Source organism: Vigna umbellata, chromosome 5 (assembly GCF_029865625.1).
Source record: "Vigna umbellata cultivar VRB3 chromosome 5, Vumbellata_1.0, whole genome shotgun sequence".
Classification (NCBI taxonomy): Eukaryota; Viridiplantae; Streptophyta; class Magnoliopsida; order Fabales; family Fabaceae; genus Vigna; species Vigna umbellata.
This window is the reverse complement of record NC_142169.1, coordinates 25,643,378-25,715,466: the sequence shown is the minus strand read 5'-3', so window position 1 is coordinate 25,715,466 and position 72,089 is coordinate 25,643,378. Positions and strand designations below refer to the sequence as shown.

Sequence of the window (72,089 nt, the reverse complement as noted above, 5' to 3'; positions counted from 1 at the left end):
CATCACTCAACGATCAATTCAACAAACTCACGGATAAATCAAACTTTTATAAACGATTTTTAACATATTAGACAACTTATTTGACCACTTTATAACTTTATTTTATTAAATTATTTCTGTTTAGTCTATCAAATTATCTCTCTAACTTATAATACTTTTTTTTAAGTTATTACTAATCATATCTGAACTTATAAGTTCTATTTATTTTTTATATGATTAATTTATTTTAAAGTTAAATATGCTTTTTAGTTTCTAAATATAGATGAAATTAAAATTTGTTATTGTCTGAAATTTTAATATATTTTAATTTTCAAAATTTATAAATGAATTAATATAAAATTTTTAATATAACTATTAATTTCTTTACCTGCTAAACAATGTTTTATACTGATATTTGAAGCAGAATGTAATTTAAAAGTTAGTTTAAAACATTGCTTAACACAGTTAAGTTTAAATGATTATATTTATTTATTTTTAAAGTTTGAGAATAAAATTTTATCAAAATTTATAAGAAAAAGTCATATTCTAATTTTGTATTAAAGTATAGGATTAAAAACATCGTTAATTTCTTATTTTATTCTTAATATTTTAATAAATTTTCATTTAATGTTGTGTTTCTTGTTACAATATTTATTTTTAATTATTATACTATTTTTTCGTATTTTTAAATTATATTTATATTTAAAATACATTGAAAAAATACATATTATAATGGTTTTAATTCACCTATCATATTAAATCGTTCAATGGATATTACATAGAAGGAAACTCTTTTTAAAAATGAAAAATATTTTCAAACTGGATAAGTTCAAATAAAAGAAAGGTTCTCGAGGTTCTTATCTTATTTGATTATATTTTTACTTTTATTCATAACTCTTTATTTTCATTTTTATTGTATTATGTATAATGCAATTGAAAATTATAAGAAAAAAAAATGTGATAGTTATAAATATAATATGATTTGGTATGTTAGTTATAAATTGAATTGATACCATAGTAATTGCTGTGACAATTAAATATTATTTAAGTAGCAAAATCCAAGTACTTACTTAAGATGTTGTATAATATTGAGGGCACATGCACATTTATCCAAACATGATATAAAGGAATTCCATTTATGTCAAAATACTAAGTGAGTATGTTTATTCAAATTTGTATAATTTTGTCAAGGCCCACTTTAAAATATAACCATATTTTTAGAATAATTATATTCCCAAATTATATAATCTAAAACAATCATATTCCCAAATTACGTAATATAAGATAATTATATATTTCCAGATTACATAAGATAACTATATTCCAGATTATATAATAAAAGATAACCTTGTTTTCAAACAATATAACCTAGACTTTCCATATTAATGAATTACTAAATTTGAAATAATTGTATTTGTGGAATACTATAAATTCAAAGTAAAAAATTATATTACTTAATCCAAAATAATAACTTCTCAAATTAGTAATCTAAAATACTATGTTCTCACATTACTTAATATGATAATTAATATGCTGCTCTATTTTTTCTTCTTACAAATTAGTAGAAAAAATTTGGGTTCAGACACATAAAAGCTGGCTTAGAAAAAAAAATCTTCATTACATAAAATAAAACAAAATAAGACGTGTTTCTCTGGCAAAATACAACAAACTATTTTACATGAAGTGTTGTGTATTTTTCTCATATAAATGGGTTGCTTTTATAGATAGAAGAAACTAAATAATAATAAATAGTAAAATAATTGATTAAAATAAAATAAATATAATAAAATTAAAAAATTATTTATCATAAACAATATTTATCCATTTTTTTTTTGAAATTATACTAAATATTTTCGATAGAAATAATCTTATCCCACGAGAATAATTTTATTCATGCTTGCAAGATTAGTTTGATATGGATAATCTTATCCGTACCGCCGAAACCTATTTTCAATCAAAATAAACTTATACTAGATTAGTTTGATATGTGTTAATTACTAGTTGAATCAAAATTGTGAAACAATTTAATATTTAACATATATTATAAAAATTATTAAATGTTAGTTTAAAAAATATTTGAACATAGTAAAGTTTTTGTCAAAGTTTTAAGTATTTTAAATTGTTGATATAAGTTTTTGGTGTACTTAATATATGTTATTACAGACTCTAAAAAAGCTCTTATTTTTTTCCTAAAAACTCTTATTTTTCCCTTTCGTCTTTAAGTAGATATGTTTTAAGTTCAAATAATGACTTAAGTTAAAAAGTGAGGTACTTATAAAATTCACTCTGATACTCAAATGAAGGGCATACATCGAATAATAATAACTATTGTAATAAATAAACATATAACCAATTATTTTCTGAAAAGTATTATTTATGTTAGATTTATGGGCTTTTACTTAATTGGATCTTGAGTCACATATAATTATCTTAATAAACTTGCATAATTCTTTATTAATATATTTTAACGGTTAATCTTAGTTGATTATAAGTTGTCTTTATTAACTTTTTCCACGAAATGTAATAATAATTTTAATCAATATCTAATAATAAAGATAATTGTTATATATTTAATAATTTTACTCTGTATTAGCATACATATAAATAATGTCCGCATATATTATATATTGTCAATATTGATATAAAACTACTGTAAAATAATAAAAGAAATTCTGATATTCTACATAAAATTTTCAATGTGTAAAATACGAAAAATATTAGAAATAATATTTTACTAGGGTACCAAGTCTTGTATATTTTGACATTGATAACAAATTATTCAACAATGACAAGACAGACAAAAAAGCTTAGTACCAATATCTGTTACTGCCCGTGCAACCTAAACAGGCATTCAACCAATAAAACAAAATATATACTGTTTACTTTTAACATTTTACTATAAAAAAATATTTATAAAGACCCAGAATTCTATCCTAAAAAGGTAAAATAGTTGCTAACGATCTGCATTGACAAAATGTAAAGAAGAAACAAAGGTATTGAACCAATTTTTTAATATCATATATCAAGTATTAATTAATGGGTTAAATATGTTTTTAGTCTCTCAACTATCAAGTGATTTTGTTTTTCGTCCCTATTTCAAACTTTGTACGATTTGATCATCTCTTTAAGGAAACCATAATTTTTGGTCCTCTAAAACAAATGGAGTTAAAAATCGGGTGAGGTGGCTAACGTCTAGCCATGTGTCGTTTGCCACGTTGGTATTTTTTTGTTTCCCAGGAAGTCGTCCGCTGTTTCTTCTGGATCTCCACCGCCGTTCTCTCATCCACAATCGACGAGGATGACACCTCAAACAAAGCCTTATCCAAACTCCCATTGGGCATCAAGTCATACACCAGCAGAATCTCCCCTTTTTCATGGCACCACCCTTGAAGCCGAACCAGATTCCGATGCCTCAGGCTCCCAATGATAGACAACTCAGACGAAAATTCATTCTTTCCCTGACTACTATGGCTGCATCTCTTCACCGCAACAATGTCCCCGTTTTTAGGCAAAACCCCCTTATACACAGTCCCAAACGCGCCATGACGACCAATGATCCTATTAGCATTGAAACACTTGGTAGCAGACTTCAGCTCCTTGTAGGTAAACTGTCGCTCCTAAATTCTGCTTACACAACCCATTGTGGCAAGATGATTTGCTTTTGCTATCTTTCTCTTCACTGTTAGCAGGAGCCGGAGAAATCCATCGGCATCGCCAATCGTTTCATCGTCCGGCGCGAGAACGAAGGCGAGGCCGCCGCCGATGGAGGATGGGTTGAGGTTGGCGACGGAGAAGGAAAATAAGGTGGTGAAGCTGGCCGGATCTTCAATGGGGTACCTGCCACTCGTGGATCTCCAAGTGGTTTTCTTCCCGGCCCTACCTTTCCTCTGTCCTGGTAAATTTGTCTTCTCAAAAATAGATTTTGCGCCAAAAAGAGCAATACTCCGTGAAAGAGAGAGAAAAGGTGAGAAAGATTCAGTGAGTGTCAGAAAAAAAATACTTTGGCATACATCGTTAGCCACCTCAGTTAATTTTTAACGCCGTTTGTTTTGAAGGACAAAAAATTATAATTTCTTTAAGGAGAGGGATCAAATCGTACAAAGTTTGAAATAGGGACGAAAAACAAAATCGCTTGATAGTTAAGGACAAAAACATATTTAACCCTTAATTAATTGGAAGAATAAACAGTCTGTAAAATTTTATATTATTATTCGCAATAAATCAATTATTATGTTTTATAAACTTTGAAAAAAAAAACGAAAAGGAATTATATTATGATTATTATTATTATTAGCTGATTGATAAGCATATAAAAGTGTTGTGTATAGATGAATGATGAAAGTGTTGTTATAAAATGATACCGTTAAGGGTGATGAAAGAGAATGAAGACAATAATATTAATTTAAGATGAGAAGTTTTTATTATATGGTATGCAAGTTGTAATAAAGTTAGGTGGTAAGGTGGACATGAAATTAAATATAAGCAATTATTTATGTGGACGCCTCGTGCTTTTTTAGGGCAACGAAAGAAGGTACATGTATCTCTGTTACCTGTCCCAATTATAAACATATATTTGACACTTTCTTTTTCACCATCATCACTGATTTAACATCTTCGTCTTTCTATTTCGTTCAAGACAAAAATCACTTGCTTAATTACATTGCAGGACTTCTTTTCAAAATTCAAAGTCAAGACGAAATAACATAGAGAACCCATTCTTGAATATGCCACCATGCTTTGACCATTAATGCATAACAAATTATGCTTCCATCATATTATATGCATATACTTTAAAATCAATATCTGCAACCTGTCTTAGTAAATATATATTAACAAAAAAATATATATGTTGAAAATATAATATTGCTAAAATAATTTTATAGTATATAGATAGATAGAAATTTTATTTTATAAGTTAATTTTTTAAAATTTAGTTAGATTTAAAATTGTTTTAGGTTTAATAGCTTACTTGGTTCTTATGGTAAGTGATTTTTTTTCAGTTTAGTACTCAATTTTATAAGTACATACACTGACTTTCAAAATTGTATAAATCAAGTATTTTTCGTTAAATTGAGATAAACGGCAGGTTGACGTGGCTGCACTTTTTTTTTCTCTCATATGCTCTTCCTACCATCTTTCTTTATCTCTTTTCTATTCCTCCCAACATTAATTAAAAGTGAAAAAAAGTGAATGTACATTTTTGTGTCTGTGTATTATTTTATAGACATTTTCTTTTTCAACAAAAAGTGAATACACTAGTAAAAATTATGCCTTTTAACTCGTCCAATAGACTTCGGTTTAAAGAAAACCGAAGTCTATGAGAGAGCGGTGGCAATTTTGTAGTTTTGATGAATTTATATGTCTGGGTTTAGTAAGGACCGAAGCATATAAACTGTGTTTTGGGCTATTAACTCGGTTAAAGGTGGAACCGAAGCTGTATTTTTACGTATTGACTCGGTTAAAGGTAGAACCGAGGCCTATTACTCTGGTCAAATCAGTCACACCTGACCTACTCTAATCTCCGCTTTTTCATTTTACACGAAGCGGTTCTTTCCTCTGGCACTCTCATCTCCCCTTTTTCATTTTCATATGGCAGAAACAAACTCTCATCTCCCCTTTTTCATTTTCATCTGGCAGAAACAAAGAGGGAATGATCTCTCTTCTGCTCTCCCACTTGACAGCCACGGTGTGAGGACGAGACGCAATGGTGCCCGACGTCGAAAGCGGAGGGGAGGCGCAATGGTGGCCGGCGTCAAAAGCGGAGGGGAGGCGCGATGGTGGAGACGAGTACCGCGGCGGCGATGATGGGAGGCTCGCCGATCTAAGGCGTTTGGCGAGCAGAGAAGATGGTGCCTTGGAGATGATGGGAGGTTCACCGATCTAAGAGTTGAACGAAGTTCCTTGGCGAGGTGGCGGCGAGGTGGTGGCAAGGTCGCGACGAGGTCGTGGCGAGGTTGTAGCGAGGTTACGGCGAGGTCGCGGCGAGGTCATGGCGAGGTCGCGGCGAGGGCGTCCTACAGCAGTGGCGTTGGCGAGCAATGAAGAGGTGGCGGCGAGGCGTCCTGCAGCGGTGGCGAGCAACCTCCCTTCTTCCCCAAATCTTTTCTTCTTCCCCAAATGCTCATTGCATCAAAACCCATACTTTTTTTTCTCTGTTATTTTGGGAGCAATTTTGTTAAGGTTGGTGTAGTTGATTTTTCTGTGTTATTATGATATTTGGTTCTGTATTTTCTGAGATTTGGTTCTGTGAAAGGGAAAAAAATTCAATAACCCTTTGCTTGCTTGGACTGTGCAACGAAGAGCGAGAAGTGGATTGTTTTGAAAAAAAAACACGCAATTGCCTCAGTTCTTAGATAACCGAGGCATCATCCAATCTCTTTTTAACTCGGTTCAGAACCGAGGCATAAAGCCACCCTCTTTTACCTCATCCGAATATGGTTCGATTGCAGAACCGATGCCCATAAACAAAATTGACCGAGGCCATTTCCTGATCCTGCACTAGTGATAAACATTTTACTGCAATATAACAATAATATTATTATAATTATAATAATAACATAATAATAATAATATAATAGTAATAATATAATAATAATAATTATTATTATAATTTTTATTATATTTAATTTAATAATATAAATTACATTTTAATTTTAATTATATTTATTTTACAATACTACTAATATAATACCTACATTTAGTTTGTATAAAAATATTAAAATATCAAGCATTTATTATTCATAAATAATAAATACTTTAAATATTAATTATTTATTATTTTTAATAAAATTAAAGCTGAATGTAACACCATTTAAATGTGTTTAGTATGAAAACTTGAAAAGGATTCATATCCAGAAAATCGAAAACAAAACCTATGACAGTATTAATATGAAATAATTAAACATTAATTCTCATAACAACTTGGATTGAGAAAAACGTGTGGACACGTGGCTCAATAAAATCTTATGGCCATGAAAGTTGAGTTTCATTGTGAAAAAGAAAAGGAGGTGTCCTACAATTATAAAAAGGAAAATGACACTTGAACAACCATTTTTGACAACATTTAGACACGCGCACACGTGTCAAAATCTGAGTGGTCCAGTTGGAAAAATTAAATGAAAATGGACCACTCAAATTTTGACACGTGTGCGCGTGTCTAAATGTTGTCAAAAATGGTTGTTCAAGTATCATTTTCCTTATAAAAATCATTCAAAAGATAAAAGTTCGGAGTTACAAACAGAGCATACGAGAGAGATGAAAAAAATAATGTCAGTGTGGAGTTAACTTTATTTATCTCAATTTAATAGGACTTGATTTATATAAATTTTATAACTTTGGGATCTAATATATGCATTTTTAAAACCGGATACAAAATTAAAAAAAATCACTTAACATAAGGACCAAGTAAATTATTAAGCCAATTTTTTAATATGATATAAAAGTCTTACATTAAAGTCTAAAATTTATTATAGTAAAATTTGTTGTTTTTTTTTATTATATCATTCATTATTTATACAGAGATAAAACATTCATTTAGGCTGTGTTCACTTTGGGGAGAGGATTTGGGGGAGAGTGAGTGGATGAATTTGAGGATAAATTTTTTGTTATTTATTTGAGTGGATTTGGAGATAAGTGAGAATGAATTCGGAAATAAAATTTGTGAAAATTAGTGTAAGATTTGATTGATGTGACAGATAAAAAAATGGTTTAATTGATAGAAATTCAAGATTACCAAAATATCTTTAATAGTAAAAGTAATATAAAATTGTAATTATTAATATTATATATCTGTAAAAATTATTATAAAAAAAGAAAAAATAAAAATTAACATTTAACATGAAAAAAGTTATATTATTATTATTATATAAAATACAAAATGGATAAATAAAAACAAATACCCTCAAATCTCTGCTATCCGCTATCAACGAAGATGGAATTAAGGAGCCAACTTTCAAATCATCACCACTCCATTTCTTCGTAAATATCTGAGAACAAATGCACATAATCCGACTAATCCATCCGCACAAATCATCATAAACAGTAAAGCCCTTTCAAGTAAACACAACATTAATAAACTAATTTTGTGAAATTAAGTTAAATTTACAGTTATTTCTTAACAATATGATAAATAAAGTACTTAAATTTTAACTTTACCTTGGTTCTACTTGAATTCATTAAAACATATTACCCTAATTATTTGATAATGCGTAGCTGGCAAACCAAAAACCTTAATTTCATCACGAAAATGCTAATGCAATAAGTTGAGATTTTTAAAAAAATTATATACGCTTCAATTTTATATCCAATACAATATATTTCATAGTTTCATTAATGCTTAAGAAAACATAATATTATCGATTATCTTATGATAAGTATAAGAGCATTTTTACATCTTATACCGTAGTTCATTTTGTGAAGGAGCATCTATGTTGTACGGACATACTTTGTTCACCAGGTGACATCAAGTTTCAAGCTTCAAAATCTACATATCAGAATGTGAACAATATTATAATACTACAAATGTTTTTCACACGTTCAAATTTAATTCCAGAAGGAAAAATTACAATGATTATTTTTATTGAGTGTTTATGTAAAATATTTTTTTTTATGAAATGTGTTATTTGGACAATAAATTTTAAAAGAATTAAATATTAAATATACATGAAGTAAAATTTGATTAATTGACAGTTTAAGATTTTACTTTTAGAAAAAAAGTAAGAATTCAAATATTTATTGGCTAAATGTCATCACCAAAATTATTTTATATTGAAGATGATTGTATGTATCTTGCAATTATCATCACCAAAATTAGCTTTAGTGTTATTTCTTCCTTGATGGTAGTAAAAGTTTTCTTTAGCAATACAAGTTTTATATCAACACAAAGTTATTTTTCGACCAAAATAAGTGACAGTATTATAAACTACATTAATACTTGTTATTTCTTAGTTAATATTGTTAAAATTGATTATCACTAATGTAGGTTGAGACTATTTTTTTAATTAATATTTATAAGAAATTTTCATAGGTACGTCGGTAAGTTCGTTTTTTTTTTTAACTGAAAGTGACTCGAATTTTATTAGTTAAAGTATAAATAGTTATCTTAATTAATGTATGCAAATGTTTTATTTTTTTATTAATGTCAATAGTAGTATTTGTTGGTAATTAAAATTTTCTTTTGAAATAAGAAATTATAATTCAGTAGTTTTGAATTATCTTATTTGAATAAAAATTATAAAAAAACATTTTGATATATCAATTTCAATTCATATATTTAGTTTTCTAAAAAAACGTATAAATTTTGTTATCGAATAAAAATGTTAGACTGAAAACAACTGTAAAATGAAAAACAGACATTACATTTGATATCTTAAAATAAGTATTTTTTTCAGCACATTTTGGTGGTTGTTATTTCTCCTTTTTCTAACTCTATTTTCACCAATATTAAAGTAGATTACTTGTCGTAGAAAGATTTTATTTTTTTAATTGAGTATTTCACATTATAGAAAAATGTTTAGGTCACTGTTTATAATAAAATTGTGTCCACTTACCGAGTGTTTTACTATATTTTTTAAAACATTTTAAGAAATACAACCTTTTCTCATTCCTTCTCTCTGCATTTAATTACTTTGAAGTATTGTAAACCTAAATTTAATTATTTATTCTAAACTTTAATCTTTAGTTAGGTTATTAAGATTGAGAAAAAAAGGGAAAAATCAAAGAAAATAAAGTTATTTAAATTAAGGACAAAGGAGTGAAAAATAGAAGAAACGGAGTGAAAAAAAATGTAATTAATTTGATTGATATGATATAAAAAAAATAAAGTTGATTATATAATATTTTTAATTTTTTAATTTTAATAAAAAGTGGATATAAATTAAAATTGAAAGATGATTAATTGTGAAGTTATTATTCTCCAAAATTTAAAAATATTAAAAAAATAATATTTCAAGTTTAATATGCTTAAATAATTAATTTCAAATTATATAAAAAATTGACATACGTAGTTCTCTTTGTTAAATAATTCATATTATTTTATCCCAGTAACATATAATGAACAAATTTATAAATAGTTGAATAAATTATGTAAATATTTGTAGGTTTAGTAAATATTTATTCCGTATTTATTTAATTTTATATAATTTTTTTAATTATCTCTCCGTAATTATCAGAAAATAATATCCGTATGTTCTATAGATAAGTTCTGTAAGTAATATATCAATAAATATGAGTGTTAATATTTAATACTCAAATCAAACAAAAATCCACGTATATTATCCTATATATAACTACAAATTTACAAATTTATATAATTCTAGTCCATCTCAAAAACTATAACATGCAAATTTCATCAATCTAAGTAAACATTATAATATAATATATCTCATTAAAATAAAACCATAAATCAATCATATATAGAAATTAATATTCAATTTTGATTTATAAAAACATTCACATTTAGTAAGGTAAAAAGACCTTAAATAAAGAAGAATTTTGTTTAGCTTGATGAAAAATGTGCTCACTTGAGAGAAAATTAGACAAAATCTAGGTTAAGTTACATAATTGTTTTCGCTTTATCCTTACTTGAGCGAAAATAAGATTAAAATCAATATTATATTTAACTCTATTTTCACCTGAGTAAAAAAGCTTTTGTTTTAGAAAAAATAAGATAAAAAATAAGATTTAAGTCTTTGTTCCACTTTTTCTTAAGCGAAAATATGAGAGAAATCCACCTCGACAACATAACCAAACCATATTTCAGAATAATCACAACAATATTTTAATGATACAACATCTAAATAATTCAAATGATTAATCTAAAACATAATTTGCTCAAGTGCCATTTTTACTAATTTCAAATTAATTTTGGTCATTTAACTCAAAGTATGCATGTACAAACTTGTATGAATTTTATAAACTATCATAAGAAAATATATAGAATTTATTCTACTTATCTAAATCATATTCAAAACTCAATTCATAAAAATTCTATATTTCACATGCATATATTAATAAGGGTATCAAACTTAAAACATATTAAACAATAATTTATCGAACAAACTAAATATCATTCAAATTCAAACATTCATACAAATTTTCAACCAATCACAATTCTTTTAGGGACCAAAATTTAGTGATCAAGTTACTTTCACAAAGAGATAATTTATCTTAAGATTCTATAAAAACATAATAGTTTCCTTATCTGCAATCCTTCATTCTAATTAAATATCCAGCTTAAGCATGAACTTATTCAAAATCTAGATATCTATAACAAAGTATCCAAATATAACCATATTTTAGTGTGCGATAAAATAAGTTAAGAGGATTACTTTTTTCAATTGACCTCATTAATATTGATGAAAAAATTAAAAAAAAAGTGAAGAAATAATTAATAGAGTAAATAGAAGTTTGTTTTGTTTGAAACTCTCAAAAGTTAGAATGAATGTTTTCACTTGGGACAAGATGTGATAAGAAGAGAAAACTTGAAAGGAAGAAGAGAAACTTTTAGAAAGAGGAAAAAAAGGAAAAAGACAAAAGTAAGGATGGAGAGAACAACATGACAACATTAAAGCTAAAATTCAAGATCAAAATCTTATTTAACTTTCATGACTTAATACATAATTCGATATTCAAACATGAACCACACAGAAGCTTATTCCATTTTAAAAACATTAAATTTATCAATCGACAAAATCTACCCGTAATTACTGATATTTTTTTTTTCATAAGTGGATATCATGATTTGGTTTTCTTTTTTTTTTCTCTCTTTTTCTTTTCTTTACTTATTTTATTCTTATTTTTTCATCTTTCTCTCCTTCCTCTTTTGTCTTTTTTGATGCTATTGTTGTCGTCGTCTTTCATCACCACTTTTGGTTTCTCTTTTTCCTTTTATTCTTTTGTTGTTGTTGTCGTCATGATTGTCTCTTCCTTTTTTCCCTTTTCCTTTTTCTCCTCCTTCTTTTTACCCTTCTCAATTTAATTTAATACATGAATTTCATCAAATTTGATTAGAAAACTAACACTTATTTTATTGACGGATTTACCGCACAATTATAAAATAAATTTTAAAAAATACAATTTTTAATAAATTTTTTTAAAACTTCAATTAGTGATAAATTTTACCACATTGTAACAAAAGCCATAACTAAACATCTATTTTATTAATAAAATTTACAACTACAAATATAATTAATAATAAAAGTTTTGTATTATTAACAGCTTTGTTAATAAAATTGTCAAGAAATACTATTTTTGACAAATTTCTTTTATCATTTATTAGTAATATGATGTTTTGTAATAGTATTCCATTTTATGAGTAACATCTGATAAATATTATGATGTTATTTGATATAGTTAAAAAAAATTAATTCTTCAAATCTTATTCGATATTGACAATTTATTTAAAACTTTTTTTATGACACAAAAAATATATAATACTTAATTCATATTTAATAAAAATCTTAAATTTATAAGAAATATCTAAATTACTATAAGAATATTATCTAAAGTGCCTTAACTATTACATCATAAATATTGGTTGCAAATCTAAATAAATAAAAACAAAAGTCATCAAATCAACTATAAAAAAAGCAAAGGGTAAATACGTCCTGATGCTTATTTTGGAAGCTTTTGCAAGTATCAACTATCAAAAGCAAAGGCTAAATATTGGTTGCTGAATTCTTGATGGCTCATGAGATTCTGTGAATGCCTCCATTTTGGAAGCTTTTGCAAGAGACAGAGTTTTAATAGGAATTATGAAATTAATCTTGTGCGATCCTTGTTTGGAATAGTTGGAATTCAAATGATGGAAATCATGTTTATGTATAACTAGGTATTAGGAAAAAAAAAATACAAGAATAATTTTTAATCCTTGAATCCAAAATTGCATTTTGTACATTTTTATACACCAAATTCATTTTAAAAATATTTTCTATAATTTTGATGAAAAAAATCAGAAGATAATAAATAACTGATTTAATAATTATTACATTTATTTTTTTAAAAAAATAACTTAATTTCTTGAACTTAAATAATATAATTTATTTTTATATTTAAAATTTGCTTCAAATTGTTTTATATATTACTTATAGCTTTGAATATTAATTTTAGCTATTACTACCTAGAGGAGGAGACAAATTAATTAGGTTTGAATAACATAGTGTTACTTGAAAATTATTTCCTAAATGATAATTAATTAAATTGGCAAATGAAGTAATTAAGTGGCGGCCATGATAAAGCCAAGTGGGTCAAGCCGAAAGCTGAGTGTGACTGAGGATGATTGATGAAGCATTTATGAGCCGACAGGTGTAATTTACGTAACCGCGAATTTGGAAATCTTCTATGACGTATATAACAATTTTTTAAAATTTCTACAAACAAAAAAATATAACCAATATTATTATTATTATTATTATTATTATTATTATTATTATTTTCGTTTACTATAAAGTGTTTGAGTTTTTTTATCGTACTTTTTCTTTTCTTTTATTCTATCTATTTAATTATGGTAAAAACAGTGAACGGTATTATTGCATATGAATAATTTATCTATTGCAAAATATAATAGAGTAAAACTGAAAATTACACAGTTTAGTTTTGTTAAAAGTATGTTTAATTTAAATTATTTTGAAAAACACTGTATTATGGTAGTGTTTTTTTAAAGATTTTTTAAGAAGTGGAATTTTTCTTAATTTAAATAAGTATTACTAAACATTCAAAATAAAAGTAAAAACAGAAAGTAAAGGAGACATATTATTAGTTTAGATGGATTAGCCATTTCATTTTGAAAAAAAAACTCTCTAGAATTTTCAGAATTTGGAAAAAAGAAAACGCTTACTGTTTTTCACAATTTTTATTTTCTTTCATACCATTTGTTATCAAAATTTCCATAATATTTATAAAAGTTACTCCAACATTCAAATCAAATAAAAATCAAGTTAAATGATAATGAATGTTAAAATAATCAAACCAATTCATTATCTAAACTATTTATTTATAGTTTTGTGTTGAATTTTTATTTTTTTATTACTTAATATGTGTTTTATGTTGCTAAGTATACTTTATCTATGTTGCTTATTTATTAACCCACTAACTATGCCATCGAGACCCATCCATTAAGTACTGTACAATATATATATATTTCTTTCCTAACCTTTTTGAAACACTCTACCTACGTTAGAACAATGCAAACAACCGTCACCCCTACATAACACCATCAAATCAATCAAGGAGCAGCATGCCGGCATGTCCTCAACATAATGACAAACGTCGTGGCAAGATACAACCCATGCACCTACTTCCATGCATTCTAATCAACACCTTAAACTCAACGACTTTTATATTTCATAAGTAAAATTTAAAATTAAATATGTTTTTTCCCATAAACTTAAATATGAAATTAAAAATTGTTATTATTTCTTATTTCTTATTTTTTATAAAGTTTAGTGTTTTAAATTTTAAAAGTAAAAAAAATATAGTATTTTTAATTTAATTACATGAAATTTTTTTAATATATTAAACGATATTTTAAATTAAAGATTGATTAAATTAAATAAAATATATATATATATTTATTTTGAAAATTTGAAAATTAAAATATATCAAAAAGTAATATATAAATGAATTTTAATTTTACATATAAGTGTAGGATTATAAACATATTCAATGTTAAAAGTTAAACATTATATTTTGCTTTTCACAGAAGTAAAGATGAGTTAGTTTGGATTATCCTATCAAGTTCGTATTTTTCTAAAGCCAAAACTAAAGGTGCAAAACTATTAACACCATAGAAGTCTTATATCAATTACGTGTATGTGATGTCTGGCCACTTCCGCGAAGGGCAGGAAGAGTTGGGTTGGGCCAGGGCCCAAGGCCCAAACCTTATATCCGATATCTGATCATGGCGACGTGAGAGGGCATTATAGGATAATTAAGTTGGAGTGGCGCATGTACGTGCATCTGGCATTCGTCATGCATGAACTTATATTTTCTTATATGCTTATCACGAATGACATTCTTACTACTGGTTTAGCTATAACTTAATGATGCAGTGTCTGTTTTGCCAACAACATAGATTACTACTGGCTTTTAGATAAATATTTTCTAAAGTAGCTATAAATATTACTTTATAGTTCATTGGTCTAATGTGTCAAACACCACTTATATTTAATTAATTACAGAATTAAAAAAGCAGCTGAAGTTCAAACCGTCACTTACGACCTACATGCATGGTCAAGCTTTGCCACGAAGTCTCATGCATATAAATACTAACCACAAACCAATTACCACCTTGCAATCTCTGTTAAGATATCTTCACCACTGTAAATCAAGAACCAAAAATTTGAAGTTTGAATGGAGGGAGGGAGAGGAGTTGTGAATGGAAACGCTTCAAACGCAGAGGTGAGGTACAGAGGGATTCGTAGGAGGCCATGGGGAAAGTTTGCAGCAGAGATTCGTGACCCTACAAGAAAAGGTGCTCGAATATGGCTTGGAACATTTGACACTGCTGAACAAGCTGCACGTGCTTACGATGCTGCTGCTTTTCGTTTTCGGGGTCACAAGGCCATACTCAACTTCCCTAACGAGTATGGCCACACCACTCCTAATCCTAACGTGTTTTCAACTTCACAGCCTCTTCGTTCTTCTTCTTTTCCTTCTTACTCTGGTGGTGCCGAGGGTTCTTCACAACAACAGCGAAACGCTGCTGCAACTTTTGAATTGGAATACTTGGACAATAAGTTGTTGGAAGAACTCCTTCAGACGCCTGATGGAACAGGCAACGACTCCAATTAATTAAATTAGAGCGGTCCTTCTTTTCGTGCATTGATTGACATGCAGGAAAATAACTTGTGGCTTCTATCTCTCCTTTTTTTCCTTTTGGTTCTCTTTATGTTTCTGAAGTTAAAGCTATTTGAAACCACAGTGGTTCTAATCGTAGACTTTAGGTCACAGAAATAAACAGAGAATTAAGTTGTCCTTGAATGTTCTCTTGAAAAGGCCGTCCTTTCATGATTTCTGATACTCATACGACGGTATATATAAATAACTCTGATTTTCCTTCTTTTTTATAAAAAAAGCTTATTTAACCAAAATTTTGTCCAAAAAATAAAAATAAAGTGGAGCATTGCATTATGCTTGGGGCGTTATAGAATATTTTTTTAGGAAGTCATTAGGTTTTAATTGATAGTTTACGAATAACTTCACATATATGGTTGAAACAATCTAACAATGTAGCCCCTTACTTAGGGTTCCGCTTGCAAATCTTGGTGGACGATGGTGAAGTGGTGGTGTTCTGTATTCTGGCTTTGTGTACAAGTGGCCAAATCAATTACTGCATATTCTAATTTCAAAGCCATCTTTCATTTCCCCAATTAAGACTTTTGTAGAATCGCTCTTACTGTTACAGTAGGTATTGTTATAAAAATATTCACAATATACTAAAAATTATATAGAATTTTTGTTAATAAGATATTTTAACAATTTTTTTAATATTTTTTTAACAATAGATTGTGTGTCAAAGTTTTATTGATTTATATACTTGAAACCAACCCATCACAAATTATTATAAAAAAATTATTAAAAAAACATTTTCCTTTCATTTACACAGGTGACAAAACAAGCCTTTTTTTTTAGTGGATTTGAGGGGATTTAAAGATAAATTTTTTTGTCGTTTATTTAAATGAATTTGGAGGTAAATAAGAGTGAATTTGGAAATAAAATTTGTAAGAATTAGTATAGAATTGTATTGACGTGACAAATTAAAAAAATTATTTTCAAATTCAGTCTCATTTACCTCCAAATTCACTCAAATAAATGATAAAAAAATTTATCTTCAAATCCTCTCAAATCCCTTCAAATCCACTCAAAAGAACACAACAGAGCCTAATTCTGTTTTACCACGAACCATTTAAACTATCAAATTGAACTGACATAACTTAACACATTTTGTCACCCTAATTATAATAATAATTTAATTATTTTTAATTTACACACTTACCCCTCATATAAGGTTAAGAAATATCAAGTGTATATTTTATTTTTTATTTCTAATGAAAAAACTATTTTAACACCGGTTTCGTATCTTTATTTTTACGTTTCCATTAAGAAAAGGGATGTCAGTGTAATTAATGTTATGACACCAGAGCTCATTTTTAATTACAGAGCTATCTCCACGGAGTAATTATTGCTGTATGTTTTACATTTTATTGTATTTTAATTTTTTGACAAGGGATACACAATTTTTTTGTTAATTTTGTTTTGATGTTTATCTTTCGTGTACTCTCTCACTCAAAAATCAACATGCCGTTTATAAATACGATTAATTACATTAAAAGTACACAATTAATTACATTGTTTTGATATCACATTATAAATACATAAAAAGATAATCCAACACTATTTAAATTAATATAATTTACATAATATAACTAAAGTCCAGAATCAATGTAAGCGAATATATAGATTACAAAAGAATATCAATTACTAAAAAGATATACAAAGTATTAAAGTAAAATTTAAAGTTTCTACATAGGACTAAGTTTGTAAAATTTATAGTACTGTCATTTACTATAAGATGTTATAAAATTTATAAATATATTACTGTCATTTACTATAAGGTTAGAATTTATTGAAAAATTAAAACATATTTATATAAGTAAGTCACATAAATAATAAATAATTAGTACATTGACGTATTTTTCAATTATAATGTACTATTTTAGCTCAACCTTTATCAGTTTTAATTCAAATGACGGTTTTTAAAGACACATCTTCAATTTATTTGGAACATTACAGAAAAATGTAATTAAATTACATTTAGTTTCACCCAATTGGATTTTTTTTGGTGATTTTACACTAAAGTTATCACTCTATGTTATATTCAAAATAACCACAAAAAATGAAAAAGAAAAAATTCATTAACATACCTCACATGGTGAAAGGTTAATGTAATATAGATTAAAGGTGAAATTTAGTAGTTTTCTCTTTGGTTAAAGTAAGGAAAGAACTTCTTATCCAAAGAGTAAAACCATATAACTATTAAAAATACAGTCTTAGCTTTTGAAATCACATTGTATGTTTCGTTTTTAAGAAAAAACAATGCATATAAAAACACAGTGACATTATGGAACTGAAACTTATAAGTTTACGAAAATTTTAATATTGATTTTATTTTTTTAATTATTTTATCTGAATGAAAAGTACATGTTTTTGTTCATTTTGCTATTTATTTTTGTTTCTCAATCTTGTGTGTCCAATGCAACTATTTTTTATTCAGATTTTTCACAGTAGACGCATTTATTTACTTAGTATTTCAAATATTTGAAAGACTTGTGATCCTAAATTGTTTCGTGCTTCTATGTTCATAAAAAGAAATGATATTTTATAAATAAGTTCATAAAATTATATATTTTAAAAATGAATAAGAGGAGACAAATACAGATGATGTAGTAAATCTTGAATTATTTATTTGGACAGTTTAAAAAGATTAATCACTTTTTTATAGTTCGATGTGAAACTTATAGTAGACTAAGATATTATAAACATATCGTATTATTGTATATAAATTTTGGTTTATTTTAGGTATCATTTATATAATGTATTAGTAGTGTCTAGTTCTGATTTTGTCTAGGTTTGATAATTAGGTAGAAACAAAAATAATAAAAGTTATTTAAAAAAAATGTCCATAGACTTTAGTTCTTACCTAAATCGAAGCATAAATGTTTTATTAAGTTTTGGTTATATAATAACCAAAGCTTAACCGGTGTGAAATAAAAATATAAATGTAATTTTTTCGTTTTCTAATTGGTGTTTTATTTTTCATACACTATTTAAGACCACTAGGATAGGTAACACACATACTTAGAACAATTGGAATATTAGAAAGCAGAAGTTTACTTAGTTTTGAGGAATTTATTACTATAGGGAGGTTTTACATTAGAAAGTGTAACACGATGAGAGAGGAACAAGGCATTTGTGAGTTAGGAAGAATAACTTGGTATTTGTAAAAGGATTTATGATCTATCATCTAGACTATTTTGGTCTAGAGTGTTTTGTTTTTGTTGTAAGTATAGTTTTCAACTTTTTCCAAAGAAGACTCACTATGGAAACCTCTCATATATCTGAGTCATTACGAAAATTGTTGTAGGTGTTTAATTAAGATGAAGAGTTCTCTATAGACATATATGCAGAGGTAAATTTTGTGACATGAACCTATAATTGGAAGATTAGTGTTTTGTTATAGTTTATATACTATAATCTGTGGTAGTTTTGTTACGGAAGATTACGTAGAGTTTTTGCTCAAAGTACAAAGTTTAAGACTTTTCATACACATGTTATGTATTTGAGAAGTCTTGTAAGCATGTGTGTACAAGGAATAGAGTAACCAAAGTACTCTATTATATATCTATACATATTTTTGGCGACAAAAAAATAAAATAAAACTCAATTAATATTAAATTATATTTATAATTTAATTTTTTAAATAATGAAATAATCAAATGTCATTTTTTATAAATCACTACTACACCTAAATATTTTCTAGATCCTCGCAATGTTATATTAAAATTTTCTTAATAGTCTTTTGTTTGATTAAAGTGAGAAGAGATTTTCTTATCCAAAAAGTAATATGCAATCTTGACGTATTCAATTGTTAGAAATGGTGTCTACATTGAAACATATTTATTGCAAGACACTTAAATAATTGACTATAATTTATTTGATAAAAACCGACTTTCCGGTGCGGTGTATATATGACGCAAAATTAATATTTTTCGTCTTACCAAGCTATTTTTGATGTAGACTTATATTTCTGCTTTCTTATTGTCAACGAGGTGAATAAGTTTGAGAATTGAAAAAGTAATGCCTGTTAATTTTAATCTTAATTGCTCATACAAATCAAATTCAATACCACTATATTTTCTTGATTTTACATTAAAAAGCATGGAGAAAATTCAAATTGAAAGTGTAGTACAAAAGTGTTTGTACTTTATCTTTTAGTAGCATATGGAAGTATGGACTTTCAGGAAAATGAATGGTTAGAATCCAAATAATTAAGGTTGTTTCCTTGGTTAGGTTTTTTATAAGCAAAATAGAATATATTATAATATAATGAGTATTTGAGATACTTGAACCCTTTTACAAATCTAAAATATCTGGAATTGAAGATATTATACGTAGCCTTTAGTACTAGACAGGGTAAAAAGTTTTGGATGATTAAACACAACATGAAGGCTTTAACCTATCTCATCTACTTGATCATCTTTCAAATGTTACAATTGTCCTTCTTCAAATATCTATCACATATTGTTACATTAAAGTACTCCAGCTTTATTCCAGCATATATATATATATATATATATATATATATATATATATATATATATATATATATATATATATATATATATATATATATATATATCTTAAGCAAAATTAATACTTTGTTTAAAAGTTACACTCATTATTTTTATTTTTATTTTGTCACTTGAGATTTAAAGTGAGATTTATAAGGCAACTATCTTTTAGGAAGCAATGTACCAAAGATAACAAATCAAGTGGTCCATGTTTTAACTTTTTGTGCCTTTTCATGGTAGCTAAGATTTAATAACTATAATCAATTCATTAAAGGACCAATTAGTGTATCATTGAATGTATGTATATGATAATCAAATTCTAAGACCTATTAGATTGGGATTGTTCTTGGGTTAAAGATATATATCTTATTCTTGAATTTTGTGAACTTCACTTTTTTTTCTGTATGTTTTCATCAATTCAATTTTTACTAAACCTTCCATTATGTATTGGGTATATTAATTCTGTAAAAGAAGTAAAGCTCTTTACATTGGACATTCTCTATTGATACAACTAATTGTGCCTATTTAAAAATATATTAAGAGTAATAAATAAACAAAAATAATTATCAGTGACTGAATATCGTGAAATGCTTGACATTGCCACCCAAGATAATTCATTAAAACGAGTAAATTTAATTTTAAAATATAATAAATTAATTGTTTTCTATTTCTTAACTAAAATCCTGTTATACCAATTTACCCATTTCAGTTAATTTTAAAATAACTATAGAAGTAAGCATATTTGATCGTCATAATAATAATAATAATAATAATAATAATAATAATAATAATAATAATAATAATAATAATATTATTATTATTATTATTATTATTATTATTATTATGCTGAAATGGTTTTGCTGTCAGTCAATGCAAATTTGGGGTGGCTCTTGGTGATTCTGGTTTCAAAAGTCCATCACTAAGCAGAGATTTGTTTGCTGAAAAACCCTAACCCACCCACCCAATTTTAAATCCCTAGCATTACGTATACATTATGCCCCAATATCCCAATCAACACCGTCAGATCCTCCCACCCACCCAAATCTTACAATCCAATTTCAACTATAACACTCTCAACTCAAATTTAAACAAAAAAGAATAACTTTTTTTTAATAAAGCAAATTATAAATAAACTTTAATTGATTTATCTTGTTCAATATTATAATTTAAAAATATAATTTATGTTTTAAATCGAGTATCACTCCGATTCTTCCTTTTATATACTCAATTATATTAATTTGCATAACTAACATTTTAATTAGTCTAAAATTAGATAATTTTGATTATCATGAACTTCAAAGATAATATACAACTAAAAATTAATTTAAGTGTCTTTTAGTTATTTCTCAAGGAAAATATATTTTATTATTTTACCTTTTAAAAGTAATATTATTATATTTAGCAGTTTGTCGTACATCCAAGAAGACCGACTTTGAAAAAGAAAACCTATAGCCAATTAATGAAAATTTTAATGTATGTTAAATCAAAGACTTAAATATGCTTATAGTCTTCCCGTTTGACATCATTAATTTTTTTTTATATTCTTCGAAAAAATTTGCATAAATTAATCTTAAAGATGTAGTGTTGAAATATTACATTTATTTCCTACTTTCTTATTCCCTTGAAAAATAGCAAAAGTTATAGAAAAACATCCATATTTTTTGTTAAAATTAGAGGTTTAATAAAAATTTAAAAAAGAATAAAAAAATTTCATGTTCAATTATTCACAATAATATGAATGGAATGGATGATGAAAGGAGCAGAGATATTATGCAATAAACCAACACACTACTTTTACCTAAAAACCTAACAATAAAATTATGGGTTATATATTGTCCGTCTTAATAATCTTTAATCACAATAAAACTTCTATTTTTTTTTTAATTCTAACAAACACTAAAAAAAATCCTCTAAATACTAATTTCTGTAGTTATTTTTAAAGAAAAATTCTGTTTTTTTTAAGGATTATGTATGCAAATTTTTTTGAAGGACTAAGAAGAATTGTTGTGTGAAATTGAGGAACTAATAATGGAGTTTTGTTTCGAGTATCAAATAATATCTTCTTGAAATTAAATATTTGATATATTTTGTTTTAAGTATCTCATATTTACTGCATATATCAGTTTTACTGCAACGTTGTTTATTAAATTTAAACATGTCACCTAATATGAAATAATACGTATAAGTTTCTTTCTAGTAGATGTATTGACATAACACATTGGTATTAAGATAAAACATGAAGTTAAAAAAAAAAAAACATATTTGTACTGTAGTGCAGCTTTCCTCGTTGTTTCCTAAGAGCTGACCATCTTATATTTTGTCAAACGGTGTCATTTTTACAAACAGAGATGATGCAACACCATCCATGAATCTACCATCATCACATTAATTAAATATTATAAAGAGATTGCACACGGGAGCATATATAGTCTTGATTTTTGACATAAAAAATAAAATATAATATTCATCTATCATATAACAGTATTTAAGTAAGTTTGGTTCCCATATGAATAAGACCTGCACTTTTTTCGTATTTTAATGTTCCCTCATCGTAGTCTTCAATAGAAAGCAGATACATGAATCACTATTTCTTATTCGTCATCTTTCCCTTTGTTCCTTCTAATTTAAGGTTCAAGACAAGACAACCAAACCTGCTACATGCCTCTAATGGCGGCTTTTAAATCTTAAGACATTTTTGCAATTATATATAGCTCTAATGTTCTCAAATTCAATGCAATTTATTATATTTATTTACAAGTGAAGTAACTCACAATATGGTAATTAAAGTGGACCACGCTTATGATTCTGCACTAATTAACTGTTTAAATACTTTTCGTCAAAGTTCTGTATTTCATATACAGATAAGTAGTTTTTAATATAAACTTTTCTAAGGCGTTTTAGTAGAGATTATACGAATTTATCTTATGTTATTTTTATTAGAGTATGAATGTTAACATTGACTTGCCCTAATTATAGTGATTTATGGTCACTTTTGAATAGTTCTCTGTGCTTTAACTCTCATATGAAAATATTCAGTTGAATCTTGCTTCGAGAGAATAGTAACTAGGTTATGTAGGGAAAAATAGACATATGATGGGTTGACTTTTTCACAGGAAGAGGTCAACTACGTTTATTTGCGAAAAGTTTGATCTTCATTATTTTCTGATCTCTGGATTATATATTTCATCTTGGTCCACCACCACTCAACATATCTATGGCCATAATTTTTTCAGTGACTACCAAGAATGTAATTAAGTTGACTTTTTATTGTACTTGTAAGTAGATTTTTTTCCTTCTTAAAATGGGTTATATTACCAACGATTTTAATGTAACCATGTAATGGCAATTGAGACATATTTAGACTTAAGAAATTAATTAGATGATCTTCCAATAGTTGGTGGTTTTTTTATTAATTATATTATTATATATTAATATAAAAATATTGGTTAATTTTATGCATAATTAACTTCTCTCAAAAAAATTAATTAGTTTTTTTTTCTTTCACAATATAGAACGAGAAACAGCTTAATGATTTAACATTTGTTGGATTTAGGTTTTTCCTTTTGATGTTTGTGACAGTGAAATGACATTTCAGTTTTTCTTTCATCTATGCATCAAACGAATGAAATAAAATAGCTTCAAGAAGAACTCGAAAAAAAAAAGTTTCAGAAAGTATTTTTGGCCACAAGGTAGAAGACACACACAATAGGATAAGTCGCGGGGAACAACTTTATGGTATTTGGTCCATGGTATTCATGATTTTGCTTAAATAAATACATTCTAAATTAATTCAAATTATATATAAGCTTTTTATGTTATAGTACTATTATAAAATTTAATGGAATTACGGATTTATCTTTTCTTTCTTGCTTAACTCCTTCTTTCTTCTCACTATTTACAATGTATTTTATTGATAGATTACAACAAAAATTAATTATTAACTATTTTTGCTGACAAATTTACCATCTATGAAAATATATTTTAATAATAAAACTCTTAAAATTTATTTTAATTATTAATAAATTTTGCTGACAAATCTATTACTAGTAGAAATATATGTTCATAATCTTGTTAATATTTTTCTTTACTAAACACTAAAAAAAAAGTTTGGAAAAAATTATTGATAAATTGCAATTACCGATAAAAAAATCCATAGAAAGAGGATGATTTCATAATAATAATTTAATAATTCAATAATTTCATAAATTTAATTTTTTACATTAATACCAAAATATAATATCTTATTTTTAGTATATTATAATTGATAAAATAAAATAAATTTGTCTCAAATTATAGATATAATATTAATATAATTATAAAATAAATAACCATAATTATAAAATATATTATATCTATAATTTAAGATAAATTTATATTACTTATATGAATTTTATAATGTTTTATTTTGTCAATTATAAACGACTAAAAATAAGATGTTACACGTATATATAAACATAAATTAAAATTAATTTATGACTTTTTCATAAGTTGTCTTCTTGCAATGGATTTACCTCTTACAATGTGTAAATTATACATTTGTGATAGAAAATATTCATCACAAATGAAAACTACACGTGTTTTAATCAATCATCTATGTATTTTAAATGACGATGATGTATGACAGTTTATGATATAATACATTTAAAATAGGTGAAAATATTATGCTTTGTGATGGTACACTTTCCGTCTATATCAGTGACAACAGGAACAAAATCGATCACAAAATTTGAAAAAGGTTAGATCAGTCAAAGATGATTATAAACTTAAATCATATTTTTACTTTTACTGGACAAAAGAGTCAATGTCATACTTTTAAGAAAAGTATAATACTATTTTTTATATATACAATTTTTTTATATGTAATTGATATTACTTTTATTATTATTATTTTTTCTTTTACAAATACAAGAATTTATTTTTTATAATTATTTTATTCTTATAATATATATTAAAGAAATGTTAATGTGTTACCATATCTTTAATCTTAAGAAAAACTCAAATAATAATGTAATGTCTCTTTTTATAACAATAATTGTGTATCCATAAAATTTATCATTAAATATTTTGTGACAAAATTATTAATTTGTACGTTTTATCTGTACAAGTTTTATTTACTTTTAGCTATGCTTAAATTAGTTTAAGTGTTTAGTTTTTAAAATAGTTGTTGATAAATCATTTCATTACATTCAAATCTTAAGGATAATACTCTTACATAATTTTCTTCACTATAATTTTTCATCGGTTACTAACACGTTAGCACGTATTTTGAAAATAAGGATGTTTAAGCACTATTATATGTTTAAATTATCACAATTAATAATAATTAATATTATAGAGATGAATCATGACATAAATTGCAAGTTGAGATATTAAAGTTGATAAGGATATTGTTTAATATAACCTTATTTGTAAAAAAAGTAAAATGAAAACATGAAAGAAGCTTCATCAGAAGGAAATCTCTGAAACAAAATATCTTTGCTTGAAAATGGTTCAAACAAAATATCACAAGTCTCCTTCAATGTGCCCCAATCTGAATACTGAAAGAAAGGGGAAGCCATGTTGCTTGCTCCCAAGAAATGGGATTCGTCTATATATAGTGCAGTGTATGCTTGCTCCCAAGGAACTCACACCCTTTGAAAGAGTTGAACACGAGGAAGTTGAATTACAAATTGAATGATAATGACGATGGAGTAAGTTTCGGAAAATGTTCACCTAGCCATGCTCCATTCGGATATATTCTTTAACTATATGTTTAGTTTTTTAGTTTTACGTATTCCATCTAAGTGATTAAAAGTAGATCAACATAACTGGATTTGATATATAGTAGATGGTTAATAGTATTTTCTTTTAATGATTACCACTATTTAATAACTTCAAAATATTAATCTTAAGGTCAGAAGTGGATAACCTTATATAATGTATATCTGTTTTATTTATAGTTGATATGTAATCTTCAATATATATATATATTTTTCATATTTATATATTTTAAACATGAAGTTATACTAATGGTAAATTTTTTCCTATTATAAATTTCAAATAACTTTAATATTATATTAAAAAGTGGGCTAATCTAACTAAATATTTATAAAATTAAGTTGTAAGATGTAATTTGATCCATTTATTATATATCAATTTTATTTAATCCTTGTAATCTTGAACAATTAATTATATACTTATGAGACAAAATTAATTACTTTTGTATATCTTATTGTATAACTTAATGACTTGGCTAATTGCATGTAAGACAAAGTTATTGCAAGATTTTCTTTTATATTTTTGTTATATTTTTACGCAAATATTTTATAAAATTGAAGAAAATTTTGCTAAAAATTCAACTTTTACCAATTTTTAAGATAATCTAGGGAAAAAATCACATAAATATGAAAGCAATTTAATACATTAGTATCTATCTTAGTAAATTGAGAGATTTGTAAATAAATAAAAACAAAAAAAAATCAGTGATAGAAAGATTTAAAATAAAATCTATTATATATTATATATCATGACAATGACTTTATATTGTAAATTCTTTAAAGCGTAAAACTGTTGTGGCTGCTAAAGTGGTGCATGTAATAATATACGACTCAAAAAGATCCTACCCATTTTTCTTCTATCTCATTGTGTTTGAGTCTTAATTTGTTATATTTCTTGAAGTAGCACGTAATAATCTGTTAGTACTCGATCCTGACATATCTCAACGAATTCAGAGTATTATGTGTTCTTGGTACCCAGTATATGTATTATACACTTGTTATTTACTGTGTTTTAAAGAATTAAACTAAAGCTAAGTTGAAAGTGCAATTTTTTTTTTTATATGCGTTGAATCCACAGTCCTTTATTTCTCTTCTAACTTTACCAATAAATATTTCCATCTTTATTACTTTAATGAAGAAATATTTAATCTAAGCTTAATCCGGACAAAAATATAAGACTGACTTAACTTTTTAAAGTCCAACCTATGTACATATCTTTAATCACTTTCAAATTGGATGAATTTCATGATTATTTAGTTCACTTTCATTTTGAAGAAATGAAAAAAAATATCATGAAATTATATGTGTTTTATTCTAAGTGAGTTTTGCTTTATTTAATAATTTAACTTGGTTAAATCTCATTTTCGTCTATTGATTCAATCGATTTTCGTAAAATATATGTTTTCAATGAACTCCGTGTTCAAATTTCATCTTTTCATCTTCTTCTTTTTCTGACAGCATATTTCTTAAAATTGTTAATAAAAACAGGAAAATATAAAAAAAAAGTAACCTATTTACTTCTTTTTGAAGGGATTGACATGTATACTAAAGTTTATAAAATCAAAATTATTCTATTTTTCACAGCTTAAAATTTATTATAGTTAATGTATTAGTTTATGGATAATTAGAGATAAACAAATTTAAATAAAATTAAAAAATATATAAAATATAAATTAAAATTTAATTTTAATTAAATTTAGCCTAATAAAATAAAATTTATTTTAATTTTAATTAAATTTAACTTAATAAAATATAAATTAAATTTTAATTTTATTTAAATTAACTAGATATACCAAATTCAACCTTTTTATAAATGAATATTAAAATATTTACTATTCATTATACCAATTATTCATACACAGTATATTTTTACTTTATATATACACACACATATGTGTATAAACACACACGTGTGTGTATAAACACACACGTGTGTATAAATGTATATGTATATAAAAGTTTTGTCCAAATGAAAACAACCTCGCTGTAAACAAGGTTATGATGCAACCGTCTTCTTATTTTAATCCTATTTTTTAGACTAGGAATAAGCCGTCGAATTTGATCAAAACTTTAAAGAAATAAAGAAAATTATATCACGAAACGTAATCCACCAGTCCCACAGCTAATACGCTAGATGTTGCAACATACAAATCACTATAATCCTCATTCTTGAGCTATATTTTTCTCATAGATTTGTCTAGTCCATATGAGATCTTACATAGTTCAAATATTGTTGAAAATACAGTATAAAAGTGAAAATTGCATTTCACCTTGTAAATTCATTATATAGATTTGAATTAAAACTATATTTTAAATTCTAAAATAAAGTTAGAATTTGTCTGAAAGTTTTGTCACAAAAAAAAAATGTTACCAGATTTTATATCAACTAATATAATTAAAATAAAATATAATAAGGAAGAATACATTTCATTTTATATTCAAATACTAGTATTTTCTCTCAAGTATTAATAATGAATATTTGTTGTACTTAAATTTTTTAAATTTTTTTTCTCAAATACTACATAAAATTTTAAAAAATTCACAGAACAATTTTTTGTAAATTTTTATAAAAAAAATCTCATTAAATTTGAAAATTGTAATAATATAATAAACATAAATAAAAAGTTGTTTCAATAATGTATTCTTTTTATCCATGTTATTAATATGGATTATATATCAATTTTAGAAGAAACAAATAGTATTATCCGTATCTTGAATATGTATCTCATTTTAAAAATTCAATAGTTTTATCATAATGTGTCACCTATTTCTATCTTTCTATTTTTCTTCAATTATGTTTTATTTATTATTATATAACACTAATTATTTCCTTTTTAATCATTGCAATCTATTTCCCTAATTTTGCATACTTTACTTTCCTCGAAAAGTACTTTTGCTAAATAATGGCATCTTTAATTGTGCTTAAAATATATTGTTAAAATGTGTTCTGATTTTAGGACATTTTTATAAAAGTAAAAAGCGATACGTATGTGAAAAGAAATATTTATTTTTTTAACTAAAAATGCTAATGGTAACAATCCAAAAATTGTATATAACATTTATTAATACTTAATTATTATTCGGGAATCAGATAAAGAGACACGCACATACATCTTCACACGAGTGATATATACATTTTAAAACTTCACTTGTCTCATTATAGGTACTTGATCGACTAAGCCTTGATTAAGTATCATAACGCGCATATGCATGAATCTCGTAAGTTTTTAGAATCATGCACACTACTTGAGCAATATGTTTTTAGAGTATAAAAAATAATCTCCCTTTCTCCCTTGCTTAAGCTACAAGTTTTTTTATTGACAAAAAATATATAAATAATATGACAGCTCGACGTGTCCTAATCCATATACAAATATTTATATAGTTCTCTTATATATAATATTCTTTTGATATCTAAAGGAACTTTATATATATATCGATAATATTTAATGAAAAATCAATGGGAGTATCTCTTAAAAAATTTCTTTCAGTATGCAAAATGGAAAGAAGAAAATAAATGAATTAACAAAGGAGTGAACCTAAAGAATAAACAAGCTATGAATGAATGAGTTTGAATGAATTGTTTGAAACATCTCCAGAAATTCAGGACCAAGAACCAGGGGAAGTGAAGGTCAAAAGTTGCTCTAGGTATTCAGGACCCAAATCCTCCAAGACCAACACAGTTTCAGCAATAGGATCCGGTTTCAATTTGCTGCAAACCCTTTTAACCTTTTTAGCACCACTCCTGCTAACCCTAGATTTTGTTCTCATCACGTGCATCCTTTTGAGTTCCAACAAGGGTGAGACACCATTTCTGAGTGCCTTGAAACCCATGTCTTCGAGGGACTCCACTACCCTTTGTGCTGAAAAGTTAAGGGTAGCAAGAACACCCCTTGTCAAGAAAGCTGCTTGGTCATAAGCTAAAGCAGCTTCTTCAGCAGTGTCAAATGTTCCAATCCATACTCGAACACCATTTCTTGTAGGGTCTCGTATTTCTGCTGCGAATTTTCCCCATGGCCTTCTTCTTACTCCTCTATAGGGTTTCCTCTCTTTCTTCGTTGGGCCTATAGACAGAGGCTGTGGATTTGAACCATCGTGTGTGATATCAGAGGTGTGCTCTTGTAACGATAAGGACGATTCATTTGTTGCATTGTTGTTGAACGAAAACAACGATGAATTAAAATCCATTTCTGAAGATGAAAATATGAATTTACCTTCTCTGTTTGTATTTATTTTTTCTACATAGAAAAATCAAGAGGCTTGAAGTTTATATATCCGGTGAAAAGTGAAGGGATTTGTGAGCTGAATTAACAAATGGGTTATAAAAAAAGGACGTTCAAATTGGGAGTGAATTAATTAAGAAAGATTGAGTTAAGAATAGTGGACAAGGAGGATGGCACTGCATTTTAAATTATGAGAATATAGTTCAATTGAAATAAAGAAATGATAGGACCTAGTCCTCATTAAATTTTCCTAGGCTTCGAGTACTACTACTTTGCACTTTGCGCACGTGAGTCAAATAATGCAATTTCATAGGATTGAACCAAAGGTTCAATTGCAGGGAAAGGTTGGACGAATTTGAACCGCGCCGCCTCATCACACGTAGAATTTTCTTTCTAGTATGAAATGACTGCGATGAAAATTTGTTGCATGAATTGACTATTTTAAGATTTTTGTTCACTTGTTTGCATAATTAATTACTTAATTGGGTCGTTTGTTTACTATATAATGCCACACAAATATTAAAGTTGTGTTTAAAATAAATTATATGCTATTAATTGAAAAATATTATACCTTCTATACACTCAGAATAATTTTAATTTGCTGTATTTTACATGAATATTTCAAAAACTTTCAAACCAATATATATATATATATATATATATATATATATATATATATATATATATATATATAAATGTCATTACTCATAGGAAAACCATAACGTACTATAATTCATAAAATCAGAAGAGACAACATTGTCATTTCAGAATACTTTATATACATGTTCAGTTTTCTTTGGACAATCATGTCTTATTCCTCAATTGCAGCACTAAATGTTACTCCATTGAATTATAGTATAGAACCTAGCAGAAGTCAGAGCTTTAGCGGTTAACCATGTAGCAAATATACATCTTATATCTCTTATAAGAGGATCTATATAGCATAGTGCATTACAATAATAAGAATATAATAGTTTAAAAAAATTTAAGTGTGAATTTAAATAGCACGTTAAATAATTAAAGGAAAAAAAGTTAAACACAATATAAGAAAAAAAATCTATAAATTATCTAGAGATTTTAGGATGGAAGTAGTGTCAATTTCTTATATGTGGATTGAACATGTCTTATTTGTATTGTATTTTTATATTAATCTTTTTTGGAAAGACTCATCAGTGATATCAGAGATGGATAATTAGTTTTGGTGATAGGTTCAAACATATTTTTGTATCCATAGTCTTCTTGAGGGAGGGTCAAGTGTGTCTCATTGTAATGATTGGCTATACAAATAAGAAGTATTTGTGGTTAACTCAAAGAAAAGGTGTCAATTGTGAAGAGACTCACTTGAAAGATTATTGAAAAATCCAAATATGAGTTTAAGTCAGTAAAAATGAAAAAATTGAACACCATATAAGAAATAAAATCAATAAACTTATTGTTTTAGAGTTTTTTGGTTGGAGATGGTATTGATCTCTTATATGTAGGTTAATGTTATATTTTTGGTTATTCTCTCTTGAAAAGACCCATATATTTTCCACATATTTTTTTCCTTATCAATGCCTAATTCCAACTTTAAAGAGTACGTGGGCAATACTTGTGTGTATACGATAAAAACATAAATTTATATTTAGGAATGAAAAGGTTATGAAAAAAATATATTTAATTTGACATAAGTGAAAGTATAAGATAAAAATAAGTAACATTCTAAATGTTAATTTTTTGACTAGTGCTTTTATCCAAAAATATGTATTAAAACTGGAAAGAAATAATAATGAATTGGGAGAATAGATAAACAAAGCGGTTAGTTTTGTTCAAATATGCTAAATGGAGTTGTTACAATTGGCTGTTAAGAAAAAGATGTAAAGGTGGTTTTTTTAGGGTGAACTGAGAGGACTGGTTATAGGAGGTTTATGATGATTAAATGTGGTAAGTACTAAAAAACGATTTTTGATCTTTGTTATTTTTTACTTTTAATATCAGAAGAAACTTTAACATCTTAGTTGAAGATGTCAAATTGATATCAATGTTGAAAACAAACATCCAAGAAAGTCAATCATGTAAGAATCCAATCACTAAATAAGCTAAAATTATTTAAACATACAACATCTAATGAATCTAAAATTAATCAACTATCTAATATAAACTAAAAACACAATTTAATCAATCACCTAATAATTAATCAAACATCATCAATACTCTTTTTAAGACTCAAATAAAACTAAATTTGATGGTAAATATATTCTACAAATTTAAATGAAACAAACATGCCAACAAAACAGAAAAAGAAACAGTGAGAAAAACTTCTTTAAACAAAGCTTCTCATCAAATTCCTAAAAGATTTGGCTAAGATAAATGAAATCATGTAAAACATAACCCAAATCACATGCAAATCAATCTACATCTAAACTTGTTAACACATATATAAAATATTCATTCAATACTTAGTGTACATAACAAACCTTGAACAAGTTGGAGGGTGATGGAGGAGTCGTCACTAGTGATGGAGAAAGGAGAATTGACACCACCACTTAAATTGGTTCAAAACACAGTCCCTTATTAAAACAATGTGAAAATGAAATAAAATCATTTCCAAGACATCCAAGCAACATATATTTGTGTGGTCGTACAAGTCGCTGCAACTAATGAAGGCTTGAGAAGAGAAAGTGCGAAGACACAATGAAAGAGAAACTTTTGAAGGTATTAAGTTTTGCTTTCTTATTGATTGGAGTATGAAATTTTAAAATATTTTATAGTTATTAATTATATAAATACAAAACAATTACTCTTCTTAAACAATTTTTGGTAGTTACTACATATATATATATAATAACATAACGTGTAAACTTTTCATATTTTCTCTTTGAAAAATTCCATCCTTAAACCTATTTTTCTTTCTTCCTCTCGCACTGTTATTATGAAGTAACTTCCTCCCTCTTGTCCTAAAACAATCTTAAGGGCATAAAAAATAGCAAACAAGTGCCATCAAATAAAATACGAGTTTCCTTTTTTTTAGTAAAGCCGCTATATTGACGCTTTAGGCATTATGAACAAATAGTATAAAATAAATAAGAAGGCAAAAAAAAAATGAAAAGCCTATTTTATTCAACTATACTATAAAAAATACGTAACCATGATATATATACACACCAGTAGAATCTAGGATCTAGATGGTCGCCGCCATAATTTTTTTTTGTAAGTTATCCATATATTTTATTTAAAATGTAGCGGATTATACCAACACCACTAAGAAAAAATAAATTAAATTAGATTTAATAAAATATTTACGCACACAGTAGCCATAATTCGTTCGTAGTTATAGCATGCCTTTAACGTAATCCCACCAACTATTTTATTTTAATTCTTGTCATAGTTAAGTGAATCTAGCGCATTTTATAGACAGGACACACTCTATTGTTGGCCACGGGTGTCGCCATTTTTTTATTATTTGTTGTGCCTTGTTTAAAAAGACAACGATGGAACTCTCATTTTACGCACAAGACTTATCTTGTTATATACTCTTATCGTTGTGCCTCAAGTTCCATATGGTTACTAACATTTGAATAAGTTTCAAATTTAATTTTGGTAAATAAATAAACCAATAAAACATAATTAGAGAAAAAAATGTCACCAGAAACCCTTAATATTTTTTCTCATTTATTACTAATTATCGATAAAACTGATAAGTAATTGAAAACCGATGTCACTTAAAAAGAAAGATTAAATTCCCTTCCAACTTAACCGAACTCTACTTTATCCACTTCACATTAACGTGATGTGAAATGACTCAAATTTTATAGTCCCCACAAAAGCACTTTGCGCGATTGGTCGATTTAATTGAACAAGAGCACTGCACAGACAGCAATCTAGGATTAAAAATGTCGGAACATATGTTCCTAGTTGGCGAAGTTGTGATTCATGTTTTTGTGATCACAATCAAGGAGTTCCTCCAACAATTTGTCATCGAGACACTCAAATACGACAACTTGTTTAGCATGTTCAGTTTTAGATGATGAAGTGAAAGGAGGGTGTTCATGTGGGAAGTTGAGAATGGCCATAGCACCTCTCATTTCAAAGGCAGCACGATCATAAGCTCTTGCTGCTTCCTCAGCAGTGTTAAAGGTCCCAAGCCACACGCGAGCTCCATTTCTAGCTGAATCTCTAATCTCTGCTGCAAACTTTCCCCATGGCCTCCTTCTTACTCCTCTGTACTTTATTTTCTCTGTTTCCTTTTCACTCACCTTTTCCTTTAACTCCTCCATTCTCTCACACTTCTGCACCAATCTTTAACTTCCCTTCGCCTTTTTATATTCACCAAACACTGTATGTAGTCTTCACTATTTGGAAATTTACCTTGGACTGATTGCATTCAATGGATGAGAAAACAAAATGGAAAATTATCAAAGTTTATGACAGACACCCCATGATAGAGATTGGTTTTAGTGTTCAACGAATGTGGATCACATAGTGATTGTAGTCACTGCTAAAGTCTGTAACCTATGCAAATTTTTGTATGGATTATTTATAAAGAAAGTCACCCTTTTGGTTTCCTAGTTCTAATACGACAGAAAGTGAGATCAGAAGGACCGTGCATTGTGAGTTTATGATAAAGCTAATCGAATCTTTATTAGCAATACATAATAGAAATCTTGTAGAAAAATAACCATTTGCACTACCCTGTCCACTTGTTTCCCTAAACTAATGATCCCTTTGGTCCCAACATCAAAGTGGAAATTCTCTCTGTATTAATTTAAAGGGTGGGATTGAGACGTAAAAATACTGGATTAATTTCATCACGTGGTTAAAAGTATTGTAATTTAAGAGAAACATTGAACTTCATTACAATATCAAACAGCCATCATCTTACATCATGGTTTTAGGTTGAATTTTTGGAACTCAACCTACTGACCTTCTGGATTTTCATTATTTGATGTGGTTTTCAGCAACTTGATGATCAGGGCTGTTTAACTTTCCATTGCTAATGATTTTCCAAAAATACGTGACAGTAAAAACCCAAACCTAAAACAGAGGATGGGGAATCTTCCCTGATCACTGATATGGAAACAGTCCTTCTCGAGATTGGCTGTTTACATTAAGTAGGGACACAAATGAATTCAGTAGATTTGGTTTTAAAATATAACGAATCGAGAAGAATCAAGTTATTTGACTAAGATGGAGTATATAAACAGCAGAAGTACCAGCAACGATAAAGAGACCAATATGTATTAAGAATGAACAATATACAAAAATTTATCTTGATATTCTACATTAAAGATAGGATCACATTTTTCATATAAATTGTTTATACTTTCATTGATATTAAATTTACACGGTAATAGAATCTTAATCTTGCAGTTAACTTCTTAATTAGTAATTAGTACAACAGAACATCTGAGAACAGAGATGTAGACCACAATTGGACTAGCAAGGATTTATGTCGGCATAGCATCACTGGCAGATATCAAGCAGCTGGGATTTTGGGACAAGATTACTGTCACTGATGATGTCATAGGTATTCCAAACTGTCCCATCATAAATGAACATTTTCAGTAACATAAAGTTGGTCTGCTGAGTTTAAAAAGAACGCATTTAGACAACTTCTTCTACTCATTACTAATCTGGCAAGTTGAAAAATCCTATTAAAAATTCAGGCAGCTGTTTCATTAACTCTAACAAATGTTAATTATTCTTAAGAGTGATTAAGAGTATAATGTTCATGTGCACCACTGAGATGAGATTTGATCACAGGAACGCTGTTGATGAAAATGATTTTGAGTTTTCAGATCTTGTTTCTGAGCCTGATCGGATTGTTGAATAGGACGGACATTGGACCGTTTGAAACGAGTTGCTCTCTTTGGTGGCATTTTTCGACACGGATAAATTGTAGAAGGGTTGTGGCAATCAACAAATCTGGAAATCACAAGAAAGAGAAACAAAAACTTAGATCGAAAAGAGAAAAAGAAAACAAAAAGATCCGACATTAGGTGGTGCCATCATACGAGGTAAACAACTTGAAAACATCATCCAATAAGTTTTTACACTTTATTTATTATTTGAACCCAAAGAAACGTTTAATTTAGAAATTTATTTTAGAGGTATATTATTGTTTAGCACTTAGCTTAACTACCCCATCCAGACACACATGAGCTATCAAATTAGTTTAGTGGTAAAAGTAAAAAAGACTATAGATTTAACTTCTCAGTTTAAAATTTAGATATATAAAATTGGTTTAAAAAGTAAAAAAAAAATTAGATCCAACTCCATCCACTAAGAATTAATTTTTACCAAAAAAAAAAAAAAACACACACACACACACATATATATATATATATATATATATATATATATATATATTTAAAATCTATTATTTAATTGTTTATTAATATCTTGATTCACCTGTTTATTAATATTTAGTTTTCACCTTAAATTAATTTAGAGACCTAAAATAGCTCAATTCTCAATTGAATACAACAAAAATAGTTATAGGTTAAAAAAATGTGACATCCTTAAAAAAAAAACCTTTTGATGTAATAGGCTAAATTATATATAGGCTTCCTATTAAGAAAGTCATTATCCATAATATTAGTTATCTTTTTAGAAACGTCTCTCATAATTAGTGTTCTTTTTGTTTTCTATGCATGATTGAACTCCATGTGGAATTATGTTATATGTATTTCATGCATGTAGGTAAGTCTAGTTATGTTATGTTTTCTTGTATAGTCATATCTTTCTTAAGGAGAAAGGATATGGCAAGTTAGTGTTATGTATTAACTAGGGACACCTTATGTAAAATCATCTTTATACTCTACTACACTCACATACTCATGTAGAAGATGTGATCTAGGTAATGAAGAGTGAATAAGATTCATATAGTTGATTATGAGGTCAATGACTTTATTTCTTTTAAGCTTTAGAAAATTTACCTCCCACAAGGAGGGTAAACTGGGTACTATTATTGGCTGTAACACTTGCGGTTTTAATGATTCAATTTTAATTAACGATATATACACGAATTGTAGAGTCCGAATCAATCTATAAATCTGAATAACGAGTCTAGTATTATAATTTGTTTATGTTTTTGAATGGTATGATGATTAATTGGATCATTAACTGCTATGTTTAGTTGGATGAGATATGAAGTTATAAACTATTTATGTATGATTATGTTCTTTTGTTTGTGGTTTTATATTTTCAGACCTAACGTTCCAGTCAATGGACGTACTTAAATATCCATGTCCTCTCAACACTACTATCACAAACCTCAATATAAAACACTAACCTTAGCGTCAAACTATTTACCATTGCTGTCCATTTTCTATCCACTCCAACTTATACGGGCATACGGTCCAATAATATCTATTTTACTTACATGAGGTTAAATTTTGACAGCTAAGTTTAATGGTGATGAAAAATAAGTCAGTGACGTTGAAGTGTTACGCTTCGTGGTTTATTATAAATTGATACATCTTATTTATTTATTAAGCATGAAAGATTAAACACAATTTTTATATCACCTAATAATCTTGGCTGAGATATTCATCCCACACAAATCCAAAAGCTATCTTTTCATTGGGGGAGAAATAAACCTCACTATGTTAGTCAAACCATGACATGTGCCTCTTCGCATAACTTAGAACTAATCCAAATGAATTAATTTTATGCCCATTTCACTTTCATCACGCTCTTTCTAAATTAAATATCATACATCACACCTTTGTTTCCAAAACAAGATCCTTGCATCACTAGCTAGGAAGAGTAGGAACTATCAAAAAATTTCACTTGTCTTTAATTCAAAGGTTTCTAATGGCTCTCAACCCCATTCCCTCTTACAAGCTGCTTCCACCCATCAAAACTCATGCTAGCACAATCCTTCACAAACCAAAACCTCCTTCAAATTCTGCTTCTGCTTTACCCATACTTGCCATCATAGTTCCCACCATCTTTGTCACTGTTTTTATACTCATCACCTACTTAACTCTTGTCACCAAATGCTTCTCAAACTTGTACCTATTTCACCCCTTGAGATGGTTTTTCTCCCTCCTTACCCCTCGACATGAAGATCAAGACCCCTTCATAGCACTCTCTCCCAGGATGTGGAGCCAAGGACTTGATGAATCTGCAATCAAAGAAATCCCAACACTTCAATTCACAAAAGGAGATGTTGAAAAGAATCATCAAAGTGTGTTGTATGGCTGCGTGATTTGTTTGACTGAGTTTCAAGATCATGATATGCTGAAAGTTCTTCCCATTTGCAAACATGCCTTTCACTTTCACTGCATTGACGTTTGGCTTCAAACCAATTCCAATTGCCCTCTTTGTAGATCAAGCATTGTATCAGGCAACACACACTGTCCAACGGATCATATCATAGCTCCAAGCTCTTCTCCTCAGGATTCTCAATTGCTCTCTTACGTGGACAGTGATGAGGATTTTGTTGTCATTGAACTTGAGGGAGAACATGAGGAAGCACTGCCACAGATGATGCAACAAGAAAGAAGTGACTCAAGGGAAAGAGTTGTAGAGAGTAGAAGTCACTCTATTACAAGGAAGTGTCACCATGTTTCCATCATGGGAGATGAGTGCATTGATGTTAGGAAGAAAGACGAGCAGTTTTCTATTCAGCCTATTCGAAGATCTTTCTCAATGGATTCAGCAAACGATAGGCAAGTTTACTTGGATTTTCAAACCATCATGCAACAGAATAATAGGCATCTAAAATCAGGCTAGTGCCAGTGATTCGTTAATGTAACTTAGAGGGTAGGTTTATTTAGCAGTGACAGAGACAATAGAAAAAACCGTGTAGTGATTTTTGCAATGATATAGAGTGAGTTTGGAACTTCTGACATTAGGAATGATGTAGAAAGAAAGAGGCATGCCAATGCCAATGCCATTGCTTAAATCAGAAATGAAAGGAATAAGCATTCTTTGCTTTGGTCCTCAACTTAGTATTATGATATCTGAAAATATATCAGAAAGGATAGAACAAGTGTTTTTCTTGTTTTTCTGTGTCTGGACTCTTATGTGCAACATTCTTCAAAAGTATGGACAGAGATGACATAGTTACAGTCTCTTCAACTGTAAACAAGACAAAAACTACAACAAAGCAACACAATTAAAGTACAATATTTAACTTGATTACAGATATTTATGAATCTCAATATCCTAATTATAAAATGGACTAATTTAACAAAATACTAATCCAATATAAGAAAATAACTAAAATGTAATATTTGGCATTGAATTAATGAGAAATAAATTTTGAACAACCCACAAGTCCTATGATTGTATTCCCGCCAAAGTCTTACATCAACACTTTCGTATTAGTGAATAAATATAATTTTTATTTCAACTTACTATATTAAATATCCTCAATGGGTACGAATAAACATACTCATTCTTTTGGGTTTATTGTTTTCGAATAAATGCTCGTAACTAAAATCCATACGTATTTAATGTATAACTATCTTCGTTATTGTGCTTTTTAGGCATCCCAATTTAATTTCGACGCTTGTTTTTTATTTTAATGACCAAATAATTACTATTGATTTGGTTTATAATCGGAAGATATTTAATAAATAATTGAATTTTGTAAAATAATGCGAAACTAATATCTAACGAAGCTAATTTAATTTTCTTTTTTAATTCTCTTGATTACTCTCATAAAAAAAAGGTTGTTACAAAAATAAAAGTTTATAATGGCTTGATAGGTTTTGTTACGTGTTTGGGGTACTCCCCATTTGTGTGTCAGGAATGTGGATAAAAAATTGCAAACACTAAAATTTAAATTGAGTGAGACGTGGACCAAAAGTTTTCACACTTATGGCCAATGTGGTCTCTTCGAAAATAAATATTTTAGTATATATAATATATAAAATTTTTAACATTAATCTTTAATGTAATATTGATTTCATTTACACTATTTTCTTTATAATTTTTTAGTTTTATATTGTGATGACTCATTTAAAAGCTTTTTGATTTGGGCCCATGAAATTACTAACTCCACCTTCCTGGCTCTGTGGACCACTTAAATTAAGATCAATCTACAATGTTACAAATATCATTCGCATCCGCTGGCATGGCGAAAATATTTGTAAATGGTTAACCATAAAACACATAGACAATCAATGATGGCAACTATATGTTTGATATATTAGCAAATTTTTTGTAACATGTTTTAAAAATACGTGCAAACAAAAAAAAAAAATCTAAAGGCTTCGTAGTTCAATAGGATAAGACTGAAATTTATAACAAATGCAGTAAATTGAATTTAAACGTGGAAAGGACCGTATGCTTAAAATATACACGTTTAAGTAAAAGCCATGTACACTATTTTGTATGCTGAGTATGTTTTAATAAGAAATATACCTTCTCTCGGCCGAAACCTAATCTTCCATAAACTTGGAACCAAGTTGAGGTAAACTTTATGCAGTTTTGGTTATCATTTATCTTCATATAACATTCAATCTCATTATTTTAAAACACTCGTCAATTCTAATATTTTATTTTCTAAATTCTCCTCCTACAACACATTTAATTCAATTAAAGGAACCTTATATATATTAAAAAAATTAGGGAAAAGGCACATTTATAAGCAATATTTTAAAAAATTATCCGCAGATTTAAAAATAATTACAAATATGGATAAAGTGCAATGTTTAATATTTTTTTAAAAATTACGAAAGTGATAAATTTGAAAAAAAAAAATTGCAGATATGGATAAATTGGAAAACATATTTTTAAAAGTTAAAATATTTTAATCAAAATCATGCATTTTAATCAAAATTGTGAAAAGATAACACATTTTTAATTTGATATGATTTCAGTTTAAAATATTTCGAACTAAAACTTTGTCAGCTTAACACAACTTCTATAAAAAATACTTTAAATGTGTAAATTTGATATAACTTTTTTACAGTAAAATCACCTTTAGTGTTTTTTTGCCGCAGGAGGGTCTAGTTATTCAACTAAAGTCAATTAATGTAAAAATTCTCTTCCCATTCAAGTCCCTCACATTTCGAGAGAGGGAAGCTAAAGTTTGAAGTTCAACAATGGAGGTTGAGAAAATTTCCCTCCCTCCAATCCGTGTCAATCTAACCAAACAATAAGTAAAAGAAAACCAAAGTATTTTTGAAAAAGGAGAATTGGGTCAAAGAATTATTAGGACACTGGACATAATTAATGATTGTTTTTACTTTTTGAACCCTACACCTAGGAAGGAAGGATCCCAGAACCCTTTTAGGTAATCTAGAGACCTTCCAAAACATCAACTGAGGCTCTTTTAACAGTCCAACCTCATTCCAATGAATCTATTTACAGCAAAGAATAGACTTGGAAATATATGCATGCAAATGCTCGACAACGGCAAGAACCTCCTAAACAAATAACGAGGAACAGAGCTGTCACTCAAAAGCTTGCAGGTGGGGTTTCTGGAGGTCTGCTATAAATATCATCAAAATGAAGATTTAATTCCCCAGCCCCCAAGTCATCTGTGTATGTTCTAGATAATCTGTGACTATCTCTAGAGTACAAGCGTTGTTCACGATCTTCTTCCTCTGACCCTCTATCAGAAAACTTATCATAATAATTATATCTTTCCTGATTGAAATCTGGAGGCTCAAAAAAGCTTGTCTGATTCTGTCCACCCTGCTGCGCGTGTCTAGCCCACCAATGACTCCTGGTAGTATGGGTCAGTCCATTATAACTTTGATCCTGAATAAAGCTTTCCCTGAAAATGGGTACCGATGTGGAAGTCACAAGATGAGATTGAGCCCAACCTCGACGATTCTCATTTGAGTATTCCTCATATCCACTTTCATTGTGTGTCATATCGGAGGGAATCCAATGCTCTCTAGAATGATGTTCTATTACTCCAAACGCTTCTGAAGGATCGTCTCCTTGATTTACGTCAGAAGATCGAGATGTATAGTACCAATCAAGGAGATAGGGATGATTGTGTTGATTGGCTTCAATCAACCACAGAGAACCCAAGTGATTGCCAGTTAAAAAAGTACTGTATGGCATTTCCCTGGACATAAACCTGTTTCTGTCTCCAATATTGCTTCCCGTGTTGGAAATACCCCTCCACATTCTAGGAGGGGAAGCTGCATGTATGTTTCGTTGTACTGGTAACTTTTCCTCTCTGAATTTTCTAAGATTTATCAAAAACTGTTTACCCTGTGCGCTTGGTTCCCATGATGGATAACTACTCTGAAAGCTGTAATAGCAAGAGAAGTTCAACACAACAAAAATAATAATACTGCCACAGTTCACATCAGTAATCCAAAACAATAAAATTGTTTGCCCTAAGGTAAACGATTTCGAAAGTAGAGGATTTCGAAAGTAGTAAAGGTTTTCTAAGCTAAGTTGTCTGAGGGGCATTGTTTACTATGGACTGAAATCAAACTAGAAACATAATCTTAGCCCTGTTCCAAAAAGAGCACAAATTTTCCTTTCTTTCTCCTCTTTCTGTTTGTTATAATTATCATCTTTTTATATATTTCACGACTTGGACGAATCATTGACAACATAAGAAGGCGAATTACAACATGGAGAATTAAGGATTAAAAATAATGAAGCTCGTAATTTCAAGGTTATGTCGATGAAAAGCTTCAAACAATATAAATTAAGATTGGAACGCTGAGGAAGTTAGGTGTTGACTAGTAGGACAATCTCTGATTTTTTAAAGCAGGATTAAGACACTCCATGCATCACTTTTACGGGAAAAAGGAAAAACACAGGGTTCCTGTCGTTACATGGAAACAACTTTTAAAGGAAAAATTAGATAGATGGATAGAAATTGTCTTCCTGTAGCTAAGGAACTTGGATAGTACTTAACTGTTTTCCAATGAATTCATTCCTTTCCCCCTCCCCCTCCCCCTCCCCGAGCAAGAAAAAACATTCAACATTACTCCTTCAAACTTCCACCAAAGCTTGAAAGCAGGATAAAAGACAACAATTAAAAGAGTAGTAGAACCCGGGTGATTTTTTGAAACAAAATCAATAAATAGACAACGTAACCGAACTCTATTAGACCAGTGTCCTGTGATTATGACAGCTCAGCCAGAAGAACATACCTCAGCAATGATTTCTCCATCTTCCCTTGAGAACTCCTCCGGCTACGAGGTGCATTGCAAGGGGAACCATAATGACTGTTTCCATGTTCTTGAAAATCAAAGGTGCTAAAACTGAAAACAGCAGGGACATAATATAATTAATATGCTCTGACAGTCACATGGACACCACAACACTAATGAATGAATAAATAAATAAAATCATACAAGTCCAAAAGAATGGCCAGATATATGGGACATACACTTAAAATATAAATATGAAAACATGCTAACCTGCAAACGTGGCCAACACCTTCAACATTTACAGTGAAATCAGCAATGAATTGCAAGATATCATCAACCCGCTGCAAAAAGAAAACAGCAAATATTCATTATACTATCATATAAAGAAGGTTACCTCCAAGAAAAAATTACCTTTGGGACAATAAACAGAAGCAAGTATGGTGTGAGGAAAATTGAGGCCATCTCTTCAAGTAGCATCATTCCAGAATACTGCAGCACAAAAGAAAAATACAAGAGCATGCAAAGTAATATTCAAACCTATGTTATCATGCAAATAAAGAACAGATAAGTGTTGATCTATTATCATAATGAGAAAGCTTTAAACCAAGACCTTACCTGGAATAGAGTTGCAAACTCAGCACGGACCGATTCAGTACTTTCTTTGCCACGCCATCTCTTTGGCAGATAATGAGTATGTTGAACCACCATAGACATAGCTCCTTCAGCATCTAAAACCAGAAGCTCATTGTTGATTGCAGCCCGGCTAATGGCAGTTATAGTTCCAAAAACAGCCGCATACCAAAGCAAGTTCCGACCAAATATCTGCAATATTTTCCATTAAATAGATCTTTAATGACTGTCATGAAATGATGTATAAATTATGAAAAATGAACAGAATTTCATTACATGGCCCTCTAGTAGAGACTCCTCAAGAAAAGCAATGATGATCAGAACTGCAGCAAAGCCGCCCGATACAAAAGAGATGAATTTTGCAATGATAGATATGATTGGTGCAGGAAATTGCTTGAGATAATCAGATGCATGCAATACACTGCTATTAATCCGGTGCTTGAAGAGATGGTCCACCTACACCATATGTTTATCAATGAGATCTAGCATAAAAGTAAACAGATTCAAGTGCTTATGTCATACAATGATAACTAGGTAGGCATCACTTTCAGCCTATCAAGAGATGATATTCAAACCACTTCCAAACAATAAATTCATTTATTACAAAGAGAACAAGAAAACTCATCAACATCAAAATTCAAACATAGGTAACTTTCAAAACTTCTCTTTAAACAACACACGTTATAAAGTCCATATAATTCAGTTAAAGAAACAGAAAAACTGTTTTTGCTAGTCCACAATTAATAGAGAATTAGACCTGATTCAAAAAACATACGAAGAGAAGAAAGCTAATGACTATTGACTAGAATAATATCTATCATCGTTCCATGAATGTTAAAAAGAGGATTACAGTGAAAAGTATTTACAATTTCAGAAATAGGAATAATAAATCGTTGGTGTGGTTACTCATAACCATTAATCATACCATCATTAACCAGTTAAATAAAATTGATTACTCCCTTAACTAGAACTATCTTTATCAAGAATTCTTTTTCTTGTAATTTCCCCTTATCTTGCAATAAGGATTTTCATAAACAGCTGTTTATAGGTTAATTTTTCTTCCATGATGAAATCATTTTCAGTTACTGAATGGAAATACATGCCTCAGCGTCTTTCAAAGGTTTCCATGAAATAGCTTAAGCATTTAGAAGAATTGTTCTCTTTCATATAGCATCAAAGTGTTTGAGGTCCTTTCCAACACCATGAAAATAGCAAAACTGCAGAAAATGAAATGGAGATCAAGAATAAAAATACCTCATTGAATTCCCTAAAGATCCACCTAGACAGATTTGACCATCTTCGAGATGATGCAGTGCTAGGGTGATTATAAAATTGTTCAGCATGTCTCAGAAAGAGATACACCAGCATGAATATGACAAGAAATGGAGAGAGTAAAAGCATTGCAAGCCCAACAACCATGAGCCTTCTTTGTAATGTCTTTGGATTTGACACAAAATCCCTTCTGACACAAAAGTTTCTACAGCAAGTTTGAGTTCAAAGGAGAACATAAATATTAGAATGCGTATAGTATAATCACATTGTCATAAACTGATTACCATATAAGTAAATCTAAAGGCAATAATGTGATATACAAACACAAAATACAAAAAACAAAACTGAGAAAAACAACCAAATGCTAGCCCGTTTTGAAGTGACAAGAGCAATGCCATGAATAACACAATTATTCCTTAAGAGCCACCAAAATATCTACATATCAAAATCATAACCTTCTACAAGGCATCTAAATGATCATTGAATCATTCCAACCAACAAATCATTTACTGAAAATGGTCTACACAGAAAATTTGATGATTACACAGTAGAAGATAAGAAAGTATACACATTATGAACAGATTAAAGGATCAAATAGTAGAACTTTTATTAAGGCATGTGTATACTAGTTGACATACCGATCAAACATGCTCTGCAGGATGCACCAATTCAAAGTCCACTCTAGGGTCTTGGTTAGTATTAAACGATTTGGTGTTCCACTAGAACCAGATGTCACTATAGGACCAGCACCTGGAAACCACTGTGAAATAGGGAAAGCTAGCACACCCTTGTTGAGCATTCCAATTAAGTAGTTTTCCTTCCGCATCAACCGCATGACAATGTCATGGGCAGAAAGATCTTTTACCACACAAAGTTGCTGAGACCTTTGTAGCAGAACAACTTTTTCAAGAATTGTAGCCCATGGCATGGTTTGAATTTCATTGTCAGTGACATAGAGACTGCAAGAAAATCATGGTAAGATATGGGAAAAACTAACAACCATTTGCTTCAATGCATTTTAACTGTTTGTCATTCACACTCACCTATTGTAGTAAAAACGCCGGATTTCAAGAGTATCCTTTAGTTGTGCAAAGAATCTCAAGAAGCAAAAAATCCAATAGATAGAAAATAATCCCAAGTATCCAACAATAATAGCTTTGGTAATTGTTAGTGGGGTTAAGGGGTGTTGACGAAGAGCTTCTTTAGCAAGATCACAGGGCTTAATCCCAGATTCAACCGCATCCATCCCACACTTTGCATTACGGAGTCCATTCCAGTCAACATATAATAAAAAAAATCCTGAAAAACATATGGTGAACCCTAGACTTAGAAGCTCAACAATCCATTTTATAATGATGCACCATAGCCCTTTCTCGCAGTAATAGCTGTAAAGCCTTTCAAAGAAGAGATCCAAATCGGAAATTGGTTCTACATTTAGGCTGTCACCATTAAGAAGCCCTGAAGGGCTCTCGCTGCCTGGACTAGGAATCTTTCCATAATCAGACAATTCAATCTCTAGCTGATCTTCCTGAAGTAAACCTGCTGTCAGAGATGATGCACCTGGTTGTTTCCATTTGAATATACTAAATGCACTGGCACCCCTTGGCCTGCTAAACATTGTTTACTGACACTAATAGTGAGCATAAACAGCCAGTCCATGCCCAAATTACAAAAATGGTTATGACATCGACAATGTCCTACATGTGCAACAGAATAAATATAAGAATATTTCAAAGGTTAGCATAAAAGAGATCTTAGGATAAGCCATGCATTTGCCATCCTATAGCCCACCTGCCTCAACAACAGAAAAATAGAAGAAAAAGCATGAAGCACCAGTTAAATATGGTCAACTCAAAAAGGTCAACCAACCACCTCAACAACAGAAAAATAAAAGAGAAGTGTGAAACTCCAGTCAACACAACAAGGCCTTACATCATATGTCAGACAGAGATGGCAACACAAAAAATTATCAATGGTATCCAGTCAAAGACTCCTACCAATGAAAAAAAAAACATAGCTGTTCATTCATGATCAATCTGAGCCTCAATATTTCCAAAATGATTTGAAGGAGAAGCACCCAAATCATTATCCTAAGAAATCAGAATCACAGAACTTTCCAAAATCATGTAAAAAGTCATGAGAGAAAGCAAAAGGTAATTTCACACCCCAGTGTTTAATAAGAATCAAATTCAATTGCACAAATGTTGGTGTCGGTTTAGAACAATCTAAAAGGCCAACAATCATAACTTAGGCAAGATTAATGAGTCAATTGATTGGCATGCCATACTCTCAACAATATTTTCTTCTAAAAAGTTTTCTTTCCTAGATTTCATATCAGCTACAACTACTACTAGAACCTTGTATTTATCTACCTAAAAGCACTAGCCAAACACTAATGGAAGATTATTTGTTGGCTGCAACATGCAACTGCTAAACAGTACAAACAACAATTATTTGCAGCAAGAAACATTTCCTTTCACTAAAAGTACCTCTAGCTGTATGAGAATTCCCAATTGCAGTTAATAAACTGATATACAAACTGGTTTCCATTTACACTAACCATCTGCAAACTATTTTCACTTTGCAAAATGAAATTCGTAAAATCACCATTGTACTAAGTACCCAACCGCCACCTATTTCATTCTAGTCTACTCATCCCATCCCCCAAAAAAAATTAGTTTTACCTCCCCTTTTACCTACTACACATCCAAACATAAAATTAACTTCAATTGTATACTCTTCATTAACCACCAAACTGTATATATACAGCAAACCGAACCTCACACCAATGACAGCACGCACTCTTGACCATGCCCATGCCAACCCCACCACAGAGACCATGAGCAACAAGCTCAATAACCATATAGCATTCAAAAAAAACGAGGAGGGGGTTCCCTTTGTTACATTCTGAAAGACGCTAAAAAAGGAACGACCTTTCCTGTTTGTACATAAAGCAAAAATCAAAAACAGACCCTAAAAACTCCAACTGACCAATTAGCATTAAAATACAACAGCATTGCAAGACACTCTGTGCGGAAAACAAGACCGATCACCATAGTATGATTGCTTAATCGACCCTTGTAACCAAACATGTCAAAAACCAACCTTTGCAGCATAAAAAATCCAGGAAACGGAAACTATATAAATTAATACAATTTGGAGCCGCAGAAACTCGTCGTTTGTTGGTCCTAACAAACACCGAAACCATCCATACCATATACACCGATTAAATGATAGAATAAAGCATGGACTATTGAACAAAGCGATAAACCACAGAACAAAAAAACAAAAATTGAAAAGAAACCGGCGAAGGGACATACCTTGAACTGAGCAGAAAAGGTGGAACGAGTTGATAACGAAACGGTAAGGTAGGAATCGAGTGAAGCAATGGAATTTGGGGAAAATAAAGTGAGAGGTGAAGAATTTGAAGGAGACAGAACTTGGAAGAAGAACGCAAAGAGAAGAGGGTTTTTCCTTCTGTTTTTCTTTCGTCGTTGTAGTTGCGTGGAAGAAGATGAAATAAATTACAGTGATGATAAAGAAAATAATTATATATATTAATATTAATAATTTTCTTTTATCAAGTTTGTACGTGTCCCTTCTGTTTTTTTTTCTCCCATGGAAGATTTTCTTTTAGTAACGCCGTGTTTGGCTCTCTGAATCAGTTTTTGATTACTTCTCCCGTAAGTTAAATCTTCAATAAATCTTCAATGTTGTTGGAATTCCAAATCTATCATTTATATTACGAAACTAAAGTTAAATGGATAATTTGAAAGGCTCAAAATTAATTTAAAACTGTTTAAATAAAATTAACTTTTTTACAAAATAAAACTTTTCAATCTAAAAATTTATGTGTTATTTATCATAGACTTATTTCCTTTTAACAACATTATTTTGTTCTATTAAAAAACTAATGGAAAATCTTCTTAACAAAAAATTTATTAAATCTTGCATTTAGCGACTTGACATTGTTATAAAACTAGAAGATGTACTTAAATAAATAATTTGTTATATAAGTTAAAAATAGTATTTATATTATTTTTATAGTTAATTTTATATTAATATTTTTTTTTTTAGTATTCACATAAAAATAACTAAAGATTGTATATATATATATAATGAATGGGATAAGTAGAAGTAAGAAGATTAAAGTTAGTGTAGAGTGTGGTTTTTATTTTATTATAAATGGTAAAGTCATTGTTTACCCTAAATCAATTCAGTAGTTTCCAATTATTTTGGATTAGGTGTGGCCCTACCATGCCGCGAAGCTGCATCGTTAAATTTTCTCTTTCAGAATATATTTTAATAAGTTCTTGGTGTGGTTTCCCAACATAACAGAGTGAGATTAGAAACTCAACCTATTGAAACTGAATTTCTGAGTTTGTTTGAAGTAGGCCACAAGAGCATCTCATTCCTCTCCCTTTATTTCTTTTCCGTTGTTTGATTTCAATTCTGACTCTTTTTATAAAAAAAAATTAAGATATTATATGCAATTAAAATGACTAAGATAATAAACTTAAAATTTTATGTATTATTTATTTTTATAAGACTTTTAATTTATATTAAATTTCTACGTTTTTACATGTTATTTTTTATGATGTTAAAATGCCTCTAACAACCGAAATCTAATTGTGTTCTGTATCAGTGAGACTTGGGAAGGAATAAGTAGAAGGAAAATTCATGAGTCTTGGAATGTAGTTAAGTGATTGGATTTTGTAGCAATAATAAGACACTAAGTTTACTTTCGTAAACTTACATATCCTTGAGGTACACAACATTTCTTTGTCTCCATTCATCATTTTTTTTTTTAATTTTGCAAATATGTGTATTAATATTAAGTGAAAATAGAAGTATAAGTCATATCACTTATAAACTTTTTTCCATCATTCATTTACTTAAATTCTAAACTAATTATTAATTTATTTAACTAATTTATAGTTTAATTCTATCAAAGTGTATTCTAAGTATTTAAAATAATTTATTTTAATACCTACTTTGTAAAATTCAAGTCGCCTTAGTTTGTTTTTCTCTTTAATTTATAACTTTTTTTATATTGTAATACATTTATTTATTATTTTAAATATTTTATCCCTTCTAATTTTATGAAACTATTTTTAGCCCTCGTTTTTCTTCCGTTCAAATTAAAAAATATTCATTTAAATTTTATTTATTATGGAGTTTTGAGTGTTTTGTGTCATTATATAATTTATAATTTTGTTCAAAAAAATTATAATTTTGTTCATAAAAAAAATTTACGATAAGAATTTGCAATTTTGTCCTAGAAAAATTGTATGAAGGTGTGTAGTTTTTATCAAAAAAAATTGCATATTGAATAATAATACACGTTAAATTTATGTTGTAATTTTACTTTTGATTCGTGGACCTACTTAAGTTAAAAGATATTAGTTTTTTATTATATGACTAATGTGCTTAGGTTCTAATAAGGGAGAAAGATGAACAAGTTGGTATGTTATCCATAATCAAGGTTGTGTTGCACCTTTGAGAAAAAGTTAGTCTTGATAATCTTTTTGTATGTAAGGACTTCATTAATGTATGTGTGGTTAAGTCTATCTTGAGTGAGGTGGTGTTGGTGATAGATTTCACTTTGAATATTAGGATTGATGTAAGTGACAATGATGTGAAAGTTGTTGATAACAAATCTTATGTGCAAGACGATGAGGATTGATAACAGGGAAAGATTATTACCATTAATGAATTCGTGCAAATCACTGGTAACAAATCTGATTCAAACCGTTGATAATGTGTCAAATATATATATATATATATATATATATATATATATATATATATATATATATATATATATATATATATTTCAAAGCATGTAAGAATTCTAGTGAAAAGAGGATATGTTGGTTGACAATGATGTGAAACAAGGTGATAGATTTTGCTTTGAGTATTAGGATTGATGTAAGTGACAATGATGTGAAAGTTGTTGACAACAAATCTCATGTGTAAGACGATAATGATTGATAACAAGGAAATATTATTACCATCAATGAATTCGTACAAATCACTGATAAAAAAACTGATTCAAATAGTTGATAGTGTGTCAAATATATATATATTTCAAAACATGTGAGAATTATAGTGAAAAGAGGATATGTTGGTTCTTAAAGGAGGGAGCAATAGACCAGTATTATAGAAAAAAAAGGAGATAGTTGTTTGTTATGGGAGGCTTTGCAATTTGTCTAAAAAAATTTATAAAAAGGGTTTAAAATTTCTTTAAAAAAAAGTTATACCAAAAAGATTTGTAAATTTGTCATTTGTGGATGTATACTTTAAAGTGACAAACCATGTTAAATTTATATTATAATTTTATTTCTTCTTTTATTTATAAGTATATTTCCATGATGAAAGATTATTTTTTGGTTGCATATGTTACCAATTAATTTATAATATAATTATCAAATAAGTTGTTAAATTTTATAGTTAAATATATTTTTAGTCCTACGTGACATTTGATTTTTTCTCTCCTCCAAACTTTGATATAATTTGATCAAAAACTTTAGAATAAAAGAATACAATATTTATCACTAAATGACATCAAAGACATTATGACGTGTTAAAATATGTGTGAATATATTAACACATGAACATTCATGACAATGTCGTTTGTTATATTAGTAAATCTTTAAGGTTGTTTAGTCGGAAGAATTATATCCAATTCCTCAATAAAGTTTAGGGATGAAAATCTATGACAAAATCTAATTTTTCATTAATTTTAAAAGACTAAAAACAAATTTAAAATTTTAAAAAAAATTATAAGCATTTTATTTTTTAATATATATAAAAAATTACATGTTTTATTCTTTTTTAATATATATAAAAAATTATATGTTTTATGCTTTAAGTAAACTTAATTTAAGTTTTAAATGTTATTATTTGGTTGAAGCGTTATTAAACCTATCTTTGGGTTAATTCCAAAACGACGTATTACTAAAGATATTAAAATAATGGGCATTTAATTGTCTTTCTTCTTTTTTTTTATCCTCTATGAAACTACAAATAATGTTAAAATTTTTAATTTACAGACAATTTTATTTATAGAAATAGTTCATGAAAAATGTAATGATACTTTATATTTATACTGTAGTAAAAACATTTAAATTGTATACATATAAAAAAAAAGTTAACAAGCATAAAAAATTACAAGGAAATAAAATAAAATAAAAATTTAAATACTTACGTTTTGTTTTTATTTTACATTCTTATAAGAAATAAACTATTAGTTGCCACTATCTTCAATTTATATTTCTATATTGCGTGTGTAGAATATATTTAATGGATAATTTCTTTTACTAGTCAATCTAATATTAATTAGGAAACGTATAATTTTTTTTAATTGTGAGAGATTAAATATGTTTTTAGTGTATTAATTTTTTACAAAATTGGTTTTAGTTCTTATTTAAAGTTTTAAATTATTTTTATCCTCAAACTTTATTAATAAATGAATATAATTATTAAAAATAAAATCTATAAGGAATAATTGGTACCTGCTAATATTTATTACTCACAGGTAACACATATTTTAATACTTGCTTATAAACGAGTTGGGTGTAGGTATCATACACCCATATTTTAATTTATATTTTACTAAATAATATTTAATTAAAATTAAATTTAATATATTTTAATAGGTTAACTTTAATTAAAATTAAATTTTAATTTATATTATATTTTTTTTGTAATTTTGTTTAGATTTTATTTTAAAAAACTATAAAATATTTTTTTTAAATATCTATGGGTATCAATGTTATCCACAAATTTTAAAATACCTGTGGATAAATTTTTAAGCAAATCTCTTAAGTTAGTAGAGCGGGTAAGGGGGTGAATTTTTTTGTTGCTAGTCACGTGGTGGTACACACTATTTGAGAATTGTTGACGTAGCAATAGTTGTCATGTGTGTTAGTGACATGAACACACATATTAACGATACATATATTTGTCATGTTAATAATTTAACGTGACAATAACTATCTTAATTCATTTTTTAAGTTTGGAAATTAAATAGATGAAACATAATAGTTTTAACTAGTGCTATCAAAATGGGTTGTAACCTGCGAGCCAACCCGACTCACCACGGGTTTGAACCAAGTTGGATTTGAAAAAAATGTAAATTTTTTATGCGGGCTAGTTTTCAACCCGGTTCACTTAGAAGCTGGCTCACCAGGTTGAACTCGTGGTGAGCCGGGTCGACTCACCAACCCATTTAATTTTATTTAATTATTTATTTTTTTGTGTTTTAATATTATTATCAATATTTTTTTTATTATATTGTAGATGGTGATAAAAAAGATGTTTCAAGAGAGAAAAATATTATACATTTATTATTCAAGACTCTAATATTATAAATGGGACAAGTGATACAAAAACTATCAATATTAAAAACTTATTTGTTCGTCTTTTGTACATGTTTAAAGTGTGACGTTTATTTAGATTTGAATTAAAAAATATTATAATTTTTTTATTTTAAAAAAATCTTATAATTAAATGAGTCAGTGAGTAAACCCATTTAATCCACCAACCTGTAGTGGGTCGAGCCGGGTTCAAATTTTTTAAACTTGCTAATCAATGAGCTAAGTTGGATTAGTTCACTAAGTGACCAATCCATGGTGAGCCGAGTTGGATCGGGTCGAGTCGGGTTACCGAAGACTCTAGTTTTAACTCTAAATTTTATCATCCTATTATGAACTTAGGGATTGCATGATATTGTATTGGAAATGAGTGTCTCTTTTTCATTATTATAATCGTAGTAGTTGTATATCTAATCCCAATTTATAATATTTTTAAATAAGTACGTATGAAAGTTTATTTGAATAAATATCTTCATAAATATCTATTAGAAATTCAATAAATAAATAACTTAAATTTTATAAAATTGAGATGTTTAAATAAATTTCAATTATTGATTCATAAATACATTATTACTTTCAATGTTTTTATGCTATTCCATCTCTCTAATGAGGGGAATTAAAGGTGAGTCATACAAAAGTTATTCTATTATAAATTTTAAAACAATAAATTTATAAGTTATTTTACTTATATATTAATTAACTATCATATTTTAACGTGACCAAAATGACGTATATGATAAATTTTATGGTTTTTTGATTTCAACATCCTATATGCAAGACTTTGTACCTATATATAAGTGAATCATTCTCTTGCATTCTACTGTATTCAAGTTTTAAATACGTTACTTTTTTTTATAATATGTTTTATTCGTAATTTAATTTTGGTTTGTATTAAATTTTGATTTTGATTATAAATTTCACTTTTTTTAACATTTTACAATTTTAATATGTTATTAATATATTATGAATTAATAAAAATATTAATATATTATGAATTATTAATAATAATATTAATATATTTATGACAATATCACTTGTTATGATTAGTTTAGACTTATTCATTGTCAGGTTTCATCAATAATTTGAACCAAAATAATGTATTTTGTCATTTAAAAAGGTCACCTGTATCCAAAAGATTAATTTTAGTTCATCAGATAACTTGTATATAATAAAATTAAAATTTTTGCTATATATCCAAAAGATAGCTATATTGTCTACAAAATTTTTATTGTAATTTTGTTTTGATAATTTTCATTATTTAATATTTTTGATAAAAAACTATTATACAAAAACATACGAAATAAAATTCATATTTTAATATAAGGTAGGATAAAAGAGTTGCTTTTTATTAAAAATGAAATTGAACATATAAAAATTGGGAGTAATTACTGTAGATATTATCTGATTCGTTCTGCTTTGAAAACAAATTTCCACTTGAATACGAGTAGGAATATAAAATAATGTTTGTTTTTTTCCAACTGAATATAAAAAACAGATAATACATACTTGTTATTCTCATTTCTCTCGTTCTGTTTAAATGGTTAAAATATTGACAGTTTATTAGGTATAAGTATAAAATAATAAAACACGTCCGTAAAGCATCATGTTATTCCTAGTAAATAGCGTAAATGGCATTTATTTACATATTTGGATCTGCCAAGATATTTATTTGTTAGAAGAATAAGATTTTTTGGCCCACCAAAACAATATAGGCCAGAAAGACCAATGATCAAAATAGATTCTCTCTTTCATTGCCATCTGCACAATATTCTTACATTTCTTTCGTTTTTTCCTAAATGACAAGATTTTGCAGACAAATTCATTTTTCTTTTAAGTGTGGTAGAAAATATGTTGTTTGGAATCCTCTTAAGAAGAAAAAACAAAATATAATATATTTTTTTAAGTAGGTAATTTGTGAATAATCAAGGACTAAACACAAGGTAAGAAATTTGTTGGTTTCACTAAGTTAGCATTTCATTGTATTTCTTTAAAAACACATACGCATTTACATCATCCAATTGTTAAAGTCGCCCTTTTGTCACTATACCAAGTTTCAAAATTACCTCTGAATTTCATTAATTACAATTCTAGTCAATAACATTTTCATTTGCGTACAATCTACGCAATATTAAAACTTTAGGACTTTCCACACTTGAGCTCTTATATTGTAATTTAGAACATTAAAAAACATTAAAGGTAGCAAAAGACTAATCCTAGAGATTAAAAATAACTGAAAAAATACTTTAAAAATACATCTACAATAATTGCGTTAGAGATTGTATTGCTGTGCATTGGCTAAGAACAACTCTTGTCTTGTAATCTTTTATCGATAATGCTTAGTGTTGTCTTATATATGTGGGATTTGTTACTGATAAACATGATGTTATATATCGGAATTTACGAAATACTCTGAGAAGAATAAAAAGTTTTCCTTGAAGTTTTCATCATGTGTATAAATAAGAAGATAGCAGCATAGTGGTGGTAAGCGAAAAATGATGAAGGTTCAGGAATTCAGAACTCCACAGCATCCATCTTTGGGAGGAAATAACTGGGGTGGTGCATCTCCTTTGCTTGCAAGAGAGGTGCCCAAAGAATCTCTTGAACAAAAGTATTCAAGACTCAACACTGTTCGAACTCGAGATGAGATATTTCCGGCTGATTATGTGATTGAGAAGTCCATCGATGAGAATGAGGCATTTGGGAAGAGAAGGAACAAACGCATAAAAGTTCTGTTTCGGATGATATTTGTGAGGAAAGAGAAGAACACCATTAGGTTGGGTTCACGTTTGAAGAAGAGAATAAGGATACCTATACTTGATCCTAAAACTAGGTGGCCAAATGGTTGGTGTTGATACTTTCCATCAAACTCACTTCTCTTCTCAACTTTATGTTCTTCATTTTCTTTTTAAATTACCTACATTTTCATATACTCAAATCTATTTTCAAAATATAATAAAAAATGGTTTAATAGTATTTTATTTTGTAACAATAATTTATTTATTTTATTTATTTTTAACTTAATTTGATTTTTTATATTTTTTAGAAATACTTAATGCAGTTTCTTTCCTTAAATTGCCATTAATGTCGTGTGAAAGACGATGAATTGACATCATATTACAATTACTTACCTTTTTTTATGTGCATATTATATATTCATGAGAACAAAATGGAAGAAATTAAATGACACTAACATTGATCTAACAGAAAATAGCACTAAGTCTTTATAAAAATGATAAGAACCACATTGAATAAAAGATAAATAGAGAAAAAATATTAAATCATTCTATTATTATAAATATAAGAGAGAGAAATGCTATTAAACCTAAATAAATAACACCAACAATTTAATAGAGAATATAAATTTATCTTGGTCACCAAATTTTTATTTTTTTATTTTTCATTTTATCCCATCACAACATTCTAACTTTATTGTGCATGCACAGGCAATGTTTCTTGTTTTTTAGTTAAAAAAAATTCTCCCTTCAAATGTTGATATTGTCTTGTGTTTTGAGGTGTGCTTGGTTCAATATTATAAACTAAGTTTAATGTAAGATATTTTAAGCGATTGTAATTAAATAAGCTATAGTTATTTAAAGTTGTTTTTATTTTTTTTTCTCTCTAACAACTTGTATTGTAATAACTAAGCAATTTTGAGGTTTATAAGACGAGATGATGTATTAAATACATGTATTATTAACTTTAGAAGTCTGCTATTTCATTTTAAGAAGTTACAAAAGTCAATTATCAACATAAAGAACCAACTTATTAATTAATGGTCATGCTAAGAGTAGTTGAAAGAGAAAAATAACTAAGAATTTACGAACTACGGATTGCATATATATTAATATCTCAAAAAGGCACAATATACAAGTAATTATAAAAATTAATTTTGATAAAATCATAATCAAATGATGTATATATAATATACGAAGCTCAACATAACACGGTTTAAACTCTCAATTATTTAAAACATCTTAGACAAATCCTTTCCTTGAAGAAAACGTAAAGCTGCAAAGTTTACAAGTTCTCATATCTTACAAAAGTTTTCTATCATTTTTAATTAATTTTATATTTTATCAATAAATTATCATTTATTTATAAATTTATTATCGAAATATTTTTTGTGTGAGGAAGAAAAATTATATCTTAGACGTTTTAAGCAAATTTTGTTGCTTATGTGCTGTAGCTATCCATTTACAGATTGAAATTATTTTTGTCGGCCATTGTGAGAGAAATTGAAAATTGGTACATATCAGCTTGTGCTCTTAATGGGCCGCAAAATAAAAGGCCAGCCCATGCGTTGATGCGTATGATCGGGTAGCACTCTAATGGCAATTTTGGTTAAATTTAATCCTAAAAATTGATACCAATAAATGGCTATTTCTTTGAATTTATTAGTCTTAATAGCATTATTTTCTTCTTTATATCTCTTTTCGAATATTTAGATACAGTATGCTATGAATTTTATATAATTAAATTAAATGTTAATAGAATTTTTTATTCTATTTATTGCAAGAACGGCCTAAAGAGGTTCATAATTAATAAAGTTGAAAAATAAATAAATAAAATGATAGGTGGTGGCACCAATAGCTGAATGGTATTGTTGAGGCAGGTTTATTATTTTTGTGTCATTTGGATGTCATGGTTAGTTTCAATCCTTCCTATAACACATTACTAAAAGTCCGGAAAGTGTTTGTTCACAACCTCATACCAAATTTCAATTTACACCCACCATTTTGACTCCTTCAATTGGGAGATCTTTCTGATAATATATAAAATTGGAAGAAGTTGGTTGTTAGAGTAATTTTGATTAAGATTTATTGACAATTGCTCAACTTTGTTTTATATAAATTTAATTGAAAATTACACATGTAGATACAATTACCGATGATATAATATATTTAAAATTTTCTAACTTATAAAATTAAATGCAATAATTATTTAAATGGTTTTTAGTTTCTCATGAAATTGGAGTTGATTCTTATCCTAAACTTTAAATATTTTTATTTTCACTTTAAAAATAAATAAATATAGTAATTTTAACTCAATGATACTATTTTTTTATATATTAAATTGCATTTCCATTTGATATTTGAGTTTAAACATGTTAAAATGTAAACAATTTAAATCTTTGACACAATTTTAATTTAATTGGATTAAAATGACTATATTAATATATTTTTAAAGTTTAAAAACTAAAATAAATTAAAGTTGATAACAAAGACAAATTCTAATTTGGCCTTCAAATTTAGAAACTACACAAATATTTAACTCTTATTTAAAGATACTAACAAATTTTAGAAGATATTAAATAATACACAGTATAGATATATTTGTAAGTGATATAATGACGTCTTTATAAGAGTAAACAATCCATATAACAAAAAGATATAATATGTTCATATTTTTTATTTCTAAATCTTGGATTGTATTTTTTAAAAATTATTAAAGGATTTTGTTACAATTAAAACAAATCACAATAACATGTTTATCAACTTTGTCTAACTTACATTGTTTTTTAAACAACTTGAGTGTGGACCACACTCATGAGTATGAGAGGTGTTCTTATAAAAAGATTTACACTAGAGATTCAATCACAAATAAAATTGTCAAAATTAAGAGTTACGATCAACTCTTGAAGCCTTGTAAACTTAGACTGTAAATTTGAATTATAAATTCGTAAAAGTTTACTTTGAATAAAAAAAATTAAAATATTTATATATAATATAACAATTTATTATTATATGATATTATAAATAATTTCTTATATTTTATATTGAAATATTATTATTATTATTATTATCATAATTAGTTTATCATATTATATATTTTTAATTTTTTTTTATATTTTCCTAAAATTATTATTCTTTTATAATAATATAAATTAATTATATGATATATCATCATTAGTGTAAAAATCACTTTTTATAATGATATTTTATACCGAATTTAATCTACTAACTATAATAAGTGACGTAGTGGTAGAATTGTAAATAAGATAACATTTTTCTATACCGATTGAAGTTATAATTTGTAGAAAGTGAGCGTGATGATATTTTTGTAATAAAGAAGAAATTTGTTTACACTGGTCTAGTTATAACTAGTATAGAAAGTAAACACAATGACATTTTTGTAATAAAGAAAAAAAACTTTCTATACTGATTGTAGTTATAACCGGTTTATAAGTAATTTCCAATTTTTTATTTATTTGTAAGCATATAGAGAATGATTTTTTTTAAGGTTTTGGAAGCTTATACCATTTCATTTTCCCATTACCATTCTCCCCTCCCCTCTCCATCTCTAGTGCACCTTCTTTAGGTAGAGTCGTCATCAGTGATTCCAGATCAAGCTATCGTCGGCGTGCCGCACCATTGCCACCGTGATCAAGGACATTGTCTCAAGGGATACCTTCCCTTGCTTGGATCTTATATGTTCACGTTCAAAGCATCTCCAATCGTGGTCACACATTATTTTCTCTCATCGACACTGCCTCAACTAGAGACATCGCTACCTCCTTTCTCCTATTTGATTCTTTTATCTTGAACAGTGTAAAGGGGGTTACGAGATAAGGACTTCGATTCTTTTCTCCTGAACACTAAAAAGGGGTTGCGAGATAGAGGCTTGATTCTTTCCTCCTCTAGACATTATTTTGGTACATAAATTCTTTGAGCCTCTGGAAACATGAGGGCATGTGTGCAAAAAACAATAACCAACATCAGTAGCGACCATTAACGGTGGTGGCTTGATTATGCACTTGTTGAAACCTTAACCAATATAAAAAGTGAAAACTTTTTATATTGCCTGTATCTATACCGATTATGAAATCGACACACAAGACCTTTTTTATCTAGCATAAAACGTCTTTCTTAGGATCCACATTAGTGCATGTTTAGTACAATGTAAAAAACTAGTGCACTTTGAGACCCAATAGATTTAAGGCTAAAAAGGTTAGTAAAGAAACCATACCCTATCCTTAAACTTCATCTTCCATGAATACCTACCCTTACTAGTGCAACAGGAAGGTTGCAAAGGTAAAGACCACCAATGCAAACAATGACACACCACCACACAATAGTAGTGCAATAAACAATCAATCAACAAAATGAGGGTGGGACGAACAACTAAAGCAATAAACAGAGAATCCCGATCGTGAGCAATAATGGAGAGAAAGAAGGATTCTAGCCAAGTTTTATGTATTTCATAGAAGAAATAATGATCTATAGTGTCTTTTTGGGTTAAAAGAAAAACTCTCTGAGTGCTAAATTATGAGTTTGGGTAAGTTCATCAAGAGTGTGGTGACTTTACCAAGCTTGCTCCAAATATGAGTTTGCTTCCAAGTCAACTCACGAGTTGGGTATGGAAACACAAACTCGAATGATTTTAGGAGTTGAATCACAAGTTTTGAGAACCTTGATCACAACGATGTGACTACTCTACATAGGCATGAACATGTGTGCTCATAAATAAAATTTGAACAGAAGTTTGACCCCATGGTGTGAGGGACATACTGATACAAAAGAATTACACCAAAAATTTGAACATAAAGGTGTGACTACAATTCCTCGATTGTGGGAAGTGCACTCTTATAAATTTCATTAAAAGTTCAACCTCAAAGGTGTGGTGTTGTCCACATAGTTATGGGAGACACACATAATAAATTGTATAAGAAGTTTGACCATAAGAATTGAACACATACTCACATGGAAAATTATACCAAAAGTTTAACCATAGGGGTGTAACTACATTTGCACAATTTTTGAAGACACACTCATTAGAAGTTTTGCATTATAAGTTCAACCTCAAAGATGCAACTTTGTCTATGTGGGAGACATACTCAAATAAACAAAGTATACAAAAGATTTGATCATAGGGTTGTTGTCCACAAGAGTGAGAGAGTCACACTAAAAAAATTGTACTAGAGGTTCCACCATTACAAAAGGAACGATCATATAGAAAATTGTTTGAAGTTAGATCACATGAGTTTGACTTCATCTACATGGGCGTGTGAGATCAACATAAAAAAAAAGAGTCATGAAGAGGTTCAATCAAATGGTGTGACTGCATGCATATGAGTGTGATCGATGAAGTCAACATGATTATGGTTACATCATATGAAAATGGAAAAAAACACTTATATAGAAAATTGCAATAGAGGTTAGACCACAAGGTTATGATTGTATTCATATAAGTGTGGAGACATGTTATATGAAAAATTGTAATAAAGGTTCATTTATATGAGTGTGATTGCATCCATTCGTATGTGCAAGACACTTATAGAGAAAATTGAACTAAAGTTTCAACTACGAATGTGACTTCTTTCACATGTGTGGAAGACAATCATAAAAATTGCATTAGAGTTTTGATCACATGGTTATAGTTGTATTTGCACAAATGTAAAAGGATAACTCATAAAAAATTGCATTAAAGATTTGACTATAAAAGTGTAACTACAAATATAAGGTGTGAAAGATGTGTCCAAATAGAAAATTTAGTTTTAACGCTAAGGATGTAATTAGATTCACAATGTAGAATGTGTGTTCATATCAAAAATTGCACTAAAAATTTAACCTTAAAAGTTAGAGACATGATTTAATATGAATATAAAAAATACTCATATTCTTCTACTTAATATAAATTAGATATTTATACTTTAATAAAACATTTATAAGAATGAAAACATTTTTTTTCACATAATTATGAAATATTTTACCAAAAACCTCATGTAGGAGTCAAGTATTCTTATTAAAATTTGAACACTAATAAATTGAAGCATTTGAACGTTTTAGGAGGAGCTCCAAATTTTGTCTAGAAAGAATTCTTCTAGAATATAATTAATAGTGATAAAATATGTAAATGTCACTCTAATCCTCAAATCAATATCAGAAAGAAAAAATTAAAAATATAAAATTAATATATAAGAACAAATGTGAAGATAAATATATTATGCAGACTTTATTAGTTTTTTTATAAATAAAAGATATATGCATTTATTTCTTGAAGAAATTGTTATAACTTTATATATTTATTTTATAATTTCCAATAATAACTCATTTACATTTGATATCAAGTTATGTTTTAATTCTTATATAAGTTATTTTTTAAGTATTTCGTATTTGAGAATAATTCATCTATTAATTAAAGTAAGTTATTATAACAAGTTCAAATCACTACTTTTTACACTTGATACAGAAACATTTTTTTTTATGTTTGACTTAAGTGAATAAAAATAAAATGTGAAAAAATGGATTTTTTTTTGTATAAAGTTGGTTATGGAGCATCTTGGGTAATAATTTTCTCTCATTTTAGTTAGTACAAAAACAAGTAAAAACAGGTGGCTCGAAATGGTAGGCCATTACTATGTAATGATCTTGTTCAATGCATCTTCTGACATGACAATTTTATTATTTTAGGAGGTAGAGTAGAGGGGACAATTTATGTTTTTTAATGAAGATTATGGTTTAACTATTAGACACGTATATAGAACCTTCATTCTCTGGTAAAAAAACTGATAGAGTTGCACATTTTATCTTATTGATAAGTGTTGACCCACATCTTCCTAAAATTTGTACACTGTTTTCTATATTCTCAAGCTTAGTGCTTTTTTATAGATGAGTTGGTGGATCTAAGTTCTTATCCTTTTATATTATTAGTGATTTTTTTAGTAGAGTAAATTCATTTTTGACTTTGTATTATGAATTAAGTAGTATAGGTTTTTTTTTTTAGTATTATATAATGGGTCAATTATTGTATATCTTTATTTGAGTATTGTATTTAGGTTTAATATTATAAGATTTTTGGACTTAGAAATGACCTAGAGTTGAGACGCATTTTGTGGTTGATTATCAAGTCAATACGACCTAAGAGAGAATGCTTGCTTTCCAAGATTGAAGGTTTCTTGATCTTTCATCACAGTGTCATGTATTCTTAAGAAGATTTCAGTTTAGTAGTAACATGTGATATGTTTCTAATAAAGAGAATTAGTGATTATGTGTGACTAAAAATGCAGAAGATTATTTATTAAAAATTATTTCATATTATTTACAAATTGTCTTTCATTAATATTTACACATAAAAATGCAAACTTTTTATATATAAGTAAATAAAATATTTTATATTGTTTATGTGAAAAAATATATAAGTATACTGTAAGAATACATAAATAATAAAATTATTTTATGTATATGATGCAATGTAGTTTTAATACAACTGATCATTATATTATAATATATTATTTCGCATTGTAATGTACGTAAATTATGTATAATGTATAACAATATTTTACATCGATCATCGCAATACATTTATTTTAAAACGTTATCATATTATTTAATAACTTATTATTATCTATGATAAATTTGTTGCTATTTAAAATAATAAATTATAACTCATATTTAAAGAAAATTATTCATGTATAAATAATAAGAATGTATAGAGTTGTAGATACATGGTAGTTTTAGGGGGTAAAAAGACAAAGGAAAAAATCAGAATGTGCTAAAAACCAATGCATGCACACCACCAAAGTAGTGGTGGTGGTGGTTGGATAGATCCAATTTAAGAAAGAGTGCTTTTTATTTGCCTAGACAGAGTTTATCCAGACAATCACCTTTCATTTTTCTCTCTTCTCTTTTTTGCTTCCCACTTTTTTGAAAATATAATAATGTTCCTCAATGTCTTGTTATGTCTTTAACAAGTTCTCTTATCTCTGCAACTTCTGCTTAATCATTATCACAGAGCCAATTCATTTTGCTTTCTCTTCTAAATGAAACTAGAACGTATTTTTGTTTCAACTTCCGGTCTTATAAATCCCAATAATAAAGAGCAACGTAAAGATCATTAATAAAATAGAAATTCAAGTATAAGTCTAAATTTTACATTCGATGAAAATAGAAAGTAAAACACTATATAAAGATGAAAGACTCATTAACCCATTATCTTAAAGTTTTAGACAGAAAATGATATCGATCTTTTATATTAAATAATATATATATATATATATATATAAAAGATATCTTTATTAATAAAAGTTTTTCTTTTAAAAAAACATATTAAAAATAAATGTATCAAAACTTGATCCAAAATGAATAATATTTTACCCGTTGAACTTCTTACATTTGGTTAAAAGACACATAAATTTTAACACATGTCTACTTAATGCAAAACCAAACTTGCATTGACGGTAAACACTCCAATTTATTATTTAAAGAGTAGGTATCTTAAAATAATGAGTTGAGTAGAACTGGTTTTTGCATTCAGCTCTCCATTGTTCTCTTTGGGTTGGTAATTAGGTCAAATGTATTTCAATTTTACCATCATTAATCTATCAAAAAATAATAAAATAGTTACTGGTGAATCTCCATATCCTAGCTTGGCGGCTAGTGCTTGGCAGCTGTATTGTGATGAGCATTTTCCCATTTACATGATTGCATACAGAGAATGTTGAACAGTCTGAGGGAGAAGAATAGCTGAATGAATCCTCACTATGAGCAGTTCAGATCCACTGAAGTAACAAAGTGACAACTGACAAACATTGTGATTCAGAAAACTAAGCTGATAATATGTTTTCTGAGTTTGGTCCTACGCAAGGATGATTAATCCACCACCCAAATAAGGGAAGAAAAACGCTGCCAACCTATAACACCAATCACTTTAATTTCAACCTCTTGTTGTCTTGTCAAAATCAAAAACTCTGTCCCCACATTCAATTCTCACACACAACAAGAGGGTAAGAATGTAAATAATCATGAAAAAAAAGTTATCATCTTAGGACATGAAAGAGTTACGATTAATGAAGCAATCGTTGATTATAAGTTCAAAAGTTATATTTTGTAAGTTTTTTAATGTTAAAATATGTTGGCACAGAGTGTCAATAGTGAAAAAAATAGTTGACACATATTCTACTTCAAAATGTAAAAAAAATACAGTGACATTTTTTAAATAAAAATATTTTTTTACTCACTATTTTAGAATCAATGTAAATTTTAATATTTTTATCAGACTAGTCTAACATAAATTTTGAAAATTTAATTAGGCTCTATTTTAAAATTTCTGTGTCACTTTTTTTTTTCTCACCTTCTTTTGTAATTGTGTCGTTTTTTTTTTATCTACTGTAGTGGCTATGGCAAGCTTGTTTCTCCTTGCATTGCTAACCTAAAGGCATTCTTCTTTCGTTTGTGCAAGTTGTTTTACGTTGAAGAAGTTTGTTCTATTGGATTGCTTAGCATTCTTCATTAAGATTAATGATCTAAATTTCCATTTTATTTTTGAAATTGATATCATAATTGTTTAGGTTATATAGAACAGTGGATAACATTTTCCTCTAACTTATATAGAGTTTTAAAAGTAATACATTAACTAGATCAACTAAGACCAATTTAGAGTATATGTATATACAAACTTCATCCACTTCTTAATATGATATTAGAACCATTAGACATATTGTTTCATCCGCTATCGGACCACTATTGGACTATCCATTAATATCTAATTCCATGCACGAGATGTATATCTCGGTATGAGAGGAAATCTCACATCAACTAAAAATAAGACAAATTTAAAATATATATAAATAAGTGTAAACCTCACCTTAACAATCAATTTTATAGGGTTGAATTAGATTTAAAGTCCACTTTTAATTTATTTTTTGTATAACGTGATTTTAAATTAGATTAAACGTATTTATTAAAATTATAGTTGAAAGATATATTTTATTGAGATTTTTTTTCTAATTTAAGTCAAAATCAAATGATTTCCTTCTTAAAAGACAAACCTTCAAAATTTACATCAAATCTAATTAGCTCTAATGTAAATTTAATGTAAGATTTAAACGACATAAATTTACTTTACTTACATAGGAATGTTACTTGACATAAAAAAAAATCCACATAAAAAGCCTGCGTGATAATAAATTTAATATTATAAGTGAAAAGAATAAAATATCAATACTATAAGAAAAGTAATGTATTGTAAAAAATAAATACAGATGAAGACTTTATATAATTATTCTCTTATCATGAAAATGACTTAAGAAAAATATTAATTATATATTTTATAATACATTGTTTCTTATAAAGTTAAATTTATATCATGACTGAAAATCATTACAATAAGTGATATACGTACATAGTTTTGTAATTTAAATAAATTTTAATTGACAACCAAAATATTGATAAAAAAAATGGGTTGCTAGAAATTCTCTAACTCATAACACGTATTACTGCATTTAGCTATATATATTGTCAATTAGTTTGTCCGTGCTAAGAGATGGCAAGTGTATCTTGATCTTGATTGAAAGGTGCTTCTTCATGTCTTCAAATCTAATTTATTTTTCCTTGTTTCGTTGAACAAAAAATAGTGCTATATAGTGCACAAATGAAAGCCTGCCTTATTTTAGCATGTATTGAACCTTATTCAGAAGCTCTAACGAATATTCAAAATCTCTTAATGGCTACAGCCAGAAGATGGCCTTTGAATTCTCATAGTGGTTTGAAAGATAGATTGCATTCAATCAAAATCGTTCGAGGTGGCCAAAGCTTCATCATTCTATCGCGTGGAAAATTTACAAACTCATCACTCCTAACATAACATTTTCACGACAACATCTTCCTTTCAATAATCATTGGCATATTTAATATCAGTGGAGATAAAACGAGAGAAGGATATGGATACATGTACGAGAAGATTATAACAAAAATGTTAATATATATATAAGACAATATTCGTGAGAAGTCTCAGCTCTATTAAATGACAAACCCCACTACATATTGGATTAAGCACTTTTATCATGGTAAACTTCCTGGTGGTTACAAAAAGTATTATTTGTACCTTTCATGGTGGTAGGAGTGAGTTTCTTTTGGCACAAAGTTTATCAATTTTAAAACACATAATGCTTCACTTTACTTGCAACAGTACCATTTCAAGATTACACACTGCTGGATATGGCCAACGTTTTTGCTTTGTGCAGATCCCAAGAGAAAAATAAATCAATGTCTCAAATGGGTCTTTACAGAAAGTGACAACATGGCCTTCTTCGACCATATTAACCGTTGTAGTTATCATGCAACATTATTAGTGATTGAAGATTGGACAACATTTTTACAAATATAATTATGATATTCCCTAACAAAGTAAGAAATTTAATATTCTATATACTCATTATCATCCACAAGCTGACAAGAATTTCTTTTTCTTTTCTCTATCTTTTATTACACTCAAGGACTCAAACATTATTGCTTCGGTAAAAAAAAAAATACACAAGAGTTTGAAAGAGTTTTTAGGTGTGATTATCATTGGATTCCTTAAGTTATGGTTGGCTTTGGGTGATCATTAATTGAAGGAGGGTAGTGGAAACAAAATCTCTAACCAAATTCCACTTGAGATGTGTATCTTGGTAGATTTTGCAATCCAAAAAATACTTGAAACTCCACACATATCTATAGTTGGTTAAGTTGTAGGTTAAAAGATAGTTTATTCAGGTAGTGGCCTCCACTAGAGCAATTATTGAAGATATTTGATTTTTTTTATCTTAGGGTTTGATGTGGGGGCCATGGATATTGACTAAGAGAGAGAGAGATGAATAATGAATGAGATGGAACAATGTAGTGATGAAGGAATTAGATTACGTGTTAACAAAAAGCTGAGCTACAAGATCTATATGAGATGATTTTGACTCCCAACCATGTTAAGAGAAAAAGGGAAAGCAACCAAAAGGAACTCGACCATCTAACATTATAAAAAGTGGCATTTGGAATCTATACACAGATTGAAAACCATATTTTCATAATATTTTAAGATCAACTATTCACACAGTCAAAAATATGTTCATATTTCTCACTGCTTAAAATCAAAATAAGTGTAATGTTAATTTTATTTTAAATTTAGTATATGTGAAATAATGTGTGAGATTATAGTAGTAAAATAAGTCTAATGAATAATTTTCCTCATGGAAATATATTTTGCAAGTAATTAACCAGTTGTCTTCTCTAACTTGCAAATTTAACTTATTTAAAATTAAGGATGATTACATTCTACCTTTGTGTTTAACTTATTTCATCACTTAGGAGAGTGAAAATATTATATTGAAACGAAATCATAGTGTCATGGATAAAATTCACATGTCATGTTTGTGAATTAGATTTGGTTACTCTAAAAATTTCAATAATTATTACTTCAAGTATTAATGTTTTCGAATTATAATTAGTTATATATTTTATTAAATATATGTCTATTTTATACAATTTTCACAGTCATATACTTTTTTAATTGTTGATTATGTTAAAGTTTAGTTTCTTCCTTTAAAGAGTCAAATTCTTATGATGGAATATGCACTAATTAAGTGTTTCCAGAAATATATATGTCCGTATTTAGTAATATCATATTACTTGTTTATCAGTAAAATACTTTTTGTGTCACTATTGAATTTATTAGATTATTTAAAATTAGGTACAGTTATTTAAATATGAAATTATTGTTTAAGAGTGGCTTAGATTTGTATTAATACAAGAAAAATACTATGAAATGTTGTTGGAAAGAGAAAATATTTGTGAGGTGATAGTAACTTATTGATGAACACTTTAATTTGAATTAAAAAAAAAAAGATTCAGAGGAAGTAATGGAAACTTTACAAGACAAAAAAAATCTCAACTCATGCATTAATAGAATTTCTATCATCGAGAATAATGATTTTTTGATAATCATAAATTTTAGATATGTTTATTTTGATAAATGACTAAAATTTAGTTATAAATATAAAAATACAAATTCACTTACTTTCGAAATAACTTATTTTCAATTTCAAACTATTTTATTTTATATTAATAGTTTAGATTAATGAGTGAGTTAGAATCATAAACATTTGTTACAATATGCATCTCATTAATGCAATTCTCTCTCATGGTTAAATATTTATTAAATATTTCAACATAGGAAAAGACTAAACAAAATATCTATTGAGAGTTCCATTCTTTAAAAATGTTTATCTTTTCCAAAAAATATTACTCTATTTTAAAAAATATATACATTTTAATTATATTTAGTTATGCAAGAATAATAAAAGTTTTATATAATGTTATAAGTTTACTAAAATTATTAATGTCTAATATTTATTTATATACCAATTAATATTTAATAATTTAAAATATTAATTAGATTTTCATATATAATTTCTTAATAAATAATAAAAACATATGGTTATACAATTTTTATGATCTCATTTAAATTTTAATTATTTTTTAATTCTTAAAGTCATGATATGGTGCTATTAGTATGCAAGAATATACCCTTTATAATAATTTTTTGTTGTTGGGATAAATAATTTTTAAAGAATTAAAAGTAGTACTTTTATATAAAAGAAAATTATGTTTAACAATATTATATTTTATATATATATATAAGGCCATAATAATATTAACTATTAAAAAAAATTATTTTGGAATGGTATTATTTAAATAAGTGTTATGTATATATAGAGATGACAAAGGAATATGTTTTTGTAGGTATTGTTCAAATTCGTTTAGATTTTGATAAAGAATCATCACATATATCAGATATGGATATAACTAAGAATAATATCCAATTTTTTCAATTAGGTATAGAAATATAAATGAACATGTATATATCCGTCTCATCTCAATTCTTATATTAGTGTCAATATATATTTCATTATGGTCATTCTGTTTCCATTTAAATTATTAAAGTATACATGTAACCTAATTATATATATATATATATATATATATATATATATATATATATATATATATATATATATATATATATATATATATATATATATATATATATTATTTTCTTCATCTCTCTTCTAGTTATTTTATATTAGTCAGTTTTTGGTGTAGTCATATTCAAATGATGTATTATCAATTTCAATTAATAAAATAGAATTTTAGTCTCGTATTTAATTACTTTTACTCCTTTTTAATATTTTTTTTCACATAAAAAAGTTTAACTCTCAAGTGTTGAATTGTGTAAGTCATTCATTTAGTAAATAATATATAAATGTTTCTTCTTTTATTTTCTTTCATCCATAATTTTTTTTGAAAAACTTTTAGTTTGTTAAAACAATTTTCATTATCTTGTTTTGATCATTCTTATATTTGTAAAACTTTTTCATATCTTCAAGATATTTTTCATCTCAGGATACTTTTAATTATACATATGTTTTCTTTGTGTAAAGTTATTTAATAATGTATCAACTTGTTTGATCTTTTTAATTTTTTTTCTAAAAAAATATCTATTACTCATTTTTATTATATAAAATAATATTTTGATGATTTTTTATATAATTATTTTTTTTTTGTAATTCTTGTTCATTAGTGTAATTTTATGCACAAATATATTTAATTTTGTAAGACCTCGTTAAACGCACCCAAAACCCTTTGTCAGAATCATTAAAACGCACCAAAAACCCCTCTGAACGGACGTCAGGTGTCAAGAAACGAGGATCCGAAAATCAGATAGTGGAATGCATGTGTCAGCAGGAGAGCGGACGTTCGTTTGAAACAAAATTGATTTTTCTGAAATCCGCGTCACTCTCTTCTGCATGCACCTTCTTCTTTCCAAACTCTGACCTTCCATTTCTCCTTCTTCTCTCTAGAAACTCTCCCTTCTCTCTACTGAAACTCACTTTTTCTCTGCTCCGATCACCGTCCAGGCACCATAGGAGCATTCACGGCGTTCCAAGCTTCATCTTGAACCGAACAAGCTTCAAATTTGAACAGGTAAGTGTATCTGTTCTTGGTCGTTCGTCTTTTGTTACATGCAAACCAAGTTCTGGTTGCATGCGGGGGTGTAGTCTAAGTTATTTTTGGTTTCTTGATGTTTGGTTTAGTTTGAAGAACTATTGATCGTTGAGGGTAGAAAGATTATAGTCGGACGAACCCAAAAACCTACTCTTAGGACGTTAATCACGTATCCAGGTAAGGGAAGCTTATTTAATTTAATCTGGATGTTTACTGTGCTGTATGAATGTTCGTTGATTTGATGACTGGAAATGAAATATGTCTGTGTTATGTTCTGATGCATGAAATATATGAAATCTCTATGTTTGGATGTTATGAAATATGAAAGTAATTATGATATGAATGTGAAAAGTTATGAAGTTATATGTTAAGAAATGAGTTTGAATATATATGAATTTTAATATGAAATTTCCCTAAGAAAGAGTACGTACGTTACTGAACGGTCCTTAACCGTTCGGTTTTCTAGTGAATTTGAATTTGTAGTGGATTCTTTCATTTGGGAAGAATCCTCGTTGAGGACGAGCATCTTCACTTCGAAAGACTGTGCTTGAGCGTTCGACCAAGCATAGTTCTGTCTTGATATCCTGTTAGTAACACCTGGTTTTATATCAAGTGTTCGTCCTAATAAAATGTTTGGTCTTATACCAAGCACTCGTTCCATTTCCGTAAGCTAAATTTTTATA

General features: G+C 28.0%; 2 protein-coding genes and 3 pseudogenes across 2 annotated transcripts; 2 read left to right on the top strand and 3 right to left on the bottom strand.

Moving 5' to 3' along the window:
• The first annotated feature begins 15,222 nt into the window (after positions 1-15,222).
• Positions 15,223-15,957, top strand: LOC124829886 (ethylene-responsive transcription factor ERF098 pseudogene; annotated as a pseudogene).
• Positions 15,958-29,686: 13,729 nt separating this feature from the next.
• On the bottom strand, positions 29,687-30,271 carry LOC124829984 (ethylene-responsive transcription factor 1B pseudogene; annotated as a pseudogene).
• A 3,680-nt stretch (positions 30,272-33,951) lies between these two features.
• Positions 33,952-34,562, bottom strand: LOC124829993 (ethylene-responsive transcription factor ERF095-like). Its single transcript, XM_047303583.2, has one exon. The coding sequence runs from the start codon at positions 34,560-34,562 to the stop codon at positions 34,197-34,199; it is 366 nt and encodes a 121-aa protein (XP_047159539.1). The 3' UTR covers positions 33,952-34,196.
• A 3,541-nt stretch (positions 34,563-38,103) lies between these two features.
• Positions 38,104-39,198, top strand: LOC124830003 (RING-H2 finger protein ATL16-like; annotated as a pseudogene).
• Positions 39,199-41,441: 2,243 nt separating this feature from the next.
• LOC124830060 (autophagy-related protein 9) lies at positions 41,442-48,803 on the bottom strand. The gene is made up of 10 exons (XM_047303682.2): positions 48,596-48,803; positions 46,319-46,972; positions 45,914-46,234; positions 45,258-45,480; positions 44,280-44,459; positions 43,989-44,195; positions 43,785-43,862; positions 43,644-43,714; positions 43,374-43,484; positions 41,442-42,514 (listed from the first exon to the last, which is right to left on the bottom strand). The coding sequence occupies exons 2-10, from the start codon at positions 46,891-46,893 to the stop codon at positions 41,704-41,706; spliced, it is 2,577 nt and encodes an 858-aa protein (XP_047159638.1). The 5' UTR covers positions 46,894-46,972; positions 48,596-48,803; the 3' UTR covers positions 41,442-41,703.
• Positions 48,804-72,089: the final 23,286 nt, after the last annotated feature.

Excerpts from the sequence above, each read along its gene's own strand:
- LOC124829993 (XM_047303583.2), bottom strand. The coding sequence starts at position 34,562 with ATGGAGGAGTTAAAGGAAAAGGTGAGTGAAAAGGAAACAGAGAAAATA.
- LOC124830060 (XM_047303682.2), bottom strand. The coding sequence starts at position 46,893 with ATGTTTAGCAGGCCAAGGGGTGCCAGTGCATTTAGTATATTCAAATGG. Across the intron at positions 44,460-45,257 it reads TCTTTAGGGAATTCAATGAG|GTGGACCATCTCTTCAAGCA; the intron begins GTATTTTTATTC and ends CATATGGTGTAG. Across the intron at positions 43,485-43,643 it reads GGTGTTGGCCACGTTTGCAG|TTTTAGCACCTTTGATTTTC; the intron begins GTTAGCATGTTT and ends TGCTGTTTTCAG.